Source organism: Thamnophis elegans, chromosome 2 (genome assembly GCF_009769535.1).
Source record: "Thamnophis elegans isolate rThaEle1 chromosome 2, rThaEle1.pri, whole genome shotgun sequence".
Classification (NCBI taxonomy): Eukaryota; Metazoa; Chordata; class Lepidosauria; order Squamata; family Colubridae; genus Thamnophis; species Thamnophis elegans.
The window spans coordinates 1-72089 of record NC_045542.1 but is presented as its reverse complement, the minus strand read 5'-3'; the positions used below and the strand labels follow the sequence as shown (position 1 = coordinate 72089).

General features: G+C 41.8%; 2 protein-coding genes and 1 long non-coding RNA gene across 3 annotated transcripts; 2 read left to right on the top strand and 1 right to left on the bottom strand.

Moving 5' to 3' along the window:
- Positions 1 to 4263: 4263 nt before the first annotated feature.
- Positions 4264 to 24226, bottom strand: LOC116504157. Its single transcript, XR_004254776.1, has 3 exons — positions 23972 to 24226; positions 5252 to 5311; positions 4264 to 4370 (listed from the first exon to the last, which is right to left on the bottom strand). It is a non-coding gene; the product is annotated as an uncharacterized LOC116504157 (long non-coding RNA).
- On the top strand, positions 4799 to 14734 carry AICDA (activation induced cytidine deaminase). Its single transcript, XM_032211017.1, has 4 exons — positions 4799 to 5323; positions 10763 to 11033; positions 14323 to 14438; positions 14681 to 14734. The coding sequence occupies exons 1-4, from the start codon at positions 5156 to 5158 to the stop codon at positions 14732 to 14734; spliced, it is 609 nt and encodes a 202-aa protein (XP_032066908.1). The 5' UTR covers positions 4799 to 5155.
- A 6486-nt stretch (positions 24227 to 30712) lies between the features above and the next one.
- On the top strand, positions 30713 to 66156 carry LOC116504155 (polyhomeotic-like protein 1). The gene is given in 11 exon segments (XM_032211015.1): positions 30713 to 30865; positions 40435 to 40593; positions 45221 to 45331; positions 47396 to 47473; positions 54071 to 54220; positions 57009 to 57051; positions 57054 to 57163; positions 57332 to 57833; positions 64847 to 65356; positions 65359 to 65573; positions 66002 to 66156. Coding segments are annotated over 11 exon segments (1974 nt in total). The 5' UTR covers positions 30713 to 30835; the 3' UTR covers positions 66068 to 66156.
- The last annotated feature ends 5933 nt before the right edge of the window (positions 66157 to 72089 follow it).

Genomic DNA, 72089 nt, shown 5'->3' with positions numbered 1-72089 from the left:
CTACACTTGTGTTAATCTTGTAGATCCATTTACATCCTATGGCATGTTTACTTGGGGGTAACCTTACATTTTCATACACCTCTAACTTTTGTAAGGATTTCAGTTCCTTTTCCATTGCTGTTTTTCAAACTACCTGCTCCTCCTTAGGATACAGGGTTAATTCATGATAAGTAGCAGGAATTTTATTTGCCTGACATTGTATAGACGCCTGATACCTGTCAGGTGGTCTAGTTACACAAGCTGAACGTCTAAGCAACTCAGGCTCACCAGTGAACTCTCCTGTTTCACCTGCTCCCAATTCTTCTAGTTCCTCCTGTACCTGCACTTCCTCTTTAATTGCTGGTTTTACTATTTCACCACTAGGGACTACCTGGGTGTCGAAACTTAACAGTTTGTTGCAGCATCTTGAAATTAATGTGCCCCATACGTCTATGTAGTAAATGTATACATTAATCATGTGGTTTCACATTATCATAAGCTGTGTTAGCCATCTGGCCATCTGGTTTAACATATAAACCATTTGTTAATTTGGCAGTAACTCTATTTTCTTCTTTTTCAATTATACAGTTATCTCCCCTAAAGGTTACTACATAGCATCAGACCCCGGGGAAGGTCCTTGCAGTGAGGGGTAGTGTTGTGGCCCAGCAGGATCCGGTTGAGCTGCTGATGGACTTGGATAGCGAGGAACCATATGAGTCTGCCCTGGACGATGTGGAGGACCCTGGGCAGGGTTCAGACTCAGAGCAGGGACCAGAGAGGCTGGTTGACCATGGCCTGAGGCATGGAGCAGTGGGGAGGATCAAAGGCAGTTTGTCTCTGATGCTAGTTTGAGAAGGGCTGAGAAATGGAAGCAGCAACTACGTTGGCAGAATCACAGAAGATGATTAAGCACAGGTGGTTGTTGATTGGCCCCTCCCAAGAGAGATTATAGGTGAGGCGTTGGAAGGGGACATTTGCAGGAAACAACCGTTCAAATTAGTAGTTAAGAAAATCTATCTGTGTATTCTAGCCGTGTCTGTTCGTTTGGACTACCTGCGTTGCTTCGTTTGAACTATCTGGGTTGCTGCAGAGTTACTCTATTGAACGTGAGTTGCTTGGGCCCTCAGCCAAAGGATTCGTTATCTCAGTAATTGAACAGTGGCAAACAGTCAAGCCTGTGTTCTGGTTTATTCACAGGCCAGGGGGTCAAAACATAAATGCATGCACAAACCACCTCTGATTTGTTTGTATGGGGCCAAAGATGCTCATAAGATGAACACTTTTTGAATTTAGCTGACTTGAAGACTGCAAATGAGGTTTGGCTGCAATTGAGGTGTGCATGTGAGTGCATCAGCATGCCATATTGTGCAATTATTGAGATCGTTGTACAGAGTCAGGCTGCAGCCACAGACGAGTGTGGAGCAGCATTTTGTACACATGCAGACTCTATTTGTTGAGTTACAACAGATCATCTAGGTTATTTATGGGAGATATTGAAGAGTATTGGGCCTAAGACAAAACCTTGTGGTACCCCACTGCTTACCCATTAAGGACTACTTGTTCAGCACAGTTTGTCCGCCAGTTGAGAATTCATTTGGTGGTGAAGCTCTCTATCCCACTTTTTTCTAGCTTACCAAGAAGTAGGTTGTGGTTTACTTTGAAGAATGCCTTGCTGAAGTTTAAGTATATTGCTGGTCTACTAATTTAGTCACTATGTTGAAGAATGAAATAAGATTGGTTTGGCATGATCTGGTTTTAACAAACCCATGCTGAGTGCTAGTTATTATTTTAGTCATTTCTAGGTCTTGGCACATCTGTTTTTATTATCTTTTCCAGTATCTTCCTGGATATTGATGTTAGGCTGATTGGTCTGTAGTTTCCTGGGTCTGTTTTTTCCCCTTTTTTGAAGATGGAAACCACATCAGCTTTTTTCTAGTCTTCTAGTAGTTCCTCGGGGGTTCCAGGATTTTTGAAAGATGTGGTACAGTGGTTCTGAGATGTCATCTGCTAGTTCCTTTAGAACTCTGGGATGTAATCCGTCCAGTCCTGGTGATTTGTATTCATCAAGATCAGACAGGTGTTCTCTATTTTTTTTGCTTATTTTAACTTTTATTTCTAGTCTGTCTTTTACAGCTACGTTTTTGGTAGGTTGGGCTATAGTTTCTTTTTGCGTGACGACCAATGCAAAGAATGAGTTAAGCAGCTCTGCTTTCTCTCTGTTGCTTGTTACTTCCTTGCTGTCTTCTCTCTTTAGTGGACTGACTGTTTCCTTGATTTTTTTTCCTTATTATTTATATGTTGGAAGAAATTTTTTCATTATCTTTGACTTTTGTTGCAAGTCTTTGTTCATTCTGAGCCTTTGCTTTCCTGACTTCATCTTTGCAGATTCAGGCAATATATTGCTGATATTCTACCTTAGTTCTGTATCCCGCTTTCTATTTTTTGTACTTGTCCTATTTATCTTTCCATTTGTCAGAGAGATCTTTGTGCAGCCACTGCATAAGGGAATCTGAGCTGTATAAGAATAATGGGGGAATTTCCTTGTTTACTACCTTTTTGCCCTCTGTGCTGTGTGTTCTCTCTGTGATTTACCTGATTATGTTCCCGATGTGTTGATATCCCTGATGATGCTCCTGTTTGTGTGTCTTATTTATTGTAAATATATTTATTTATATAAAATTACTGGTTTTTGTAAGCATCTCTGACACCATTTGGACACCAGTTGCACAAATGATCTGACAGACGGTAAATTCTTTTTTTTTTCTCGAGATATTTAAATGGAGGGTAGATGGCCATATGTTGAGGATGCCACAGTTGTGGATCCTCAGCTCTTATATCTGCAGAACTTTGATTGACATTCAAGTAACTGCCTTCTATGCCTTCTTTTGAGTGACTTCTGGTTCATTTATCTGCCAACAAATGCAGAGTGAGAGAAACGGAAGCTGATGGATTCTTCAATTTCTTTATTACCATCCTGCATTATATCTCTAGGGATGGCAGTCCTCACTAGCCTTGTTCTGAAAGTACAGTAAAGCTCAGTGGGGGAGTGCAATTGTGATGACATTCTTTTCTGCCAACTCAGAGACAGAGAGAATGTGCATTTTTACAGCCATGAGGAAGTCCCCTTTTTCCTCTACCTTCTTATCCTAACCAGAAGACTGACATCCTTTGGCTTTCTCTTTGAGTCTCCACCTAGGATGGGAAGGATAGGGAAAAAAACCCCTCTTGATTGGTGAAAGATATTGGCTTTCTATTGGAGCATGTAATATCTGTAATAACTTTACTTGTCAGTTTGGGCTTTAGATTATTTTAATAAGTTGGTCCTATTGAGATGTGAATGTTGACTGAAATGAAGAATTGAGAGATCCTAACCGGGGTTGCCTCATATTTTTAGCCATACATCACTGTTTTGGCCACAGACTTTCTACATTAAAGTTAATATGGTCCTCCTCTGTATTTCCTCCTTTTATAGGTTAGAGGTACTATAAATTGTTTTGCTGCCTGAATGTCATTTGGGGTGGGGGGGGCACTCCCAAATGCATTGGCATACTCTGACTAAAACTCCATATGGGGCTGTAGAAAAAGACATACAAGACTGGAATGGGGAGACAGGAGCTGACGTTGCAACGATACGGACGTGCGATCTCAGAGTTCTGAAATTGCAGTCAACACTTTTGCCGCTGAATGGTCCATCTGGACCTAAACCATCCCGAAGAGATGGTGACAGGGACATCGCAAAGTCCCTGATTGATCCAAGAGAATCTCTTCTTGCCAGTAACAAAAAGCACAACCTCAAGCTACTGAAGTCGGGACAGCTCCACAACAGGAGGAAAGCGGAAAGAGAAAGTGTGTCCATCTGGTGAGGAAATCTTATTTTTATAAAAGACTGCCCAAAAAAGATTGAAGTTAAATTAAACTGGTAAAGAAAAGGAAATAAGCGGCAAAACTAAGCATTATTGGACAGTGTGTTATCTTTTTATTTTATTTTTTTCTATTGATTGGAGTTTTGTGAACATTTTTTACTTTTTAAATTGAAAGTATCAGATTTTCTTCTTCTATTTCTTTTTTAACCTATGGATTAAATATTTTCCTTTATTTCTACAATACTGGTTGGGATGGATTTTTTTTCTTTTTATTTTGTTTCATTTAAGAACTTTATTTCTTTTAAACCTGAAATATAAAGAAGATATAAAAGGAATATAAAGACAGTAGTAATCTTAGAGGGAAAAGAAATTACACTGCCACTTGGAGGTTGGAGGTTGAGACCTGGAAACATTGCTTTTTCTTTTTCCCCTTTGATCATTTTGACCTTGCACTTCAAAGGCTTCAGCTTGTTTATAGAGAAGAGCATGGGTTCTTTATGCAGGTGCTCTCTGGATGCTTGTTGGTAGCTGGAAAGAAGTAAAAACAAAGGTTTGTATTTAAACTAGAGTGGCAGTGTTTACTAACTGGAAGATTGGCACGTCTTCAAAAAGAAACCATAACATTACAACAGTTTATGTTTGGAATTCAAAAATTATTAGAAACAACAGAGAGAATTGAGAAGAGATGGGAAAATATTGAAAATATAAATTTTAATGTGGTAAAACAGTATGGAAAAATGGAAGATATTCAGCAAATGGAAAAAGTGGAGGCTAGAGTCCTAAAAACCCAAGGGAAAAATGAACAAAGAGACAAGATAACCGTGGATATTGACAGTGAACTGAGTGTGGTTGGAGATGGAAAGAGTGGAACAAGGAAAGGGAAGATGGATGGAAAGGTGCTTTACTCCAGATTTCAAGGTAGGGAAGAAAAAAGAGAAGAATGGATGGATTTAAGGAGAGAAACTTTGACAAAAACACTACTGATAACCAAAGATAAGCTGATTAAAGAAGCTGATGGAGGGTTTCCAAAACTTACAGGGGAACATGTTGATCTTGTCATGGCAGTATATACTAAATTAACTATATCCATTGATTTTCTTTTGTTTTTTTTTTATATTATATGCTTGAATATATAGGATATATTCTTTCACCTAGCACAAAATGATAATACTTTAGTTGACTATCTACTAGTTGACTATCTACTACTAAATGAGTTCATCATTTTTAATCTCATCTTTGGTCAAGTTCTTGATTTGTCCTGTGGCTCCCTCATATTGACCTTCATTTATAAATATGTGCTATTAATTTTCTTAATGTTCCTGCCTCCCTGCAGTCTTCTAATGAAGCAAAAGAAATTTCTCTACCATTTCAAGAACATGAGATGGGCTAAAGGCCGTCATGAAACTTACCTTTGTTATGTAGTAAAACAGCGGAATAGTGCCACATCCTGCTCCCTCGATTTTGGATATCTGCGTAATAAGGTAAAGGGACACAGATTTAGCTCCCATTGGGTCTTTTTTAGTAGAAGCCTACAAAAAGTGAAAGCAAGGGGCAAGGCTGCCTTGGTCTCCACATGGTCAGGTAACTCTGGGTTTTTGCATATTTCATTACAGTCCATCATTTTGCTTATTCAAATACTAGTCTTCCTGTGAACCAGTGAAAGGGCTGTGCAAAGAAAAAAGCAATGCTTCACAAAGCAAAACTGAGTTTTTGAAATGCTAAAGCAACTGTTCAAGGCAGCTACCATATTTGTATATATATCTGTGTGCATACACAGACCACATCTCTGAGGCCACCAGCAAAGCATAATGACGGGTGAAGAGAGCTTTAAAAATCCTTTGATGGGTGCAATTAACATGCATTGAGGAGTGTTGACATGCTTCATGAAGCATTTATTTTGAATGCTTTGGCGAGCATTGTTCCATGATTTTGCCAATTCATGTCACTTCCAGATTAAATAAATTGCAATATAATATGGATAATGTAGCTTTGATTTTTGCATAAAAACTCCTACCCTCTTTCAGTTATTTTTCGAACATTGAACAGAATGATTATTTCCTGTGCCAAAATTGCCCAGTCTTTGGCAAAAAGTGAAGCTGGTTCTAGAAACATTCTGCTTTCCTCTCCAATGTTTCCAGGTGACGCTTTCATTTGTGTGATAGGTTTCCATTAACCAATTAAAATGTTTTCCTTAATCCACTTTGGGAAGACAGGGAACAGATTTCATTACAGTCTTCTCATGAATTCCTTTAAGATATTTGAAGAGTGCTATCCCATATTCCCTCATTTTTCAAAAGTCTGAGATAGATTTTAACACTTTATTTCAATAGAAAAGACAGCCAAAAAAGGAGGAAGGCAAAAATGTGAAGTTCTGTTATATAGAACTTGGTGGCAGATAACTAAAGATTGTAGAAGCAAATAATGATGGTGAAAGAAAGAGAATTTGATTTCAATATAGTAGAATAGTTCCTTTTAAAAACATAACATCTTGCACCTGATGTTTTTATATCTTTTCTTTTAATAATTTTTTTAAAAAATTAAATTTAAAACAAATACATCATCCTTCTTTACATGCTATAGAAAGTGTTGGTTACAAAAAAAACACCTTTCATACATCTCTTCCACAGTCAACAAGCATATCTCATATTAACTTAAATATTTTAACTCAAATATTTATACATGTCACCATCATTATAACTCCATTTTCATTTGACTATAATTGTTTGAACGTCCTTCATCATAAAATATATCAAAGTTAAATACATAACCACATACTGGCCTTTCTATTGCTAAAATCCTCCACTAACACTAAATCCTTATGTCCTATTCTAGCTAAACATCCATAATATTTAATAACAAAGTTTTCTAATCCTCCTTTCCAAATCACTCTTTAAAGTTTACATTCAGTTGCCTTATGTTATACCCATATCTATATAAGCATTGTTATTTTTATCCCTCCTTTATTTGACTATATCCTGTATCATAACATTTTCCCCCTAATAATCAAAACTTTAATTGTATCTAACTTATTTCTATTATTATTATTATTATTATTATTATTATTATTATTATTATTATTGTATAATCCAAAGGGATTGCTAATCTTCATTAATGGGTGCCATTCAATATTCATATCCAATTATAATCATCATAACACTATACATTGCATACAATAGTAACATTATCAGTTATTTATTTAAGCTATATCTATTATCAATAAATTTCACTAGGTTTAACTGCTTTTAAGTTATATTCTTCCATCTATCAACCTGTATCTTTCCAATAACAAAACAATCTCATATCTTCTGCCATTTTCTTTTTTATTAACCTTTGTATATAATCCAAAAGGATTTCTAATCCTCCTTTTATGAGTACCATTCAGTATTCCTATCCAATTATTACTTATCATAACACAACACATTGTATACATTATTATCATTATCAATTATTTATTTAATTATATCTATTATTACTTTCACTAAGTTTAACTGGTTTTAAGTTATATTCTTCCATTTTTCAACCTGTATCATTCCAATAACAAAACAATCTCATATCTTCTGCTATTTATGGTGCCAATCCTCTAATCATCTTCTTGATCAGCTTTGTATGGACTTCTCTTAGCAACTCCATGCTTATAAGATCTCTCATATAATCTTGATGCCTTCTTTCTGTTTCCTTATTCAGCTTGTCTTTGATTGTCAGCAATGTTATCAATACTTTTGCTAGTGGAATTTCTTTCTTTGAGTCCATGGATTCTTTAATTTTTTCTTCTTCTATATCTTGCCCTCTGGAATAGATTTCCCCTCCATTTAATTCCTCTTTCAGTATTCCATTCTTTTCGTTTTCAGAGAAAAACCAATCACCATAAATATCAGCAGGTTTAATCTCTTTATATTCATTTTCCACTTCGGTTTTTTTGAGTTTCAATCACCCTGTCTTGCATTTGATAAACATCCTCAATTTTTTATCATATTTTATTGTTATGTGCTGTAAGTATTCCAGTTTTTCATCTATTCTTTCATATAATATTTGATAAATTCTGTATTTCTGAAAGTATCTTTTGCAAATTTGAGACTTCTAGGTTTTTTTGGAGTTGTGACATTCTAACAAACACAGCTGCTCTAGCTTGGAAGGTTAATAAGATTAAAGCATAGATTCACAAAGGATGTTGTTTCCACTCTAAAAGGCCATGTGTGTTTTCCTTCTTATCACTCTTTGTAGCCAAGCAGTAAAACCTTATGGTGCCAAGTCAAAAACAACCCGTGAAAGAACAAAAACCTCCCAGCCTCCAAGCAGCAGTTACGCTGTTAAAAAGTTTCCTTTTGTATCTTTTTTGTATTTCAGGTTAGAAAAAGGAGTCCAATATTTAAATGAATTAGAAAAATAGCAACAGCAATGAAAGAGGAAAACTTTAGCCTATAGATTACAGAGAATCATAAAGAGAAGGTAGAAGAAGAAAACTTAATCCATCCGTTTCAAAAGGCTTGAATAATTCCATCCATGAAGATAGCAATTAAAAAGTAAGATAAGCACTGTCCAAAATCATTCCAAATTTAATGCTTGACTCTTCTATTCTTCAATTTAAATTAATTTTTAAGTTTGTATAGGTAGTCTCTTTTTAAAACAGTAAAAGTTCCTCACCAGCTGGAAATACTTTCTCTTTCTGTATCTTTCCGTTTTGGAGCCGCCCCAACTTTGTCAGCCTTGGCTGGATTTTTTGCCGCCGGCTTGAAGAACTTCTCTTGCTTCTTTCAGGGATTTTGCGATATCCCCAAGATCAGCAAGAAGTATTCTTCCTGTTCACAGTCTCTTCAGGACGGTTTAGGTCTGTTTGGACCACCCAGCGGCAAAAGTATTGGCTGCGGTCTCAGAGCATTGAGATCGCACGACCATATCGTCGTGATCTTGGCTCCTCCCCCACCAGCATTTTTATATCTTTTCATGTTTTGTCTATCCTATCCCTAATAGGTCAAGATGCTTAGAGTACAATGTACATTACACTGATTTTGACTTGTGATTATCCAGTCTTTTTGATCCACCAAATTTTCTAATGCCTTACCTTGGTCCATCATCATATTTTCTAGTTTTCTATACCTAGATCCTCCTCTTTTTTAATCAGGCCAATTTGTTGGCCACTCTGCTAAGATCAGAAAAACAGTTGTTTTCTACCCTAAATTTCAAATTTGCATACTTGCAAGTTATTTATGCTAACCCAAGTGAATTAGCAAGTTATATAACCCATAGACCCATAGAGTTTTATGCACTAGCAAATGCCTGACCTTAAGTTTTGTTAAAATGTCCATCCTTGTTTCTTAATAGAATGCCATAACTCATACAAAGTGCTCAACAGTCCCACTAAGCAATGTGGTATAACTGCAGATATGCTTTTATTAAGAGTTTGGGATAGCAGCAAATAAATATGATACAGTTGCAAAAAGGAGAGATGCAGTTTTAGATTCCATTAACATAAGTATACCTGTGATTTCTAAATCAGAAGAAATTGTTCTATTTTATTCTGCTTGGTTCAGATTTCATCTCGAATACTACATCCTGTTCTAATTACTACATTTTAAAGATTCAAGGAAATTAAAACATGATTGGTGAAGAGCAACAAGGGTGATTTTTAAGACCAATGAAGAAAAAATGATGGAGTTAGATAGATTAGTCTTGGGAAAAAAAGTCAGGTGGAGGAGTAGCATACATTACTCAAATGTTTTAAAGAATATCATATGGAAGAAGATCAGTACATCTTTTCTCTCCTTGCAGAATATAGAGTAATGGATTTAAATGATAGAAAGCCAGATTTAGACTGAATATTAAGAGGAGAAAAAAAATATCCCCAATAAATATCATAGGACCAAAGATCTATTTTTGGCTACACTCAGTTTTAGTTTTCTTTAAAATTACCTTGAATCATTTGACCTCATCCATCACTTCTAAAGAGTCTATCTTTTTCCTGCTATCAAATTAGAGGTGGGTTGATCCCTGTTTGGCCTGGTTTGGCTGAACCGGTAGTGGTGATTTGGCCTGAGTCGCAGAACTGGCAATGACCCAGGTTCGCCACACCCCTGAACCAGTTCCCTGGTTTCACCTGCCATTGCCAGCATGTTTCCGTGCATGCACTGAACAATTTAAAGTCGACTGTGCATGCACAAGCAAAGAGCGGGGGTGGGGTGCACGCGCACGAACAAAGCGAGTAGCGTGTGCATGCAACGCGAACTTGTACAAACCAGTACAGGAACCCACCCCTGTATCAAATACCTAATGAGGGAAAAATGAAATAGCTGCCTTTTAATTGATAATTTTAGGAATTGTGTCTGGAAACATCTCAATGCCAGCATGATTAGTAAATGGAACTAGATGCATGTTGTAAAGAAACAAGACAGATAACTTTAAAAGGTTAAAAGAAGCTCTGGAACTTAAATCATATATATGTAGAAACCTTATTTGAAATGACCTCCTGATTAATTTATCAACCCAGAAGTGCACCTTCGTCACCCATTGTATCATTTTCTCTGCCAATTATCTAAATATCTTCCCAATATTGACAGCTAAGAATCAGCAATATAATTTATAAATGGCAAAACAATACCTGGAATGTGTTAAATTAAAATATGTTGTCCACTCAGAAATATTATACAGACAGACACACAGACAGACAGACAGATTCTTTGACTTGATATTATTTCTATGTATGAAGGAGTGTGAATATAGGAGGAAAACAATCAGATATATACAACTTTTCACTAGCAACTTGACATGATGTCATCTATGTGTTACAATCCTGATTGGGATTGAGCCTGTAAAGAAACCAATATCCTTGGGTTTTTTTATAGACTTTTTATAACCTTGTTTTTATAGGCTCTACCTTTCATTGTATGCTGGTCATATCCCAGTTTTTCTGTACCATTGTTATTTAGGCAGGTTGCCATGTTGAAGTTCTCTTCCTGCGTTACATTTCCACTTGGGATCTGGATCCAAGGCACTGCTATCGTATTACTTGGTTCACCTCCTGGAGCCCATGTTACGACTGTGCCCGGCATGTGGCTGACTTCTTGTGTGCATATCCTAACCTGACACTGCGCATTTTTGCTGCCCGTTTGTATTTCTGTGAGGAGCGCAATGCTGAGCCCGAAGGGTTGAGACGTCTACACCGTGCAGGTGCTCAGATTGCCATCATGACATTCAAAGGTAAGATATTGCAGAATGATAGCATCTAGAATAATAAATAATTGTGATTGCAAAATATAGCCAACACTGTAAAGCAGACATGTCCAGCCCACAGGCTGTGGACCACATTATGTTAAAATATCTATATCTAAAAACTATAACCAAAACTTTGCAGAATGTAAGTTTAGTACCTCTGTTTTAGAGTTTCAAAACCACTTTCACCAGTATGGAAACCACAATTAGCCCCCACCGGACCTAATAAAACTACCGCAGTCTAATAACAGGATATTGAGGTGGAAATAGTATTGAGAATAGGTAGGGAAAATATCACATGCTTTTTATAATCAGAGTAATAGAAGGGGCCTTGGACGTCTTCTTGTCCACCCCCCCTGCTGAAGCAGGAGACCCTATATTATTCTAGAAAGATGGCTGTCCAATCTTTTCTTAAAATCCTCCAGTGACAGAGTACCCACAAATCCTGGAGGCAAGCTATTCCACTGCTTAATTGTTCTCCATAACAGAAAAATGCTCCTTCAAGCTATGTTGGATCTCTATTTAATGATTTTCCATCCATTACTTCTTGTTCTGTCCTCAGGTGCTTTGAAGAATAGATCTGTCCCCTGTGATAGACTCTCAAATATTGGAAGACTGCTATCATATCAGCCCTAATCCTTCTCTCTATTACACTAGACACACCTGGTTCACACACCTGTTCATCATATAGTCCACTAATCATCTTTGTTGCTTTTCTCTTTTTAGAGTCTCAACTTTTTTTTGTGGTCACCAAAACTGGATGCAGTATTATTCCATATTTGTTCTTACCACTGCAGTATAAGGCACCTCACATGCTCTTGATACTATCTCTTTGTGGATGCAGCCTAGGCCTGCATTTACTCTTTTGGCAGCTGTAGCACATTATCCACTAGGACATCTAGGTCCCTCTCATAGTAACTGTTGTTGAGCGACATTCCATCTATTTTATTCCCATGCTGTTGATTTATTTATTTTTTTGCATAAGTGTAAAACCTTATTTTTCTCATTACTGAATTGCATTTTGTTGGATAAGCCCAGTGTTCAAGTCTCTTAAGATTCTTTTGGATCTTGAGCCTATAATCTAAGGTGTTGGCTATTACCAGAGCTTGGTGTCATTTAAAAAAAATTATGAGTTTCCCTTCTATCCCCTCATCTAGGGGAAGATACTCAAGAGCACTAGGTCTAAGATAGAAAATCGGAATACCCCATGGCATGCTTCTCTCCATGTGAATGTAATTCCACTAAGGATTACATGTTAAGTACAGTTGGTCAGCCAGTTATGAATCCATCTGGCAGTATGCTGTCTATCCCACATTTTTCTGTCTTAACAAGAGGTAGGCTGTGGTCTACCTTGTGAAATGCCTTGATGAAGTGTACTATGTCCAGAGCATTTCACTGGTCAATTAATTTAGTCATTGTCAGAGAATGCAAAAAGGGCTGTCTAGCACTTTTGACAAATACATACTGGTTTCTGGAAATAGCTTTGCTTATTTCTATGTGTTTACAGTTCTGTTGCTTGATTATCTTTTCCAGAATCTTCACAGATATTAAGGTCAGGCTGATTCTTCTGTAGTTTCCTGGATCCATTTCCCCCACTTTTGAAGACTGGAAACATATCAGTTCTTTTCCAGTCCTCTATTAGTTCTGCAGTACTCCAAAATCCTTGACAGATATGTTTCAGTGATTCCAAGATCACATCGATCAACTCCTTCTGTCAACTCCTGGGATGTAATCCATCTGGTTCTGGTGATTTGAATTCATTTAGAGTAGCGAATAAGTCTTTTCTTATTGTTCTCTTGCCTATTTTGATTTATATTCTAATTTGTCTTTTAAAGTATTGCTTTAATTAGATTGGACTGTTTTTTCCTTTTGTTTAAAGATAGATGCAAATAATAAATTAAGCAGGTTTTTTTTTTCTCCCTGCTATGTGTCATCTTTTTAATTTTATTTTTAAGTTTTATTTCAATTTGTCTTCCCCCTCCCCCATATCATACATATTTTATGGACAAAGTGTTGACCGGGTCATATTTTATACATCTCATTTATAATCATAATTTCAGTACATTCTAATCTCCCCACTTTCATTAATATTCATCTCTTTTATATAATCTTTTATCTTTTCCCATTAATTCATTTAAGGTTACAGATCATTACTAAACACCTAATCTTTACAAATTAATCATTTTTACTCATAGTTTTACTATATCAACTTTGATCATATTATTCTGTTTACATATTACTTTATCTTTTCTTATTCAATATTTATACATAGTTAACATCACTATATTCCCTCTATTTCTTTTTTACAGTTTTTCCAGATATTTACCCTGTTTCTTCTTCTCGAAAAAATATCTCACGAATTCCCCTTTCCCAATCATTAATATTTTAAAATTCCCCACAATGTTTAAATTACATTCAAAATTAATAGTATTATCAAATTATCTATTTTCATATCCCCATCTACTGATCTAACTCTTTATAATTTATATTAATATTTACCCTATAATTATATGTGCTCATACACACATTTTTTCCTATCTGAGTTCTGTGGTTGTGGCTTGGTGGTGGTGGGGCCCTGTGACTGAGTGAGCATGACCCTGAATGACACCGAGTTGGCCATGCCCACTCAGTCACGGGACCACCACCACCACCACCAAGCCACACCCACAGAACCGGTAGGGTAAAATGTGAATGTCACCCCTGCCCAATACTATTGCAATGTGCTTCTGGCACACCTTAGCTAACCTATTAGCAAAAAGTTCATCTATTGCCTTTCATTGGATAGTCTGTAACATAGACCTATGGCAGTGTCTTTTCTGTTTCTTTCTATAATACCCAAGTTTTTCATCTTTGTTTTTTTGCATTTCTGTAGAGATTTTTTCCCCAGATAATGCAACTTCACTTCTTTTTCTGTTAGGTCTGTTTCTTTTGAACAGTTTAAAGTCTTCTAGCAATATGTTCCAAACATGGGTTTCATCCCACCAAGTTTCAGTAATGGCAACAATGTCATTCCTGTCCCCGTGTACAAAGATTTCAAGCTGGCCTTGCTTGTTCCTCATACTTTGAGGAACTTTCAAAAGATTAGCACGGGGAGGCAGGTGGGAACAACTTCTAAAAGAGTCAAGTCAGCCAGTGAAGACAGAGTTGCTTTATTTCAAAAGAGATGTTTTATACATACTCCCATGAATTCTCAAAGCAACTCTTCCAAAAGAAAGATTTGCACAGCCTTAGGAGATATCAAACGGAATTTGAATGTTTCATGACTCTTTCTTATCAGACTATTTTTACTGCTGGAACACCTTTGTGGAAAACCGCCAAAAAACCTTCAAAGCCTGGGAAGGACTTCATGAAAACTCTGTGCGTCTTACCAGACAACTCAGGCGTATTCTTTTGGTAAACATTTACTTCTTTCACTTTCCTTCTTCTTTGCTGCTCTGCTCCCACTTGTCATTTCCTGCTTCTCCTTGGTGTAAGAGAATCCCTGCCCTCTATTTGCTCTTCTCTTGCCTTGGTTTCTCATTCAGACCCTTCCCTCCCCTTCCTACATTTCCTTGATGTTGCCAGTAGTTATCTTGTTATCTTGTCTCATATTCTCACAAGTGCTTTTGGGTCACTTATTTCTCCTTGATTCACAGCCTCTTTATGAAATTGATGACCTGCGAGATGCTTTCCAAACCCTTGGACTTTAAATTCCTGCTTGGAAAGAAATGAAGATGAAAAGATGCCAACATTCAACTTTTTCTCCCAGTTCTTTCTTTCCTACCATAAGTATCAAATTGTGAAAAAAGCATTTTAAAGAAAAAAATGGCAAGGTCTTCTGAATGAACTTTTTTTGCATACTGGGACTTGTACTCTCTCCTTCATGGGAAGAAGTCAATCCAATCAAACTGTCCAAGGCATGCGACCACATTACTATTACTATCACAAAGGTCAGCCAAACAAATAGATAATTTAGGAAGATAGCCGTTTGTACTAAACAAAAGGATCTAATTAAATCTCCTAGAATGAGGTGGAGGTCAAATATAAAACTTTTAAAATTGCCAGGGTATTTAGCATCCACAAAAAAGGTGAAATTTGAATCTTGATGCCTTAACACTGCATAGAAACTAATACATTTCACCATATTGTTACTAGTAGAGGCCCACTGTAAATCTGGAGGGCACTGTTGCTTTGACACTGGATTTGCGCTTGGTCTTCATTGTGTCATGATTGTAAGCCAAAACACTCTTGCAAGAAAGTATTTCTCATACTTTGGATTAACAGTGATGGCTAACCTTTTTCTAAAGATGTGCCAAAACTGTGTGTGTGTGCGCGCTATTGTGTACGTGCGTGCCCACCCACCTGCGCATGCGCGAGCGACCCCCACCTGTGTATGCACGAGCAACCCCCCCCCACTGTGCATGTGTCAATGACCCTCGCATGCGGAGGGAATTTCCACCCTCCCCAGGCCCTGGAGGCTTTTCTGAACCCTGGGGAGGGTGAAAACTGCCTCCCCCTGCCCTCCTTAGGCCTCGGGGGGGGGGGGCATTTTCACGCTCTCTAGGCTTCAGAAAAGCCTCCAGAGCCTGGGGAGGGCGAAAAACAAGCCCAAAAGACCAACTGGAAGTTCATTCCCGAACCTCTGGTTGGGGCGTTGGGCCTGTTTTTCACCGTCTCTGGGCTCTGGAGGCTTTCCTGAAACCTGGGAAGGGTGAAAACAGCCTCCCCCAGCCCTCCAGAAGGCTGAAAATCAGTGGCCGGTGCATGCATGCACCCCGGAGGTGAGGGCTGTCGAGGGCTGCCGTGCTGGTAAATATGGCTACACGTGCCACCTGTGGCATGCGTGCCATAGGTTTGCCATCACGGGTATATTCAATGTGTATAATGTGTTAAGTTAGATGTAGATTTTTCCATGCTATTTTTTTCAATAAGAACTAAAAAATAGCCACATTTTTTTCATGTCTTACAACATTTACAATAATGTTATCCAATTGATTAAGCAAACTAATACAAAATCTCTTAACTAAATAAGGACTTTTGACAACAAGGAAGTTATCAATCAGAAAAAGTTTATTTATAATTTTACTATTATGCATTCTATTAATTGTGCTCTGCAAATGCTAGCGAAGTGAGGGAAAGCATTTCAGAGTTATACTGGAACAATTTGAGGGACATCTGTAAAAATTGAGATTATTATGTACAAATATGTGTAATGTAAAATAAATATGTATTGCAATAATGATATTTTTGTGACAATGAGTGTTTATTGATTAGCCCTTGGGCCATATCAAAGTGCAAAGTTCCAGAAACAAATTATTACTAAAATTTGATAAAAACAATATAAAATGGAATTTGATAAAATACGATTTAAAATGGAACTGGAATAAAATACAGTCTAAAATGAAAGTGGAATAGAATACAATATTTTAAGATATAGATAAAATATGATAAAATTATACTTCAGTGTCACCCCTGCAATCTACCCCAATCAGTCCTACATATGCAGATTTCAACAGAACCATTTTGTTTAAGGGCTGTGCTGTGTTAAATGTTATTTTCTGGTTCTGGCCGGACATAAGGTAAGTTGTTTGGATATGGGGATCCCAATGGGCCATTCATTTGGTATATAGACCAAGATACCTGTCTCTCACACCCCACACCCCCTTATACAAGCAATAATCAAGTAAGATGTGAGCCAGGTCTACCTCTGCCGCTCTGCAAATGCAGAGATACTCATTGTAGGGTATAGAATGGGATCTCCCATATCTGACCATTATGTCAAGCTGTTTGGATCTTGCTCATGTAAATATCTGCCTAAGATGTTTTGGCAGCTGTAACTTCAAATAGCTGTCTACTTGAAAAGTATGCTTGTATTTACTCAGCAATTTCAAGATACCCACCTTACTGAGGATAGTTATATCATTTTGTGCTTCTATATCCTTAATTCTTTGGGCAGCTCTTTTTTTTTTTAGTTCTCCTGTAATGCAAGAGACAGGAAGGCCGCAGCTTCTCACAAAATTTGTTAGTTTGCTGATCCAAGAGATTTGTGATTGTAATTTTATTGGCTCTAGTGGACATAATTTGGGGAGTCTGGCAGTCTCCATTTTATTGACTTTGCACCAGTAGTTATATAATCTAATTTATTCTATTCTATTCTATTTATTCTAATCTATTGTTTGGGTGTGCCCTGGGTTGGCACAGTGTAGGCAGGCATTGCTGTTTCTTGGTTCTCTGCCCCTTCAGTTTCTTTGTGTGGATTCTCAGCAAAAAACTTTGATGGTGCTTTGCTTCCAGTTAATTTTGGGGTTCCATTTTTTCAGCCATGCAAGGCCCAAAACTAGTGGCCATTCCATGTCAGGTGCCACTATAAATGTAAGTATTTCTTCGTGGCTCCCAATGTCTATCTGTAGAGGCTCAGTGGCAAAAGAAGCTGGCTCCCCTCCCCCCCCTGCTACCGATCCATCTAGTTGGCAAAAAGCTATGGGGTTTTTCAACTTCCTTACATTAATCCTCAACTTTCTTACTAGGGTTGGGCTGATCAAACAGCGGCTGCACCCTGAGGCCACTAAAGCAGAGATTTTTACCCCCCTCTCCAGTTGGAGGGCAAGTGGCTTAATTGGTTTCCTTACCAGTGGTTCATCCTCTGGGTCGCTTCCGAATGAGTATGCTTTCCTCCTCAAAGAGGGGAGGGGGTGGAGATTCTACAATCTCCCTGCTCCTCAGGGCCGTCTCCTTCCTGCGCTGGCCAGGTTTCATAGGTTTCCCCCCCAATGAACGCTCTGGTCTCCTAGCCGGTATTTGAGAACGGCATTCTGCAGCTCGGTGCCCCTCCTTTCCACACTTGAAACAGGCTGAGGGTTTCGGAGAAGATGCCATTTGCAGATTGAAAGCTTCTTGCTTCCATTGGGGTGGGGATTTCTTCCACACTCACCCCATGGTTCCTGGCCATGTTGATCTCAGCATCTTCAGTAGTGAGATACCACTCATGTAGGTCATTCGGTGCACCTCGGGCCACACAGGCATTGTAGATGTCATCAGTCAAGCCCATCCTTGAACCAGCTTACCAGGATATCCTCTGGCCAGTTCACATGACATGCCAGGTCTCGGAATCCTTCGGTACACTCTGCCACTGGCCGCCAAGGCGCCAAGGTGGCGCAGTGGTTAAATGCAGCACTGCAGGCTGACTGCTAGATCAGCAGTTCAGTGGTTCAAATCTCACCGGCTCAGGGTTGACTCAGCCTTCCATCCTTCCGAGGTGGGTAAAATGAGGACCCGGATTGTTGTTGGGGGCAATATGCTGACTCTGTAAACCGCTTAGAGAGGGCTGAAAGCCCTATGAAGCGGTATATAAAAATCTGCTATTGCTAAATCTAAAAAAAATCTGCTATTGCTATTGCCATCCCTGGTTCATAACTTTAATGTGGTCATGTGCTTTGTGCTCTGCGAGGGGGTCCTCGAAACATCATCGCAGGACCATCATGAAAAGTCCCGCGGTTCTGGCGCATCGGCATCATGTAGGGTCACCATCCATCTGGCAGCGGCTCCTTCCAGGGCTAAGGTAATCATTTGCACTCGGGATCCTTGGGTTGGAAAATCACGCCTGTATTCTTGCATGTAGGTGAGCACGTGTACCAAAGAATCCCAATTTTTTCCGGTTCCTATCAAAGTTCACCCCAAGGGAAGGAGTTTTTCTTTCTAATTGCAGGTTTTGGGGTTGGTTGGGAGTGGGCCCCAATCCACGTGCTAACTAGCGGGGGGGGGGAGTGTTTGCTGGGTCTCCTGCTGCTGCTGCTGCACCTTAACCCAAAGTCCAAATAGCTTTGGAAGAATTCTATAGATTGAAATCCTAAAGGGGAAAACAAATAAAGATGCCTGGGAAACTGAAAAACAGAGATTATAAAAGTCCAGTATAACAGAATGCTACAGAGAAAGAAAAACAAGGGACCTCAGAGAAAAGCAGCATAGTTGCATAAAGAACTCTCCCATAAACTGTGAGACAAAAAGGACAAGTATAAAAAATTGAAAGAGGGGGGAGGAGCCAATGTTGCAACAAGATGGTTGTGTGGTGTCAATGCTCTGAGACCACAGCCAATACTTTTGCCACTGGGTGGTCCCAACGGACCTAAACCATCCCGAAGAGACGGTGAAAAGGAAGATTACGTCTTGCTGATCTCTGGGATATCGCAAAATCCTCGAAAGAAGCAAGAGAAGATCTTCAAGCCGATGACAAAAATTCCAGCCACAAGGCTGACAAAGTCGGGGCGGCCCAAACGGAAGGATATGGAAAGAGAAAGTGTTTTCATCTGATGAGGATTTTTTATTGTTTTAAAAAATAGTCTGCCTATAAAAACTCAAAAACCAATTTAAATTACAGAATAGAAGAACCAAGCGGCAGAATTGAATTTGGAATGGTTTTGGACAGTGGTTATCTTACTTTTAAATGTTATTTACATGGATGGAGCCTTTTGAAATGGATGGACTAAGTTTGCTTCTTCTCTCTTTGTCACTCTCTATAATTCACAGATTAAAGTTTTCCTCTTTATCCTTGTGGCTATTTACAAAAAGAAACTCCTTAAGAGTGTTTAGGCTCTTAAAGTAGTAGAATACTCTTTGAATATTCAAACGGAATGTTTCTTCTTTTCTTTTCTTTCACAGATTGCTGACTTGGCGCCCAAGGCTTTGTTTTGGCTACACACTGATGGACACACAGATGTCCCTTTGAAATTTGATCAGAGAGGAGAAATCTTTTAAGCTAGGGTTGCTGTGTTGTGAAGAATGACACAATACCCAGAAAAAATAGAGGTCTTGACTTTGCAAGATATACTTTCAGAACTACAGAAATTATTAAATAAAAAAGAGAAACAATTGGAATACTTAGAGCACATAACAAGAAAATATGATGAAAAAAATTGAAAATGTTCATCAAATGCAAAATGGGATGATTGAAACTCAAAACACCGAAGTGGAAAATAAATATAAAGAGACCAAACCTGCTGATATCTATGGTAATTGGTTTGTTCCTGAAAATGGAAAGAATGGAATACAGAAAGAGGAATTAAATGGAGAGGAAATCTACTTCAAGGGCCAAGATATAGAAGAAGATAAAATTATGGACTTAAGGAAAAAATTCAACTAGCAAAAGTTTTGATAACACTGCTGACAATCAAAGACAAACCGAACAAGGAAACAGAAAGAGGGCATCAAGATTATATGAGAGATCTTATAAGCAAGGAGTTGCTAAGAGAAGTCCATACAAAGCTGATCAAGAAGATGACTAGAGGATTGATACCACAAATGGCAGAAGATATGAGATTGTTTTGTTATTGGAAAGATACAGGTTGATAGATGGAAGAATATAACAAAACCAGTTAAATCTAGTGAAACTTAGTAATAATGGATATAATTAAATAAATAATTGATAATGATAATAATGTATACAATGTATTGTGTTATGATAAGTAATAATTGGATAAGAATACTAAATGGTTCTCATGAAAGGAGGATTAGAAATCCTTTTGGATTATATACAAAGGTTAATAAAAAAGAACTAAATTAGATATAGTTAAGCTTTGATTATTAGGGGGTAAAATGTTATGATACAGGATATAGTCAAATAAAGGCGGGATAATGATGACAACCTATATATATATGTGTGTATGTTGTGGCCCAGCAGGAGCTGTTGGAGCTGCAAACAGACTCCGCCAGCGAGGGGCCTTATGAGTCGACTCTGGAGGAGGTGGAGGACCCTGTACAGGATTCAGACTCCAAGCAGGGTGCAGAGAGGCTGGTTGGCCACCAGGAGGCACCTAAGGCATGGAGCAGCGGTGAAAGCAGAAGGGAGTGTGCTCCTGATGTCATGCCTTGGAGTAGTGATGAGGAGACAAGGGAGGTGGTCCTGGATGCCTGGCAACACCGGGCAGATCGACAGAGAGAACAGCTACGCAGTTACAAAACATAGTTGGACCCAGGTGGTTGCAATTAGGCTCCTCTCAAGATTGTATTTAAGGAGAGACTCTGGGAGGAGTCTGATTTGCAGGATTCAACTTCATTCTAAACTCTGGAGAAGCTGTTATCTGTCTCTGTCGAAGTCTGAGTTGCTGCCAAGATTCTTATCTGTTTGTTATGCTTGGGCTTTCAGCCACCGAGATTTATGTTTCCTGCTAATAAAGTACTGTGAAATTCTACTTAAGCTTGTCATGGCATTCGTTACTGGACGGAGGAGGGGGTCAGAACATATATGTATGGGTACAATATAAGGAAACTGGTTTCATCTGCAGTCTTTTGGGGGGAAATTGTTATTTTTTGGTGTTTTCCTGGCACTGTCATAGTTTGTGTGTGTGGGTTTGTAATGTCCCGCAGTTATCTAAACATAAATAATGATCAAGTACTAATAATATTTCCTTATACATTTTATTGACCTTTCCTTACATAATTGGTGTTTTCTTTCATATTTTTAGATTTCTAATTGCTGTTTCTGTTAGTTAGCAATTGATAAAACAAATCCCACATAAAAAAGTATTGGAAGCCTTCTTGATTTTAATTGTTAATTTATTCATTCCTGCACATTCTAATATTTATTCATTTTCATATCTTTGTTTTTTCCACTGTTGTGCAAAGACAATTCCAACAGCTGTTACCATGTGTAAAATTAAATATGTATTTATTACCTTTGAAATACAAGTAAGTAGTAACCTACTTTCCTTCTGTAAGTAGCTCTTTTATTGTTTTGTGTACTTATTTTAATCTTATTTAAGTAGTAAGTGCACAAAATAATAAATTACCTTTTTTATATCTTCTTTTTGTAGATCATCCACTGGGGCAAAGAATTTAGTGACATCGTCTTGGCCACTCCCATCCAGTCACGTGACCGGCAAGCCACTCCCACCCAGTCACATGGCTGGCAAGCCACTCCCACAAAGGAGGCCACACCCACAGAGTAGGTTCCAAAATTTTTTGAAAGCCACCACTGCATAAGGGTAACATGTATAAATATCTGAGTTAAAATACTATGGCAGAAGATATGAGTTTGTTTTGTTATTGGAAAGATACAGGTTGATAGATGGAAGAATATAATTTAAAACTAGCTAAACTTAGTGAAACTTAGTAATAATAGATATAATTAAACAAATGATCGATAATGATAATAATGTATACAATGTGTAGTGTTATGATAAGTAATAATTGGATATGAATATTGAATGGTACCCATAATAGGAAAATTAGAAATCCTTTTGGATTATATATAAAAGTTAACAAAAAAGAATTAAATTAGATACAGTTAAGCTTTGATTATTAGGGGGTAAAATGTTATGATACAGGATATAGTCAAATAAAGGAGGGATAATGATGACAAGCTATATACATATATATGAGTATAATATAAGGAAACTAGATGAAAATTGCTAACAGCGATTTGGAAATGAGGATTAAAAAAGTCTGTTATTAAATATTATGCTAGGACAGTACATAAGGATTCGGTGTTATTGGAGGATTTTAGAAATATTAAATGAAATGCCAGTATGTGGTTATGTATTAAATTTTGGTATATTTTATGATGGACATTTAAATAATTATAGTCAAATATAAATGGAGGTACAAGGATAACATGTATAAATATTTGAGTTGAAATACTTGAGTTAATATGAATTATGTTTGATGACTGTGGAAGAGATGCACAAAAACCTTTTGTAACCAACTGATACACTTTCTACAGTATGTAAGGAAGGAAGATTTTATGTGTTGTATTTGTTTTGGGGAAAAAATTAATTTAAAAAATTGAAAGAGGGGCACATAACTAAAACAGGACACCAGGAAACCCAAGGCTCAGAGCGAACTAAGTAAAAGCTCTTAAACATGTTTAAGAATGAAAAATATTTTATCAGAAGTCTGACTTAATATTGAGAAAAGGCATATATGGTGCCTCTTTTAACTATTTAAACGGACGGAGGACACGTGTGTTGGTGCCACAGGCGTCTCACCTGGGGATGTAAAAGGTGCGGGTACTTTTGTGTTCTAAGCATCCCGTGTTGTTCTTTTATTGCTTCTGTATGATTTTCAGGAAATTTCTTGCGATGTTGACTAGAATCTGCCCTCCAAGGCCCTTTTCAATCCTGCGTGTGTGTATATATATATGGATTTGGCGTTTCCCCACTTTTAGTCCCCACTTTGACAGCTTCGTTCAAACCCCGCCTGCTTCCCGCTGTTCCTGGGAGCGGCGGTCTGGTAGCAGGGCCATTCCTGCCTGCCTGCCTTCCTCCCTTCGTGAATCCTTGTCCGCAGAAATCCAACAAGGAAAGCCTATTCCTATATCAGCTGCGTCTCCTGAACTGCCAGCCGCCGTAGCGGAGAGAGCTCGCGCCGCCTCACGCGCTTCTGCGCCGCCTGCGGCCGAAACCCAGGCCCGAAATCCAGCGGCGACAGGAGCCGACCCCGAGCACCCGACCCCCCCCCCCGTCGCCATGGCAACTGCAAACCTCGCTAGCCGAGGGCTCGGGGCGAAGGCGAGTCACGTGCTCCGGAAGAACCGCCTTCTGGCGCCCCCTTTGGCAGGAAGTGGGTAGACGAGGAGAAGGAGGAGGAGAGGAGGAGGAGGGGGGAGCCTGAACCAAGGAAATTAAACACACGGCGGCGGAGGGGCCGCTTTATATCGCGAGGCGGCTTCGGCTCCGGGAAAGGCGACCTGCCGAGGGGGCGCAGTGGCAGCCCTTCGGGCCCCTCCCCTCCCCCCTCCCGGGCTTCTTCGCCGGATCCCGGCTCCGCCCCGCCCTCCCGTGGCTGGGAGGGCTGGCCTGGGTCGTTGGCGCGCCCCCTTCGGGGTAGACTCTAGGCCTAGCTGGAAGCAGAGGTAAGGAAGCGGTGCCCGGCCCAGGACTCACACCTGCGGGCCACTTTCCCTCCTGCGGCCGCTGTGGTTCCCGCCCCTCCTTCCGCCCCGCGCACTTCCGCACCGTTAATGTTGTTGGTGGGCTGCTGCCTGTGGGTGAGGTCTGCTTTCCTCCCAGGCGCCTCTCGATGGTCCCCGCGATGAGCAGCGGTGTCCCGGGCCAGTCGTTTACTCTGCCTCGCTCCGCTCGCATCTGGCTCCTTTGATAGCTGCACTTGAAACACGTGTTTCCCGCGTTAACATTTTACCTGCACGGTCCCCGAAGGGCCTCCTTGTACACAAGCGTCTGCGGCGCTTTTGGCAGCACGAAGGCTTCAGCAGCACCCTGTCCGGTCCTTCTCTGCCCACCTGCTCCCTGTCGTCTATTAAAAGAATTCTATTGGAACCTGGAAAGCGCCTGACCGGCTTCTGTAGACTATGGCTCATTTAGCTTCTTATTGATTAAAAGCATCAAAATACAAGGGAGGTAACTCCGGAGCTGGCTAACAAACTTCCAAAATGTACATTGACTCCACTCAGAAATTCAGCATTTTATTGGGGATAGATAAATGGCAGATAAAAGGTATCAAGAAATGCATCAGACTAAAAATAAAAATTAAAACATAACTTGCCTCTGGTATCTAGACATCCGACTTAGAACTAAGAAGAAATTTTCTGATAGAACAATTAATCAGTGGAACAACTTGTCTTCCCTGGAGGTCCCTGCTTGAGCAGAGGGTTGGGCTAAAAGACTCCCAAAGTCCTTTCCAGCTCTGTTCTGCTACCTGTTCTTTCCTTAGGATTTGTCCTAATTAAAACAAGTTCTATTTTTTTCCTCTTGGAGAAAGAAACATTCACTCATTGAAAACCTAAACTGCAAATTGTGTCAGAACATTGTACTCGCCCTTTTAAGGAGAATGAAAATGCAAGCAGTTGAAGATTGATTCAGAAGGCATGGGGGAATTATGTTATTTCTTTCAAAATTTCTTCCCCTGCTTCTAGCAACATAATTTCTGGTATTAAAGAGGGTCAGTGCCTTTATTATAAGTTTCAGCAGAGAAAATAGGATGAATACAGTTGCCTTAAGAAAATGTTCTCCAAAATTATAGCCATTAGTGCTGTTTGCTTGCAGGAATGACTTAATGTCTGGCAGAGTACATGGGCTAATTTTGCAATAGTTTTGAAATTGTTAACTTTACGTTGACATGAGTCAGTGCAGAGAGCACAGTCCCTATAACTGTTTTTAGCTGTGCTTGAAAGTTTGCTCTTTTTTTCCAGGGTTAGGGGGTTAGAATGTTCAGGTGTGGGGGGGGGGGAAGAGAGACAAAAGGAAAAAGTAGGAAGCATACATTTTTAAAACAAAAGTTGATGGGAGAGATCCACCCCCTCACTCACTCACTGCTTTGTGGGGTACCACAGGGCTCGGCACTCTCTCCCCTCCTGTTCAACATTTATATGAAGCCACTGGGTGAGATAATCCGTCACCATGGACTGAGGTATCACGAATATGCTGGTGATACTCAGCTGTATGTCTCAGCCCATGATGAGTTAAGTGATGCCGTGTCCTCCCTCTCACAGTGCCTGGAGGCTGTTAGGCGTTGGCTGGGGAGCAACAGGTTGAAACTAAACCCTGGCAACACTGAGTGGCTCTGAGTTTGGGGTTCGTTGGCTCATGGAGAATTGCCATCTTTGGTCTTGGGTGGGGTGACACTACCCCAAACAGACCCTGTGCATAATCTGGGGGGTCTCCTGGACTCACGATTCCTGCTTGAAGAGCAAGTGATGGTCACGGCCAGGAGGGCCTTTGCGCAACTGCGAATTGTGCGCCAGTTAAGCCCTTTCCTGGACCGGCAATCCCTACTCACAGTCACTCATATCTTACTTTACTTCCCATCTTGACTATTGCAACAAGCTTTACATGGGACTGCCCTTGAAGAGTATCCAGAAGCTCCAGTTGTTGCAAAAGGCAGCAGTCAGTACAGTTTTCTGCATACACCAATGTGCACGTGCATCACCTCTTCTGCGTGAGCTGCATTGGTTGCTGATTTGCTTCTGGGGGCAATTCAAGGTATTGGTTGTCACCTTTAAAACCCTTCATGGCTTGGGACCATGCTATCTGAGGGACCGTCTCTTGCCAATCATATCTACCCGACCCATCAGAGCGAGGAGGTAGGGAATGTTGCTGGTCCCATCCCCCAGAAAGATACACCTGGTGGGACCCAGAAGAAGGGCCTTCCCCATGGTGGCTCTCTCTGGAACATCATTCCCCCAGAGATTAGAATGATCACCACTCTAATACTGCTCCGGAAGGCGCTGAAGACCTGGCCCTGCCAGCGGTTCTGGGGAACCCAGGGTGGGATGGGCCCCATTATATGGCTTGTGTGATCGGCTGTCGCTGGGGTGGGAGGTGGGTGATTTTATTACATTGATTTATTTGATTTTTTATTAGTTTTTACTTTTTTAGATGTGATTTTTTTAATATATATTTTTATTTATTTACAAACACAAAATACACACACAGAGAACTTAGACGTAAACTACATTTACACAATACAATATGAACAGGAACTTCCTGTTCTTTCTAGTAGCAATTACAAATCAATACAATTCTCTTTATGTTATTTCTCCTTCTAGTATATTTCATTTGCATTTCATCATTTTTAACCCTCTTATTTTACTCATCTATCTGCTATATTGGGTGATTACCTCTAGTAAATTTAAACTCTCCTGAATGCGTATGTATGTATGTATGTATGTATGTATGTATGTATATGTTAATTCTCCTTATCTACTATTTTTGGGCTTTATTGATTTCCTTCATTGATCCTTGTTTCTTTCCTCCATCCACCTATAACATTTATCCCATATCTGGTAATATTCTCTTCTTTTCTCTGGATTTATTTTGTTAATTTGTCCATTTTGGCACAGTCCTAACCTTTCTTATTATTTCATCTTTGCTTGGTATAAATTTATTTTTCCATTTCTGAGCGAAGGCAATCCTCACTGCTGTAATTATGTGTAAAATTAAATACTGGATTTCTTTTTTATATTTCGCAGTCAATATTCCTAGTAGAAAAACTTCTGGTTTCCAATCTATTTTGACTCCAATTTTTAATTCTTTTCCAATACTTTTTAGCCTCCTCACAAGTCCACCATAAGTGGTAATATATTCTGTGTATTGATTCACATTTCCAACATTTTGGGGAGGTATTTGCTGAGATTTTTGCTAACCTTACTGGTGCCAGGTGCCATCTGTAAAGCATTTTGTACTGGTTTTCCCTGTATGCAACTGATAGTGTCATTTTTGAATTTATCCCCCCCAAATTTTCCCATTTATCTAATTCAATATTGTAGCCAAAGTTCTGTGCCCATTTTACCATTTGTTCTTTCACAATTTCTTCGTCCATTTCATACTCCAGGAGAAATTTATATATTCTCCCTATCATCTTTCTTTCTGAACTTTGGATTATTTTATCCAATTCGTGTGGTTCCATTTCGATGCCATATAATTTAGTATTTTTATTGTGTTTAGTTTTGATTTGCAAGTAGGTTATCCAGTCAACTTTCATGTTTTGTTCTACCAATTCTTCAATTGTTTTTAAATTTCCCTGGCCATTAATTAAATCTCTGTATCTTAACATTTTATTCATATCTGTAAAATTTGGGTGCATTCTCCTTTCTCTCGGGGATAGCCAATTCGGGATTTTCACATAGTAGTTTTTAAAAATTTTGAGCAAGTTTTGCAATAATGCATTTCTAATTAGATGTTTTTGAAAGTACTTGTGCATTTTATTTTTATCCTCCCATAGGAACGTATGCCAACCTGCTTGCAGATCATGACCTTCTAAAGTTAAGATTCTTTTATTCTTTAGCTCTATCCAATCCTTCACCCATGTTGTTATCGCTAATGTGTATAACTCCCAATTTGGTAATGCTAAGCCTCCTCTCTCCTTGCTGTCTTGCATTGACTTTAGTTTAATCCTCGCTTTTCGCCCTTGCCAGATGAACCTAGCGGTTATTTTGTTTAATTCCAGAAAGAAAGTTTTACCTGTGCGGCTTGCAACAAAAATAAAATTCTTGGTAAAATATTCATTTTAACTGTGGCTATACGTCCCATTAGTAATTGCTGAATATTTTTCCAGCTTTCTAAATCTTTCTTTATTCGTGTCACTAGTTTACTATAATTGTTGCCTTTAATTGAAGAACATTTTGCCGACATACAGATCCCCAAGTATTTCACTTTCTTAGTTATTTGCTTAGTTATTTCTTAGTTATTTGCATTTTAGTTACTAATTCCAATTCCTCTTCCTGCTTTTTTTGCATATTCTTAAATTATCATTTTTGTTTTGTTTTTATTAATTTTTAATCCTGCCACTTTGCCATATTCTTCTAATTTTGAATTAATTTCAGACTGGATTCTAGTGGATCCTCTAAAACAAATACTAAGGCATAGGCTTGGGTCTTATATTCTTAAATCTTAAACTTTTTATTCCCTGGTCCTTCCTAATTTCATTTAATAATATTTCCAGAGGTAGTATAAACAGCAAAGGAGAGAGGGGGCATCCCTGTCTAACTCTTTTTTTTAATTTCGATCTTCTCTGTTAGTTCTCTGTTCATCAGAACTTTGGCTGTCTGGGTGTTATAAAGTTTTTCTATCATTTTTGTAAATTTTTCTCCGAATTTCATACTATCTAGTTGTGTTGTTATAAATTTCCAAATTGCGTTGTCGAATTCTTTTTGTGCGCCAAGAAAAACCAGTACCAATTGCTTTTCTGGATGTGCCTCATAATATTCTATCTAGGATGACTCTTGTATTATTTTTAATGTGTCTGTGGGGTAAAAATCCATTTTGGTCTGGGTGTATTCGTTCATTTAAAACTTGTTTAATTCTTCCTGCCATAATCGCTGTAATATTTTATAATCTGAATTCAATAGTGAAATTGGTCTGTAATTTGGATTTCTTGTAGGTTGGCTTCTTCTTTCGGGATTAGTGATATTATTGCTTCCATCCATGATTCAGGCATCTTGGCTTTTCCTAAGAATTCATTAAACATTTCCACTCCTAGTTCTTCCAGTATTATTTTATTATATTTGTATAACTCCACCGGGATTCCATCTGGTCCTGGGGTTTTATTATTTTTCTGGTTTTTCAGGACTAATTCCACTTCGGCTAACCGTGATTGGCCTGTTTATTGCCTCCCTTTGTTCTTTCGAGTTTGGGATTATCTTTTCTGGCTTTAAATATTCTTTTATCTTCGTTTCCTCCATACTATCTTGCGTGTATGGTTTTGCAAAGTATTTTTGAATAATATGCTTCTTTTCTTCCGATTTATGTTGAATATTTCCCTCGTCATCTTTTAATTGGTATATCATCTTTTTTTCTCTTTCATTTTTCAATCTGTATGCCAGCCATCGTCCAGGTTTGTTGGCTTGTTCAAAGTAATTTTGTTTGGCTGCTTTAATTTTCTGTGCTAATTTTTTTTGAGTTATTAAGTTGATACATTCTTGTTGCTCTTTTTGTTTTCTGATGTTTCTTGCAATGTAGGCGATCGTGAAGCCTCTTATGTATGCTTTCCTGGTGTCCTAGAGATTTTGAATTCAGGTGTCTTCTTTTTTATTTATTCTAAAAAATTCTAATTCTTTCTCCAGCATTTGAGTGTATTCTATTTCGTCTATGATCTTTTTCTTCTTTTTTAGCCTTTCCATCTTAATTTTATTGGGTTATGATCGGCCCACTCGTTTGCTTCAATTTTGTTTGTTTGTTTGTTTGTTCAATAAATTTATAGGCTGCCCAGTCCTGAAGGACTCCGAAGGAAATTTTGATTTCCTCTAATTGATTACATCGTCCAGATGATATCCAGGCCATGTCAATTCTCACTAAGGACTGGTGGGTGTTCGAACAAAAGATATATTGCTTTCATGTTTGTGCCTTTCTTTTTTATATGTTGTTTATTTTTTATATTGTTTATATTCCATTGCCTTCTCAAAAAAGGATTTAGGTAATGTATTTTTTTTTGCCTTATTATTTCTTTTACTTTCATAGTCCATCTTTTTGTTCACTATTGCGTTATAATCCCCAATTAAGCAAATATTCTAATTCATTTATTTTGTTGTGTAATTTCCTATAGAATTCCTCTTGTTTCTGATTTGGTGTACATAAATAATATCGGTTTTTCTGTTTTCTCTAATTCAATCATTAGAATCCTGCCTTCATCAGAGTAGACTTCTTTGGAGTTTATGTTTTCCTTTATAAAGGTTGCTATCCCTCTTTTTTTTATCTGCCAGTGCTGTATATAGTTTCCCTAATTTTTTTGTTTTCCAGGAAATTAATATGTTCCCTTTTAATGTGCACTTCCTGTATGCAGGTTATTTCTGCCTTCAGTTTCCTAAGTTTGTTAAACATCTACGCTCTTTTTTTGGGTGCATTTACTCCATTCAAGTTTACCGAGATGATTGTTATTTCCTGGTCCGTCTTTAGATGGGGTGTTATTACTTCTGGTTTGTATCTGATTATTCCCTCTCACGCCTTCCCTTTCTGCTCTCTCTCTCTCTTGCTTCTGTTCTTTCCTGTTTCTTCCTTTGTCTTCTGCTGTTTCTTCTTCTTGACTTCTGCTTTCTAGGTTCTCTTTACTTCCTTGTTCTTTTTCCCTTGTGAAGTATTTTTAGTAAAATTCCTGCCCTTCTTCTATATTCTCTATTTTATATCTTTTTCCTTGCCAAGAGACCAATATCCCTTCTGGTACCATCCATCTGTACATTCTTCTGTTTTTATTTAACTGGTTAGTTAAAAATTAATATTGTCTACGTTGTTCCCGGACTCTCCGTTGTATCTGTTTAAGAGTAATCAACTCTTTTCCCTTGAATGTTTTTGTCCCTTCTCTGGTTTTTTGTACACTTCATCTCTAGTTGTTTTTTTGGCAAATCTTACATGCGCTTCCCTTGGTAGCCTATGTCTTCTGGCATAATTGGTGTGCACACGGTAAGCCTCATCTATGTCTTCTCTCAACTCTTGTTCCTTTCTCTGTAAAATTTCAGCAAAGATTTTGATCATTTTTCCTTTCAGGTATTCCTCTTTTTCTTCAACTATGTTTTGGAATCTTAGATAAAATGAAGCTCTTTTATTTTCAAGTTGGATTATTGATACCTCTAACTCTATTGACTTGTGCATATTTCAATTCCATTTTTTCTATCTTCTGATTTGTTTGTTCTATTTTTGTTTCGCTGTTCTGGATTTTCTGTTCATTGATTGTTAAGGCATTCTGTATCTTTTCAATTTTGTCATCCATGTTTTTTGATATTTCCTTTCAATTCTCCCATTTCGTTTTTAATTTCTTTATAGTTCCTCCTTGTCTCTTCATGATTTGTAGCTATCGCTTCTTGGGTTTTCGTCATTGTCTCTTGTATCATTTAGAGCATCAATTGCATACTCTGCATTGTTTATGCTGGTCCTGTTGTTCCTGGTACTGCTTCGCCTTTCTGCAGCCCCAATGCACTCTCTATTGATCTTTGGTTTGAGGGTGAGGATGTTGGTGAAGCAGGGTTAGATGCTGTTTTTTTCATTGTCTTCACTAAATTAGTGTTAGTTGCCATCTTTATCCCTCTATTTATCCTCACCCACAATTTAATACAGGTTCTACTTTATTTCTACTTTATCACAAATATCAGTGGTTATATATCTCAATATTTAACAATAATTAACCTTCCTTAATATCACGTTTCAATATCTAGACCAGTGGTCCCCAACCCCCGGTCCGCGGACCGGTGCCGGGCCGTGGAGTACCTGGCACCGGGCCGCGCAGCGGCCGGGAACCATGATCGCTGCAGCGGCCGGGGGCCATGATCCCTGCTGCCTCTTCACCCACACGCGCAGCCTGAGATCAACCCCGGGACTCGAACCCGAGAGCCGCCTCTCCGGTCCAAACCCCACTCCCACCCCGGCCGCCCGCCCAGCCGCCTTGGTAGCCCGTGGAGACGGAGCGCGTTCGGTTCGCCGCTACCTGGGGGCGCCGTCCCCATGACGTCACCGCGGAGTCCTCGCCTCCTTCCCTGGCGAGGCTTTCTCCCCGCCAGCCAATCAGAGGCCAGTCCCCGGGCAAGCGGGGACAAGTTGCTGGCCGGTCAAAGCAGAAGCGGGAGATTGGAGGGGGGGAGAGAGAGCGAGAGAGCGAGCGCTGGGCGGGTGGCAGCGCATTCCACAGCGGACTAGGCGCGCCGCGGGCTGCCAACCCCCCCTCCCACACGTACACACACTGCCTCTCTGGCAATTGGCTGCCCAGGAAGAGAGTGGGGAGCTTTCACAGATAGGAACGTGATGGGGTTTGTTTTCTTCCCCCACTCCTGAGCCCTTTTTTTTTTTTGCTTGCCTTCTGGGGTCTCCGCAGTGGAGCAGCCGAGGTCAGATGGGGAGGCAGAGAGAGAGAGAGAGATGGGCGGGTGGCAGCTGTCTGTGAAACATCTTCCCCTCCCCACCTCCTGGGCAGCCAATTGCCAGAGAGGCACGGTGGGGGTGGTGGGGGTGGTGGGGTTGGAAGGAAATAAAAAAAGAAGTTGCCCTTTCATTTTGCAATCTCTCTCTACGACCTTGTTTCATTCCCTTCCCTTTTGTTTCGTCCTCATTTCTCAATCTCAGCAACTTTAAACTTTTGGACTTCAACTCCCCAAATTGCCCAGCCAGCTAGAATAAATAGATAGATGGTGGATAGGTGATTGATAGATAGAGAGGGATGGATGGATGGATGGATAAATAGATAAATAGATAGATAGATGATAGATAGATAGAGGATATATACACATACACGCATACACACATACATACACAGAGAGAGACAGAGACAGAGACAGAGACAGACATGGATGGATAGATATCACAGAAGTGAGTACACCCCCTCACATTTTATCAATATTTAAGTATATCTTGCAGCAGTTTAGACATTAATGGCTGGGGGCCATGATCGCTGCAGAACAACGCCCCTCCACCCCTGCGCGCGCTCAGCGGGCCACGGTAAAATTATCAAAGGCTGACTGGTCCGCGGCGATAAAAAGGTTGGGGACCACTGATCTAGACAATCCTATATATTATTCTATTTTTAATCCTTAACTATTATATATCACAGAATTATATATCACACTATTATCTTATGCAAATAAATATCTCTCAGCTATGTCAGTTATACAGATACTCAGTTCTAATAATTAGTTTCTCTATGTATTTCCTTAATCCATTTTATGTCACAGCTGATTCCTCTTGTGTAAGCCTTTGCAGCTCAAATTTATAATCCACTAGATGTCGCCCTCTCCTCAGTATCACTGTTCGTTCCATCAATCACAGTCAGTAATCACAGCAGACCCTGAGGCAAAGACAAAACAAGGGGGTGGGTGGGTAAAAACTCTCCAACCGTTCCAAAACAGCTCTCCCTCTACTGTCCCTTATCCAGTTTCAACTCCTGAGGAGAGTAAGTACTGTATATTTGTAGAATACCCCCCCCCCCCAAAAAAAAACCTTGAGCTCTTCGTTACCTGGATTTATTGTTCATGATTGAAATTCTGTTCAAAGTTCAGCTATTCTTTGGAAAGAAAAAAGAGTAGAAAAGAGAGCAGAAAGGAGAAGGGGGAAAAAAACCAGCCCGACTATTATATGATCCTTTGTGTGCTTTCCAGGTCTTCTCAACAGCAACAACAATATACCCCACTCCCATTGTCAATGCTGGCTTTTGGTTCATTCTCCTCCCTCTCCTATGAGGTTTCCCACTGCGACCACTTCCGTTCTATTATTCACGCTGCCACTTTCAGCTCTTGTCTCAACTCTCACTGCTTTTCGGCAAAAATCTGGACTGCAAAAACAGTCTTCACCACAGAGCCTTTTTCTTTCCAGCTCAATCGCTCCACCAATTTCACGTTGTCCTCCTTTTTTGGGGGTTGTCAACGATAACAAATGCCTCGATTTCAACTGCTTTCTCTATTTGCTTCCCTCTTATGCGGTTGCCATCACTCCAGTCCTGTCCAAGTGACAGGATAGATCCTTGTCCATTTAGTGGGTTTCTCATATCCACTGGGGAGTTTGCCTTACCACCCTAGTGTCTTCAGAGTTTCCCCCTGAATCTGCCAATCCCTTCAGGATCCGCAGCACTCAAAAATGAGCCCAAACCAAGAAGTTTGAGTTAGATGTTACGGGAGCAACCGTTCCTCAACCCTAGCACAATGATGTCACCGCCGGAAACCTAGATGTGATTTTTTTATAATCTGTAAGCCGCCTTGAGTCTCCATGGGCAAATAGATGGCAATATAAATGTAATGATAAGTAAATAAATAAGTAAGATAAAAAAGCATTAAAGGGTGAACTAGTATTGTCACTGCATTGTGCATAAAGTGCTAGGAAAGAACATTCTAACATCACTTTATTGCTGAATTGCAGTCTGAAACCCAGGGCAACATGTAGGCTCCAAAAACTTTAGTATGATTCCTAGAGATCTCCAAAAGTTGTTACTAAAGCTAAAGATTTTAAATTAAATTAGCTGTAATGTGGCATCATAAGGTATAATAAAAATATTAAAAAATTAGAAGGAAAATTAGAATTCTTTATTGGCTAAGTGTGATTAGACATGCAAGAACTTTGTCTCCGATGCATAAGCTCTCTGTACATAAAACAATAGTGATAGATTATTGTTGTGACTCAGCAGCAGTCTTCTGTGAGTCTTTTCGGAATGCAAGATTAACGATGCAGCTAGGGCTCGTTAGTGGGGTTTTGGAGATAAAAGGACGGATGATGCCACGCCCTAGTCGCAGGAGTCAACGTTCCTTCGTGCGTTCCTTGGTTCATACAACATTGCTTGATACACTTGGATAAGTGCTTTGTGTTTCCTGTAACCCTGATTCAAGAACATACACTTGGAGAAGTGCTTTGATTTCTGTAACCCTGATTCTTAGAGACTTTGGAAGAAGTGTTTTGCTTTCGTTTTGTTCAACTTGAGTTGCCGTAAGAAAGATTTGTTTTCATTCCGTTATCTGGTTATAGACTGTATTTATGTTATTTTTGGGCTCGAAGCCAGTCTGAGCCGAGAACTGATAAAGAAAGTTCCTTTTAAGTTTGTCTGCTCGCCGTTTGTTAACGAGCCATGAAGGGGGGACAGAACAGATTGACTCCTGCCTGACAAGCCTTAATCTCAGTAATTATGGAGCAGTTAATGGCTGAAAATAGATTAATAGCAAAACAAATCGCAATGTTGTCGGATCAAATTGCGCAGTTGCAGAGAGCTGCAAACTGCCCCCCTTCACACAAATGACCTGTGTGAAGCAAAAACAATTTGAGTATAGGATTTAAGGCTGCGTCCCCTCCCCCAGGTTTGTTTGGATTGTCTGCATGGAATTTTGCTATAAGGCAATCAGCCTGGATATTTCTACTCTTTACCCAAGATGCCTCTGATAATGGGTAGCCCTTCCATTTGATTAAGTATTGGAGTTGTCTCCTGTGCCACCTCGAATCAAGGATTTGTTGCACCTCATAATGGATTTGGCCCCCTATGACCACAAGGCCTGGGGGCTCTCGGGGTAGTGGACTCAGGGTTGATCCGACCACAGGTTTTAAAAGGCTACTATGGAATACCGGGTGTATCTTTCCTAGCAGTCGGGGCAGTTTCAATAGCACTGTGACTGGGTTGATGATCTTCACTATGGAGAATGGCCCCATAAACTTTGGTCCCAGTTTCTTGCTAGGGAGTTTTAACCTGAAATATTTTGTGGCGAGGTTGACCTTCTCTCCCACCCGGAATGGCCGTTGCGGAGCCCGGTGTTTGTCTGCCTGTTTCTTATAGGTTTGCGCTGCTTTAGCCAGTGTCTTTTTTGACATTCTTCCAAGTTGCTTTCAGCATTGATACCCCATCAATCAAGCTGACTGAGGAGGGGGGGATCCCTTGGATACTCGGGCATAACTTTGAACGCTGTTAGTCCCATGCTACTGTGAACCCCATTATTGTACGCAACCTCAGCAAAAGACAGGAGGTCTGCCCAATTGGACTGCTGATAGCTCACGTAGCACCTCAGTACTGCTCTACCATGGTGTTCAGTTTTTCTGCCCCTCCATTGGTACTTGGGTGATCCAATGAAGTGCAGGCACTCCCTCCAGAACTTAGCCATGAACTGGATCCCCCTGTCTGAGATAATTCTTCAAGGTACTCCATGTAGATGTGCTTCAGGAACAGTTTGGCCAGCTTGTGAGCTGAGGGTAGTCTGCTACAGGGTATGAAGTGCAACTGTTTGGAGAACAGTTCTGTTACAGTTCAAATCACCGTATTCCCCCCACTTTTCACCAACTCTACTATAAAGTCCATTGCAATCTCCTCCCATGGCCTCGTTGGCTCTGCTACCGGTTGCAGCAGTCCAGGGTTTTTTCCCAGTCTCTTCTTTGTGGTGCAGATGGTGCAATTTTTCACATAACTATCCACATCTTTCTTTATGCCGGGCCACCAGAACTGCCTCCGGGCTAAGTGTAAAGTCTTTAGGAACCCAAAGTGGCCTGCCAGTTTAGCGTCGTGGCTCCTCTGGAGAATTAGGGTGTGTAGGGATTCTGGGATGTAGAGTTTCGTCCCCTTCCATGCGAGGTAATCTCTTTTTGTCAAGATTTGTTTGTTGTCTTGGAACCAGGGGTCTGCTATCAGTTCGGTTTTGAGTCTCGTGGTTAGATCACTTGCTGGTTGGTCTTGCCGGTCCCGGCGTTGTTGTCTGGTGATCACCTGGGCAACTATTTGGGTAGAGGGAATGATGGCATCCACCACCTGCTCCTGTTTGCATTTGTACTGGGGCATGCGGGAGAGGGCATCAACTAGAAAGTTCCTACCCCCCCCCTAGAATGTGCTTTAGTACAAAGTCAAAGCGGTTGAAGTACTGAGCCCATTGGACTTGTTTGGGTGATAGTTTCCATGGGGTCCTGAGGGCCTCCAGATTTTTGTAGTCAGTCCAGATTTCAAATGGTTTCTGGCCCCCTTCCAGCAGGTGTCTCCAGGTTAGCAGTGCCCATCTCACTGTGAAAGCCTCATTTTGCCATGCGGTCCGTTGTCTCTCTATGTCTGTGAGCTTGCGGGAGGTTTAGGTGCAGGGCTGTAGGTTTCCTTGGCTATTTCTTTGGAGTAGCACTGCTCCCACTGCCACGTCATTGGCGTCTGCTTGGATAATGAAGTCTTGCTCAAGGTCAGGATGCGTCAACACCGGTTCCTTTGCAAACATTTTTAGTGTTTCAAATGCCTCTTGGCAGGTTAGGTCCCACTGCAGAGGTTGTCCCAAGTGAGGTTTTGTTCCTGGCCTCCCTGTCTTTAGGAGGTCTGTCGTGGGTTTGGTAATCTTCGCGAAGGAGGGGATGAATTGCCTGTAGAAGTTCGTGAACCTTAGAAAGTACTCGGTAGTATGCTTCTCTGAGGTCTAGTTTGGTGAAGCACTTTGGCCAGGTGAGATAGCATGTCCTTCATGAGGGGGAGAGGGTATAGGTTGTGTATGCACACGGCATTGATTCCTCTAAAATCCATAGTTCCTCTAAATTCTCATAGTTGCATCTTTTTTGGGTCTTTGAAGAGTACTGGCACTGTAACCTGTGGCTTGGCTGGCCCGATGAACCCCCATGCTATGTTTTTGTCTATGTATTTGTACATTTTGTGCATTTCCTGGGGCGTCAATCCTCTTTCGTGTCTGGCAGCTTTCTCATGTCGTTATTATGGAATCCGCCATTAACTTTTATTGCTACACAAAACCACTCAGAAAGTCTGTTTGGGATGTCTCGATAAGCCTTTACCTGGGCAATCTGTTTGTCCAGACTTGTTCTGAAAAAAATGCACTAACAGCCGCTCTGGTAATGGTGGTAGCCTTCCAATGACTCTCCTACATTCACGGATGTGCCCTTTGATGGGGTGGCCCCTCTGCTTCAGGTCACTGAGTTTATCATCCGCATACAGGTCCTCCTTCACCTTCTCAAATCTGGCCTCTAGTAGTTGTAGGAAGTCATCTATACCTTGCAGTCTTCTCTTGTGGAATGCTGCTAGCCATTCCCTTGTTTCTCCCTCTAGCCCATCTGCAATAATATTCACTATGGCTCTGGGGGATGAGTAGAGGTGTCCATAGCATTCTAGGTGGATCTCGGCTGAGTCAAGGGATTGGGCTACCTGGTTTGAGTCCCCATCAAACCGGGGTGGTTTGTTCAGCACTGCTCCTCTCTCTTGTCAGCCTCTGTAACCTTGCATTTGATGTGTGTGGCCATATTCCTCAGCCCTAGTTCGGAGAGAAGGAGGGGAATGTCTACCCTGGACAAACTGCCTGCTGTTTGGTAGAGGCACTGGTTTCAGCCTCCTGATGGGTGGAGAAGGGGTGCTGCATTCCCATCTGCTTCTCGTCACCCAAAAGGATCCACTGCTCCTTCCCTTTCTTTTGACCTGCATAATGGCCCCTCTTCATGGAGGATGACCCGGTCAAATTCCTCCCTCCATTGCTCTATGGAGGAGCCTTGCTTGGTTCCAGTCCAGCATCCACTCCATTCCTCCCAGCTCACTCAGGGGCCTTCCCTTTTCCTGGGCATTGGGGTGGGGGAGTTCACCATCAGCTGCTTTAAGGGTTTATTTCCACAAATACTCATCTCCTCTTGCTTCGGTCACTGGCACAGACATCTCAGCTTTCATGTCTGAAGTTAGGATGCATTGCAGCTGCAATCAGGTGCTCTTCGGATAGCTGGCCTACTGCTATTGTTGCCTGAGTTTCCCTCCAGGCACCCCAAATATTGGGGAGCAATTGGAGAGTCCAAGATTCAGAAGATCTAGTAATCTTGATAGATTTTAAAAAGAGATCTGACTTTCAGGTTTCCAAAAGGTGCCCAAATTAATTCATTAGCCTCGAGCCAAGTTTCAAAAGAAATCCAGTCATTAGGAGCACCTTTTCAGCCATACCGCTTTGCAGTCAGATCTAAACCTCATTTGAATTATGGCTGAACTTTACCCCTGTTCCTTCCTTCCCCTGAGTCCATGTCATAAATCACATTCACCAACAAGATGCACACATCACAAGCCTGCTGTGGTCATCTGAGTGCCGACTCTAGCCGAAGGTATGGGTGGAATCCGCTCCCCCCCCCCTTTTTCTCACTATGGCAACCTTATGAGTTGACATACATTTCAAAACAAAATACAAGCAATGCTTCAATCTATCCAGGAAGTTATGACAAAGAAACAGATGCACAATATTTGTTGTGTGATTAAGAAACCTTCAGCAAATGGCAATGAAAGATGAACAAAGAAACCCGAGAATAGAAGAGAAATCAGAAGGAATGAAGGAAAAAATAGAGGAGATATAAATCAACAATTTACACAAGCAGATAAAGATTTGGAAAGGATAGTAATAATTCCTGAAATGGAAAAAGTAGTCCACTTTTTAAGATATCAAAATATAGAAGAGGACAGAAAGGGATGGAAGTTGCTGGGGGGTGCCCTAGAAACTGGAAGGCATGAAATATATGTAGAGGCAGATAAAATATTTAGACTAAATATGAGTGTTGCAAGGAAACATAAGGTTACAAGGGAGGAGCATGTGAGATTCATTAAAAATTCAACAAGTCGAAATGCTAAAAAGAGCAAGAGATGATGGAATTTATTTGTTATTTGTTATTTATAGGCCGCCCTTTTCCCTGAGGGGACTCAGGGCGGCTTACAGTTCATGGGAAGGGGGGTGCAAGAATGGATAGATACATAAAACTTTAATATGGGATTTGTTTTATTAAATAAAAGTAGATATTAGAAATTGGGAAAATACTATTATGTATATTGTCACAAGATATAATATATTATTATTACTATGTATACATAAATATTAGAAGTTGAAAGATTATTACTATGTATATGGTGTTGTTGTTGTTATTATTTAAATTGACCCAGACAATACACTGTTCACTAAGCACCTATGTAAGTTAACGAAAAAAGTATAAATAAAATATATATTTAAAAAAAGGAGGTCAATTTTTGGACTTCTCGGGTGAGTTAATATTGAAACATCTATAGCATTTTTCAAGTACATCATTTAATTAGTTCAGCTTGCAAAACATATTTTGGATATTAAGAATCTTGCCATGAAATTTCCTGTGTGTACATATAATTCCATGATTTACCGGTTGTCTATACTAGGTTCAAGCTGTACTGTGTAAGAATGTGATACCACAATTATGTACTTTTATACCTTTATTGTTTAACTCCCTAGAGTCAGAAATTATTTTCAAAAACTTCATATTTGTTTCATTACAAGTTTCATATAGCATGGTTAAATAGTCCTGTTCCCACCTTTTGGTTCTTAATTGAAAAATCAAATGTTTGCTTTAAAAATTAACATTTGTCTCTCATCATTTCATTATTTTTAAATTTTGCCTTGTTGAAGGAACAGTTATTTAGGAAAACAAACCTTGTGCAATTTTGGATGATTACTTAAATAGTGACCTATATTAATAATACTCCATCCATCATAGGTAGATTTTGATACTTGACATAGATTTATATTTCAGACAAAAAATATTCAAATAATCCTAATTACTTCTTCTAGGATTTGAAACAAAACTTCAGAGAGGGATCCTTGGGACCTGACACAATGGAGACGGAAAGTGAGCAGAATTCAAATTCAGCCAGTGGCAGCTCAGGCTCTGGTGGAAGCACTCGCCCACAGATATCGCAAATGACTCTCTACGAGCGGCAGGCAGTGCAGGTGAGGATTAATCCTTATTCTTTAAAAATGTAGTTGTGGCCTATATCAAGATTGTTTTAATTCCGAGGAAGTTAGCCAAGGGAAAAATATGGCTGAAGAAAGTGGAATTCATCAGACAATGGGCTTCCTTCAACTCCCTTCATGCTAGTGTGATAGAACAAAAACTCAAGATTATTAACCTTTTGTTTCAGATTAAGCAGTACTTCCTTTCCTCAGAGCAGCTCCTCATTTACTCCAGTAATCTACGGTCTTCCCAGCTGGCGGCCTTTGCTTTTGTGATAACCGAAATAAATACTAGTAATTTACTTTTGTTCTTCTTAGATGAGGCATTATTCTCCATGGCCAATGCTAGGTAATGGTAAGGCCCTCTGGTTTTTAAATCACTTCAATATGCTGTTTGACCAGGACAGAGGTAATATGAAATTGATGGAAGGAAAGACACAGAACTATGGGAGCTCCATGTTGCTCCGTGACCAATAGGAGTTTGCTCCAAAAGCCCATATGGACTTTGGTGAAAAATTTACTAATATAATTAAGGCAATATATTCTACACAAACTGCAAAGGTGATGGTTAAAGGGGACATGACAGAGAATTTTAATGTAAGGAAAGGCACAAGACAAGGATGTCCTTTATCCCTTCTACTATTTAAGTGTTAAATAAAACATTAGACAAGATTCAGTAATAAAAGGCATGGAAATAAAAAAGAAAAATATAAACTACGGGTGTTTGCAGATGACCTGGTATTTATTCTAGAAGAACCGCGAGAAACTGGACCCAAATTAATAAAAAAATAGAAGAATATGGTGAAGTTCCAGGATTGGAAATAAATAAAGAGAAAACCAAGATACTAGCCAAAAATCTTACAGATAAACAGAAAAAATAATTTATGAAGAAGACAGATAGTCAGATAGTTAAGAAATAAAATACTTAGGAATTCAATTAACAGCAAGATGGGCAACTATTACAGAAGATAATTATACTAAGCTAATGCAACAAATTAAACTAGATCTGGAGAAGAGGAAAAACTTGCAATTATCGATGGTAGGAAGAATAGCTACAATAAAATTGAATATCTTGCCGAGATTATTATTTTTGTTCCAAACAATTCTGACAAAGTTAGAAAAAAATTCTTTGAGGAGCCAAATAAAACGATGTTAAAATATATCTGGCAAAGGAAAAGAGCAAGAATAAGAGTGAAAATGTTACAAGGCTCTAAAAAGAAAGAATTTTCTGGTTGCCATATTGTGAGCTATATTACCAAGCCTTTGTACTTACATGGATGAAAGAATGGATAAATGTGAGGCATAAAAGATTATTAGCCTTGGAGGGACATGATCTTCAATTGGGGTGGCTCACCTTTCTATGGTATGGGAAAAACAAAATATATAGATATTTCCAAAGACATTATGTCAGAAATGCTCTGCTGTTAGTATGGGGGGAAAAATAAAAGAAAAACATTATATGAAAATACCAGTCTGGCTCTCCACTATGGAGGCACGGATACAGTGGGGCAAAAAAGTATTTAGTCAGCCACCAATTGTGCAGGTTCTCCCACTTAAAAAGATGAGAGAGGCCTGTAATTGACATCATAGGTAGACCTCAACTATGAGAGACAAAATGAGAAAACAAATCCAGACAATCACATTGTCTGATTTGGAAAGAATTTTTTTGCAAATTATGGTGGAAAATAAGTATTTGGTCAATATCAAAAGTTCATCTCAATACTTTGTTATATATCCTTTGTTGGCAATGACAGAGGTCAAACGTTTTCTGTAAGTCTTCACAAGATTGGCACACACTGTTGTTGGTATGTTGGCCCATTCCTCCATGCAGATCTCCTCTAGAGCAGTGATGTTTTGGGACTGTCGCTGGGCAACACGGACTTTCAACTCCCTCCAAAGGTCTTCTATGGGGTTGAGACCTGGAGACTGATATATAGACATTCTGAATGAAACAGGAAAACTTAAAACTAAGCAAGATTTGAAAAATCAAGGGATTGATTTAGCACGATGGCCGCATGTGCAAATACAATCAAGGTGTGAGAAAGATGTAAAAATATATGGTTTCTATAAAGAACCAACAGCATTAGATCAGATACTACTAGGGACAGATGAAAAACTAATTAAAAAGTATAGTTATCTGTTGTGGCCCAGCAGGATCCGGTTGAGCTGCTGATGGACTCGGATAGCGAAGAACCATATGAGTCTGCCCTGGAAGATGTGGAGGATCCTGTGCAGGGTTCAGACTCAGAGCAGGGACCAGAGAGGCTGGTTGGCCACCAGGAGGCGCCTGAGGCATGGAGCAGTGGGGAGGATTAAAGGCAGTTTGTCCCTGATGCTAGGTTGAGAAGGGCTGAGAAACGGAAGACGCAACTCCGTAGGCAGTCTCATAGAAGATAATTACGCACAGGTGGTTGTGGATTGGCCCCTCCCAAAAGGGTTTATAAGTGAGGCATTGGGAGGGGACATTTGCAGGAAACAACTGTTCGAACTAGTATTGAAGAAATCTGTATTCTAGCCGTGTCATGTGGATTATCTGCGTTGCTTCATTTGAGCTTTCTGGGTTGCTGCCAAGCTATTACCTTGAACGTGAGTTGCCTGGGCCCTCAGCCAAAGGATTTGTTATCTCATTAATTAAATAGTGGCAAACAGCCAAACCTGTGTTCTGGTTCATTCACAGGTCAGGGGGCTCAGAACAGTTATCTGTTGAGCATCAAAATAGAAGAACAACAGGTGAAAGAAACAATGATAGTGTGGGCCAAAAACTTTGGATATACTATAGAGCTAGATAAATGGCAGAAACTTTGGGATACAAATTATCAATTAACAATATCAACTGCCTATAAAGAAAATTTATATAAAATGTTTTATGGGTGGCATTTACCACCAGCAAGAATGGCAAAGATGTTTAAAAACATGACTGCCAAATGTTGGAAATGTAATCAGATACTGGGCTTGTACTATCATATATGATGGACATGTCCAAAGGCAAAAAAATATTGGACAAAAATACATAAATGGTTAGAAAAAATGGTAAAGCAACATATAGAATACATATTTAATTTTACACATGTTAATAACAGCAGTGAGAATTGTTTTTGCACAACAGTGGAAAAATGAAGAGATCCCTACAGATGAAAGCGTAATAAAAAAAAAATTAGAATGCACAGAGCTGGATAGATTAACACTCAAAGGAAAAGGAAGAAACTGAATATTTTTTAACATGGGATTCGTTTTACCAATGGTTAGTTAACAGAAACAGAAGTTAGAAACTCAAAAGTTTAAGAGAATGATTAACTATACTTGGGCTGTCAAACTTGATTTCATTGAGGGTTGCATCAGGGTTGTGTTTGACCTCAGGGGGTCGGGGTGGGCATGGCCAGCCTGACATCACTTGTGTCGAAGGCACCTGTGGTTTCTCGAGCGCTCTGACAGCAAAAATGGGCTGCTGAACTCCATTTTCAGCTGGGGTGTGTGTGACCCTCCCAATCTCCGTTTTCACTGGCAGAGGGTTGCAGGAGGCCGTCCCAGCCGAAAACAAAGATCAGCAGCCCGTTTTTTCTGGCAGAGGCACCACGGGCCGGTCCTTCGCTGTTTCCCGTGGGCCAGAACTCAGCACCCCACGGGCCAGATCAATATGTAGATATCAATAGGTAGATATTGAGTTTTTATGTTTGCTAAATAAAAATGTATAAATAAAATATATATAAAAAAAGAGTTTGCTCCAAAGTTTCTGCCAAACAGTATAATTCTGGAAGATCAGCTTAATGTATACTAAATATAGTAAATAAGAATTGATTATTTCTTTGAAACAATAGACACCTTTTCCTTCATAAAGGAAGGGACAATCTCGCTGTGAAAGATGAAGAACTCTGGGATAACTTCTCATTTTCTAAAAGATAGTAATACTGCTTCTTACCTTAAAACAGTCAGTTTGATCTAGAGGTTAAGGCACCAGGCTAGAAACCAGTAATTCTGAGATTTAGTCCCTTTGAGCACTGTCTTTCATCCCAACCCACCACACAAAGTTGTTGTTGTTGTTGGGGGGGGGGGGAATTGAAGAAGGAGTATTAGGTATGTTTGCCACCATGAGTTACTTATAAAGTAATAATGATGGGATGATTTAAAAAAAAATCTCCTAGTAAATTTAAAGCAAACTATAAGCCAAAAGTTGTATTTTGCTTTGCATTATAGTCTACTGTAGGAAATGTTAGTGAGGAAGCTAAAAGAAAATTGGGGTGAGGCCAGACGTAGTCTCTGGTTTGCTTTTGGGCTACTGTTGAAAATGTTAAAATTCTGGTCTAGTTGCATCCTCCATTGTAAATAAGATCTTGAAATTATTATCTTAATAACCTCTGATTTCCCAGTTTGATGTGGTGATCCATATTTGTTTAAACCGATTGACCTGATTACATTTTTTCCTAGATTCAAATAATGTCATTATCCACAGAATACCCACAAGCATTTTGTGCTTATACAAGTGTATAGCCAATATAAATTGTTTATTATCCCTAGGATACATCCAAAGTACCCTCTTGAGAATTACTTCCAGTTTAAGATTTAAAGGAACTACTATTGTAGATTATAGTTGTTCCATGTTCCACTTTGGATATCTTCTTTACTGCAGGCCCTTCAAGCACTACAGCGACAACCCAATGCAGCCCAATACTTTCATCAATTTATGCTTCAACAACAGCTCAACAGTGCTCAACTTCACAGTCTGGCTGCAGTCCAGCAGGTGAGAAGCTGAAAAATTCTGTTTGGAAAGAGAGAAACCCGGGGACTGGAACTTCTGAGTGCCACTAAGCCTCCATCTTTTTCATCATGCATTTCAGCATCTGACTGAATTTGCATCATTGATTTTGAGAATAAATATTAATAAGCAGATGCTACTCAGTTCTCTCTCTACATTGATTTCACAAATGCTATGGAACTTCTAAGTCAATGTTTGGAGATAGTTTTAATCAGTATTACATTGGAAGAATAAAATTTCCTGGAATAAGAACACCAGTTTGGTCAATAGCCAGTTGCTAACTAGTTCCAAATTTGAGAAATAAAAAGCAAGATGTCCAGAAAGCTGGGAGAAAAGTTGTGGAAAAGAAGCATAAGATATAAATTGCAGTGGCTATTAGTAGGAGCTGAATTCTTAAGTTAAGAGAGGGTATTCAGCTGCCAAGTGGCTCATTTTAGTAGACGAATAAAAATTCTTAAATATGTTGAAGCTAAATATGTGGCTTCTTTTGAGTTTGAGCCGTGTTGTCCACTGTCCACATGAGAGGGCAGCTTGTCTTATAACCAGGGGTGAAATTAGACTGGTTCGGGCAACCCGTAGGGATGATTTGAAGTGGTTCACCAAACTGGTAAAAACCACCCCTGGTGGCCCGCCCACTCACTGCTCACCCCTTCTGGCCATTTACTCACCCCTTCCCACCACTTGCCGCCCGCCCCTTCTGGCCACTCACCCCGCCCATCCATCCCCGCCCTATATATGTTGCCTTCCCACGTGGCCCAGCTAATTACCTCGCCAGTCGCCTAACCTGTTTAGCTGACCAAAGGTAAGCAATGCATGCCCTTCGCCTTGGGTTGGGGCCCGGGGCCCAGGGACGTGCCATTCCCCGAGGCTTCGGAGCCACTGTCCACCTCGACCAGGTCGGGGAATGCACCATTCCCCAGCTCCGGCCTTGCCCCGGAACTGCTGCCCACCTGCTGCTGCTCTCCCTTTGCCATGTGACGCGTCCTTACTTTCTTCCCGTGGATGGCTGCCAGGGAAGGCAAGCCAGGTCTGAGCCGTCGCCACTAGCCTCCCCACCAGCCTGCATCTCGGGCCCCCATTGTTGGGAGATGCTTCCAGCCACTGTCTCTTTTTTTTTTTGCTGCAGCTGGATGCTTTTTGCGCCGAAAAAGAGACGGTGACTGCACAGGCTTCTTGCAGCAAAAATTACCGGAGCCATTCCGCTTCTTGAATGCGCAGCCGCCCTGTTCTATGCGCCGGCCGTGCACGCACACACCATTGACTGGTGCCGCTGTGCTGGAGGGACTTGCCCAGGTTTATGCTTGGAGTTAGGTGGCAATTGGTTCTCGACAATGAGCTGAGGGCAAACAAATTGAGGTTGAGTTGAAATAAAGGAAAATATTCTGAGTAGGGAATTGCTGTTTTAGAGACAGTGGCTTTTTAAAGAATGTGTATACAGCTCAGCTTTCCGTAGATTTACTGCTAAGTAGAAACAGTCAATAATAATAATTAGGGGCTTACTTAGAAAATGTTAACCTGCTTTTCATTTTCATGAGTTAATGTTACAGTGTCTGGGGTACTGAACTCTACTTGCAGCCATTTTTCAAATGGTTATGAGCGGATGCAAAATATAGCCATTCATGTATTTAATGATATGAGATAAGTAATTATTCACATGCCTACAGTTGTAGGCTGCAGTCATATACTGTACCATTAAATATGAAGTTTATCCATCCTTATTTCTGTCTGCTGAGCGTTAGGCCTTTTGGAGAGTTAGTGAAGGGAGCTTTTGATTGTTCTTACTGATTGTTCACATGGTATATATACATTTTTGCAATTTCTATGACTCTGAAAAAGCCTCAAAAATTTCTCAGAGTAATTGAGAACAACATAAGGGTCAAATCAAGAAAGAGTCTGTTAAAACAATTGAGGTCTCTATCATAGTTTACCCTTGCAGAAAGAATATTTACTAATGAAAAGTTTAATGTCTCAATTTTTTCCTTTTTCTCAGGGAGTACTTAATAATATATGGTATCTTAATTCTAATTTTTTAAAAACAATTTCTTGTAGGCCACAATTGCAGCCAGCAGACAGGCAGGCTCTCCAAACACAAGCTCCCCTCAGCAGACAGCCACCACACAGGCTTCAGTAAGTAGAGTGATTCATGATCGTTTGTTTGGATACTTTCTTGATTAGGAGTGGATATTTTCATACCTAAGTCTGGCATTTTGGAGTCTGGAAAAAGTGTTTGCTGTGTGGGTGGAGAATAATATTAGAAAGAAAAATGAAAAGTATCTATTTTGGAGAAATAATGGTTAGTGTGTGTGAATGAAGACATTTTTTAAATATTTTTTTATTTTTAGTTTTCAAAACAAACACAACACATCCTTCTTTACATGCTGTAGAAAGTATATCAGTTGGTTTTTTAAAATTATTATTATTATTATTTATTTGTCTTGTATGCCGCCCACTCCCGGAGGACTCCGGGCGGCTCACAAAAGACAAGGGAAAGGGGGGAACAAGACAAAGACAACATGGTTACAAAAGACTTTTGTGCATCTCTTCCATAGTCAACAAACATAATTCATATTAACTCAAGTATTTTAACTGAGATATTTATACATGTTACCATCATCATATCTCCATTTTCATTTGACTATAATTATTTAAACATCCTTCATCATAAAATATACCAAGATTTTATACATAATCACATACTGGCCTTTCATTTACTATTTCTAAAATCCTCCATTAACACTGAATCCTTATGTCCTATTCTAGCTAAACATCCATAATATTTAATAACAAAATTTTCTAATCCTCCTTTCCAAATCACTGTTTACAATTTACATCCAGTCTTCTTATGTTATACCCATATCTATATATACATTGTTATCCTTATCCCTCCTTTATTTAATTATATCCTGTATCATAACATTTCCCCCCTAATAATCAAAGCTTTAACTGTATCTAACTTAGTTCTTTTTTTAATTAACCTTTATATATAATCCAAAGGGATTTCTAATCTTCCTTTCATGGGCACCATTCAATATTCATATCCAATTATTACTCATCATGACACTACACATTGTATACAATAGTAACATTATCAATTATTTATTTGACTATATCTATTGTCACTAAATTTCACTAAGTTTAACTAGTTTTAAATTATATTCTTCCATCTATCAACCTGTATCTTTCCAGTAGCAAAACAGTCTCATATCTTCTGCCATGGACTCCTTAGCAACTCCTTGCTTATAAAATCTCTCATGTAATCCCGATGCCCTTCTTCTGTTTCCTTAATCAGCTTATTTTTGATTGTCAGTAGTGTTATCAATGATATTGCTAATAATTTTTCTCTCTTTAAATCCATAAATTCTTTTGTTTTTTCTTCTTCTGTATCTTGCCATCTGGGGTAAGTTTCCCTCCATTTAGCTCCTCTTTCAGTATTCCACTCTTTCCATTTTCAGAGACAAACCAATTGTCAGCGTTCCAAATATCATGCAGAATTAAATCAGAGTCCAAGGCAGAGCTATCCTTAAAGTTCCAATTTAATAAGACAGACATGTTGGCAGCGAACTGTGGAAAATCCCAATTCTGAAAACTTCCTGGGATTTCACCAGTTGAAAGTTCATGATCTTATCCCCACACCCATAAATCAATTACATGGTCCAATCTTCTTCAGCCACGCTGGCATTTCCACCCATCTAGTTCCGGTCAGATGCAGCGGTGCGGAGACAAAAGATGACCTTGGGCTTCTAGAAAAAAATGACAACAACACATTCCACAATTCTACTCCTTTCTATTCCCCTCCCAATTTCTACACTAATGAAACAGCATAGGAAAATAATAGAGAGTGTGGCAGGCCAAAAATCCAGAAAAGAATATAACTGCAGGCCTGACACCAATCACCATAAATATCAGCAAATTTAATTTCTTTATATTCATTTTCCACTTAGATTTTTTGGGTTTTAACGATCACATTTTCTACTTGATAAACATCCTCAACTTCTTCATCATATTTTGCTGTTAGATGCGCTAAGTCTTCCAGATTCTTCTCTATCCTCTCATATGTATTTGATAATTTCTCTATTTCTGAGAATATATTTTGCAGACTTAAGGTTTTTTTCTGCTGTTGAAATTGTGCCATTATCTCCCGCTAACAAACACAGCTGCTCTAGCTTGGAAGGTTAATAAGATAAAAGCATAGATTCACAATAACATTTTGTTTTCACTTTTCTCTGGTTAAAGATATACTTCAAAGGGACATCTGTATGCTTTCCTTCTTATCACTCTCTATAACCAAACAGTGAGACCTTGTAGTGCCAAGCCAAAATAATCAGTGAGAAAAATAAGAGTGTTTCGTTTCCAATACACTTTTTTTTTTTTACATTTACATTTTTTTTTTTTTTACATTTTATTAGGATTTATAGGCCGCCCTTTTCCCTGAGGGGACTGCCCTCTCGTCAACAATTAAGTCCCGGACGAGGGGAACCTTGTGAACAACAGACCTGGCATTTAGCAACAACAGCCTGAGACCAGGGTCCTGACTACTCGCGCCATCTGGTCTTGGAGTGGGACTCATAGGGCCGGAAGGAGGGATCTCTGTAATGTAGCGAACCCTCCTTCCCCGGTAATGGCTAGCCCTAAAGTCCCCGCCATATCTGCCCCTCCCTGTAATGACCGTAATGCTCCAACCCACTCCCGTAGCAGTAGTCCCCCCAACCACCCCACTGACCCCCGCCTTCCCCGGCAGGCCCTCCGAGTCAAACATTCTCATTTATCCACCCTAGCAATCCCCACGTAATATTTAAAAAACATATAAGAATACAATAGTAATAAAACAGTAAAAGTGGGCTCATTCATTCAGCACAGACAACCTCATGCACTCATCATACCAGATAAAAATTGTGCGGTTGTGCGAATTGGTGAAGGCTTATATAAAAGGTCTTAAAAGTTTGGCCTTCGTGTTAGCAGAGTCTGATAGGAGTCCAGTAAAAATATATATGGTCCAGAAATGTAATGTAATGGTCCAGAGAGAAGTACTAGTGATGGCCACTGGAGGGAGTCCAAGTGCTCAACACACTGCCTCTCTGATGTAATAGTGGCTGGCGATGATGATGATACTTGATGGTCTACAGAAAAAGTACTAGTGATGGCCACTAGAGGGGGCCCGAATTCCCAGCCAACGCAGCACTCTCGAGGCAGTGGTAATCGCAAGGGTGGCAGCTGATGATAATGGCTGCCACAGGGAGCCCGTAGTTGGATTCTTGAAGCTTTACTTTTACACCAGGGCAGATGGACAAGCCGTTTAAAAACCTGCTGGAGCAGCGGCAAGATCGAAGAGAAGCGCCGCTTCAAAATGCAGGGGGGGGGTATCAGTAAAGCTGTAGTGGAAGCAGGAAACCAGTTCCTCTGCCTCCCGGTCCCAGTCCCAGTCCAGTCCACACATCTCTCCTGGATCTCCCACCTCTTCTTTGGGGCATAAGCCGAGCCCACAATGTTGTCCAGTCAGTAAGGGGGTTCGGCACCCTTCCAAACAACGAGGCCGAAGCCTCCGCCTCTCGCACCCAGCCGTCACCGCCGCTTCCCAGCTGATCAAAAGGCCGATGTAACAAACCAAGCCAGGGAGGATATCGTCGTTCTAGAGCTGTCCCTGGGGCCGCCTAGAGGCGACCCCCTCCTCAAACGACCACCTCCCTGGAAGGACTGAAGGTTGGCGCCCAAAAAGAACCCCCCGGTTACCATATTAGGGGTCTTGGGCGCCGCAGTTAGTGTCGTCTCGTCTTCAGGCATTCGGAGCGGCGGAGTCCGGCAGCTCATTCTATTCTCACGCATGCGCAGAACACAAACATTCCAGCCTCCGAGTAGCAGTGTTATGTTGCAATTTTCCTTGTTTCTTTTTGTATCTTTTTTGTATTTCAAGTTAGAAAAAAAGTCTGATTCTTAAATGAGTTAGGAGAACACTCACAGTAATGAAGGAGGAAAATTTTAGTCCATAGGTTACAGAGAATAATAAAAGAAAAAAAATAGAAGAAAACTTAATCCATTCATTCTAAAAGGCTTGCATAAATCCCTTCCATGAAGATAGCATTTAAAAAGTAAGATAACCCACTGTCCAAAACCATTCCAAATTTAATTTCGCCACTTATTTCTTTATGAAGACATTTTTTAAAATATATTTTATTGGGGGTTCAAAAGTTTTCTTTTAAAACAAACATTTCATCATTCCTCAATCAGTAAGACATCGGAGTACAATTTTTTTTTGTGTGTCAAAATAGTTCTAGTTTACCACCAAATTCTTGTCTAGCCTAATGTATACCCCTCCCTCCCTCCACCCTCCCCCCCACCCCCCCTCCTCCTTCCCCCCCCCTCCCCGACTTCCCAGAACCCGTACACGGTATGGATTTTTAACAAACACAGTCTAAAATCTATTGAGAAAAAAGAAATAAGAAATTAATGACATCTCTACATTGATCTTAGCTTCTTCTTGCTGAGCTAACTTTAAACAATTTAAATCATTTCTGATCTTAAGCATAGGCTAACTGGAATTTCTTGGTCCCGTATTTATTTTGTATATAGTCAATCCATTTTTTCCAGTCTCGTTTATATCTCTCATTTGAGTGGTCTTTAAGATATGCCGATATTTTAGCCATCTCGGCTAAGTTTGTAACTTTCAATGTCCATTCTTGGATTGTAGGCAAGTCTTCCTTCTTCCAGTATTGCGCCACCAACAGTCTTGCTGCCGTTATTAGGTGCAGAATCAAGTTAGTCTCTACCACTGTAAAGTCAGTACATATACCTAGTAAGAATAACTGAGGAGTAAACTTTATCCTTCTTTTAAAGATATTTTGCATAATCCACCATATTTTTATCCAGAATGCCTTAACCTTTTGGCAGGTCCACCATATATGATAATATGTAGCATCGAGAGAACCACACCTCCAACATTTAGGCTGTACATTCAGATACACAGAAGCCAGCTTTTAGGATCTAAATGCCATCTATAGAACATCTTATAAAATTTTTCTCTCAGGTTTTGAGCTTGTGTGAATTTCACATTTGTTACCCATATTCTTTCCCATGTATCCAACATTATTGGTTCCTCAATATTTTGAGCCCACTTTATCATACAATCTTTAACTAATTCTGTTTCCGAATCCATCTGTATTAATACATTATATATCCTCTTTATATGCATCAAGCTTTGATCTCTTATTTGTTTAAACAAATTATCTTCAGCTTGGATAAAACCAATTTTTTGATCTATTTTCCACCTGGCCTGTAATTGCCCATACTGGAACCATGTTTGAACTACCTTCTCCTCTTTTAATACCTCTAAAGATTTTAGTTGTAGTACCCCCCTTTCCAAAATGAGAAGCTGTCTATAGGTAGTTCTATCCTGTTTTTGTGCTATGTTCATATTTTCAATTGCATGTCTAGGAATTGCCCACATGGGTATCTTGTCATTTAATTTATATTGGTATTTTTTCCAGACCCGCAGTAAAGCATTTCTTTGGCAAAGCTTTACCAAGGATTTCAGAAAATAAGCATTGTAACAAGACAGTTCAGCAGATTCATCACCATTTAAATTCCAGATAAGCAAGATTAATGAGAGAAAGGAAGTCTTGTAAAAATGAAACTAATTAAAAAGTTTCTGCTGGCCGATTGTGAAGCAGGGTGATAAATCTCTCCTTTGAAGTTTTAAAATTCTGTAGCGTTTAACAAGGAGATTAAGAAAATAATCATTGTTACAGGAGAATCCAGCCGGCTCGGCGCCATTTAAAAGCCTCTAAGTAAATAGATTTTCAGAAGAAGATCTTGTAAAAAAAAAGAGAAGCTAGGATCTTGGTAAACATTAATGTCCTCGTAAACGGATTCAGCTCGTATTAAAATCAAAATAAATCAAAGCTGTGAACTGAGTGGGAGAGAACTTACTTTGTACTGCACAAGGCAGTTTGAAGTTCCCAGCACGGACGCCATTCTGCGTTGGGCTGGCCCCCCTCTCTCTGCAGACACAGAAGCTGCAAAAATCCCCAGCAAAACTATATCTTCTTCCCTTCTTGCCTGAAGGATAAGAAACCTGTTAGATGTCAGATAAATGATCATCTAAACAGATACGTGACCAGGAATTCGGGGGCAGCTATTTTAAGCTGCCACCATCAGTAAGCTCCTCCCAGGAAGTCCAAAATATATTTTATTTATACTCATTTAAAGGAGGGGTGCTATTTGGTGATGCACTGGATCCTATTTTAATAGAGACATGGAACAAGCGCAGGGTGCTCTCACCTGCTAATAGACACACTGACAGAAGGACTTAGCCATATTTTCAGTGCCAGTTCTTTTGGGCCACAGATACTGGGGGTACTCTAGCCCCATATCTTCCCAGCTACAACAGGCCATACACTCAGGGACTGACCACTCTCAGGAATGGTTCAGAGCTAGAGATACAGGTGAAACGAGAAAAAATAGAATATCATGCAAAAGTTCATTTATTTCAGTAATGCAACTTAAAAAGTGAAACTAATATATGAGATAAGACTCATTACATGCAAAGCAAGATAGTTTAAGCCGTGATTTGTCATAATTGTGATAATTATGGCTTACAGCGCACATAGAAAGGCCATCAGGTAAGTCAATGGTCATTTAGTCATAAAGTTCAGGTACCATTTAGAAATTGCTTTTCTTTTAGTTTCCATTGCTATGAATTCCCATTTTTTGCTGATTTTTTTCATTTTACAGATTAATCTGGCTACCACATCAGCTGCACAGTTAATCAGTCGCTCACAAAGCGTGAGTTCACCTGGTGCCACAACACTGACACAATCAGTCCTTCTAGGGAACACCACTTCACCACCTCTTAACCAGTCACAAGCTCAAATGTATCTTCGGGTAAGAATGCATGCATTGTTTTCATTATAAATCCTCTTTGTCTTCTTGTTGTAGTCTATCATCTCTCTCTGCTTTATAACAATCCAGCTGTGAGTTAGCAACCTCTATTCCCTTGAACACTCCAATGTATATATATACTGCAGGGAGAGAGGATCATTTAGAATTTATTTTCTATGACTTTAGAGACCCTATGGCACTTACTGGGAGTTTTATCAGAACATTTATCAGAACAAAAATGCCATCTCCCCCAGCACTCGTATCGTCTCCCTGTCGCAGTTGCTGGGGAAGATGATCTTGCGTTTCTCGATCGTTCGTTGGGTGAAGCTCCACAAGAGAGATCTAAAATGGTTTCTCCTGCCAATGCAGAGAGCAAAGACCAGTAATTCACCAGTCAGTTATGTCTACCTGCCAAAGTCCTTCAGTCTCTCTGGTGGTGGCTGTCCCCAGCCCTCCTGAAAGGGACTTGCTTCAAAGAACCACCAAGGCTGATCGTCACAACTGACACCAGCCTCTTTGGCTGGGGAGCTCACCTGCACACCCTAGTGGCTCAAGGACAATGGTCAGCTCACGACCTCTCGCACACATCAATTGGTTGGAGCTGAGGGCAGTCAGACTGGCGCTTCGGAGGTTCCAACACACATCCAACATCACCATGTCCTTGTCCTCAACGACAATGTGGCAACGAAGGCGCACATAAATCACCAAGGGGGTACCAGGTCCTGGTCCCTCATGACGGAGGTGGATGCGATTGGCCAGTGGGCGGAACATCACCTACAATCCATTCGGGTGGAACAGATCTCCGGGGTGAACAACATCCAGGCAGATTGGCTGAGCCGCACCATCCTAGACAACTCGGAGTGGTGCCTCCATCCACGCCTCTTCTACCAATTGTCTTAGAGGTTTAGTCATCCCTGGTCGACCTGTTTGCCACTCCAGAGAAAGCTCCCCCAATTTTTCACCTGGTTCCAGTGTCCCCAGGCGGAAGGGGTCGATGCTTTACAATGCCCCTGGCCCCCGGGACTATTTTACACCTTCCCTCCACTGGTGCTCATTCCCAGACTGATCAAGAAGATACTGGAGGAACAGGCAGAGGTCCTTGTGGTGGCACCATATTGGCCCTGGCAGACATGGTTTGCAGATTTGACTTGCCTTTCCATCGTACATCCCTGGAGGATACCTCAGGAGTCGATCTCTCTCAGCAAGGGAGCGGTTATGCACCCAGAGTCCCAGTGGCTCAAGTTAACCATATGGCACTTGGGGGGGCTTCCTGAGGAGAGCCAAGTATTCCACCAAAGTCATCAACACCATTCAAGCCTTCAGACGACCTTCCACCACACGGATCTATGACGCCACCTGGGTCACCTTTGCTAGCTGGTGCACAAAACATTGTCTTCAACCAACAGCTGCTTCCCTTCCTCAAACTCTGGAGTTTCTATCGGAGGGTCTTGCTAGAGGGCTAGCCGCTAACACTCTATGACGCCAAGTAGCAGCTTTGTCCACCGTGCTCTCACATGGCAACAATCAGCTGCCTCAGCAGGCACCAGGAGGTGCGCAGTTTCCTAGGTGGAGCTTCAAACCTGAGTCCTCAGGTCATCCATCAGGTCATTCCACTGTGCTCAGGGTGCTTACCTTCCCCCCCCCCCTTGAGCCACTATGTAATTCGTCCTTACGACACCTGACTCTTAAAACTGCCTTCTTGTTGCAATTACCTCAGCCTGCAGCCCTGTCAGTCCGAGATGATTTGTGTACCATCCACTCAGACAGAGTTGTATTCTGTCTCGATCCATCATTCTTACCGAAAATTAATTCGTATTTTCACCATGCTCAGGAAGTTGTCCTTCCAGACTTTTGTCCATATCCAAATCACGCAAGAGAACGTCGTTGGCACTCCCTTGATGTTCGGAAGGCAGTTAAGAGGTACATCAAACGCACGGCCACCTTTTGTCGGTCGGAGGGCCTTGTTCGTCGCTTTCCAACCGGCTTCTTTGGGTTGAAAGGTCACCTCTTTTACCATTGGGAGATGGATCCAGGCTTGCATCTCCCTTGCCTATGAACAGCAGGGCAGACCTGTTCCTTCTCGAGTGACTGCACACTCCACACGTAGTGCGCCACAATGGCGGCCTGGGCCACTCAGGCATCGGTTGAGGAGATCTGCAAAGTGGCAACTTGGGCGTCCCCATCATTATTTGTCAGACACCACAAATTGGACAAATTTGCATCTGCAGAAGCTGCCTTTGGCAGGAGAGCGTTGCAGGGCCGTTGTTTCTGAGACACATTAGGGTTGGGTTGTTGCTCTTTTTGTTCCCACCCTTGGACATATTTTGCTGGGTATGTCCCTTGCTTGGACTCTCCAAGCAGCGCACAGGAAAATGACCATTGGCTTACCTGAAGGGTCCTTTTCCAACCCCACCCTGGGGTTACCTCACTTCCATCGGTTTTGTTCTTTCGTCTGTGGACGTTTGGGACGGATGGAACATGACATTGACTTACCTTTCACGGGACCATACCTTCATTGAAAAACTGAATGTACAGAGAGACCAGGAGGCAGAAATTTCAATCCAAGGACAGAATTTAACCCTTGCTTGGACTCTCCCGCAGCGCACAGAAAAGGACCCTTCAGGTAAGCAGTGGTCATTAATAAGTAATGTCTGCTTTCTATCTGATGAAGAAAAGACTGCAAATACAGGATGAGTTTCTGTTGGAGACAGATTATAACATTTTTGCTTTTGGTTCAGTTTCTTTTCTTCCTCTCTCTTTTACTGTCCACCTCCTAATCTTTCCCAAACAGCCGCAGCTGGGGAACCTGTTGCAGGTGAACCGGACCTTGGGCCGCATGTACCTCTTACTTCCCAGCTCATCTTGATGCCAAACGGGGCTGTGGCTGCTGTTCAGCAGGAATCACCTTCCACGCATGCTCCTGGGGTCCACACAGACACAGACCAGGTCAGTGACACCCGGGCCGAACTGGCAGCAGCCCACCTCTGTAATGGCCCATTTGGACCCAGGAGAAATTGGACAGTTTTCATTCAGATTGAATAAGAGTACCTTTCAGGACACTGTGCCCTTTGAAGCCTACAGTAATGGCTTATTCTTTTTCCTTATGTTTTCCAGGTGCAGAATTTGGCTGTCAGGAGCCAGCAGACTTCAGTAGCTAATGCATCACTCCAAGCTTCTACTCCGAAGGCTACTTTGCCAGGGAATTCCCAGTCCTCAGTACTACCCCAAGCTGCCCATGCTGGCCAGACTTTGACAGTAACACAAGCATCTTCTGGCAATGTAGGCCAGTCACTCAATCTCAGCCAAGGTGCAGCAGGAAGTAATGGCATTTCCGGAGGCATGGCCTCATCAGTAGGGAGTCATGCTACCACCGGGTTGAACCAGTCAACTTCATCTGGCCCAGGATCCAACTACCAAAGGAAAGGCACTGGTGTAGTTCAGCCTTTACCAGTATCTTCTGCTCCCCAGGCAGTGACTGTGAGCCAAGGAAGTCAGACAGAGGCAGACAGCGTGGCAGCAAAGAAGGCTGAAGGTGATGGCAATGGGCAACAGACTGTGGGCATGAATCTGACCAGGACAGCTACACCAGCCCCAAGCCAAACTTTGATCAGCTCTGGTATGTTGCATGTAATTCTTTTCCTTGTGGGAAGTCTGCCAATGCCTTCTTGAACCTTTTTGTATTCTTTGATAAGGTTCAGTGCTTTTATAATTGCTACAGGTCAAAGGAAGCTAGACTTTAACTGGGTTAGCCAATTGGTACTACTCATTGCTGTGTGGATTAGATAGAGGAAAAAGTTTCATGATTCTTGTTCCTGGTCGAGAGAGCTGTGTTTTGTCACACTCTCTTCATTCTCAACAAGTGAGATATTGAACAGGCAAAATGTTTTCTGCAAGCATGAGAAATCTTACACGGGGGCAACTTGTCCTTCTCGATCGGTGATACCAAGGATTGGACATACATAGTTCCTTTACAAAAGCAATGTTGCTCAACCTTGGAAACGTTAAGATGTGTGGATCTCATCATATGGGTGCCTAAAGAATTCCGACAGTTGAAGTCTTAAAAATGCCAAGGGTGAGAAATACTGGCATAGGGAAAAAAATGCTCCCATTTTCCTGTAGAGTCGAGGGAGGGGTTACAGGTGGGTATAGTCACCGCCTGATTGGTCCATAGACTGAGGGAATTTCTTAAATATTCCACCATTCCCTATTGGCTCCCAGTTTCCTCTCAGTCTTTTGGTCCAAGCACTGCTTTGGCTCCTAGGTAGGAAATATTTAAAATTCATAAAAAATTCATTGGGTATCAATTTGACTAATTGGTTATTTTAAAACGTTCAAAATTCTAAATCTCTGCGCTGCGGCCATTTTACCTGCCATGTGGAAGCAGCCATTTTCCGACGCCTCATGGTCTACCGCTTCAGAACGGATTGTGGCAATCGATAGTGGTTGAAGATCGCTCCCTGGGCCCGATCCACCCCTGGGTCAAGCACCGGCTGAATCACAACTGGCCAAGTTCTCTGCAGAGCACATTAGTAATTGCCATGGCTGCAGCCAGGCCTGATCTTCCACAGGCCTCCTCTGAGACACAAAGCCACAATAGAGAAGGGGAATACGATAGGCCCAGGACCAGGGCCACGGCTGCCAAGCCTTCAGCTGAACAACACCCCTCCAGAGCCACGACTAGAGACAAATTGAGAAGACAAAGGGCTCAGGAGAAGACCATTGCTAGGGTGGAGAAACAGGCCCAGGGCACCAGGCCAACCTTCTCCCAATAGATCCAGGTCTCCCATCAGGCCAGCCTCTCTCCAATCTGACTCTCCCCCCAGGCCATTTAGTCCTTCTTCCCCTTCTGTCTCTCTTGTTAGGCCTCGCAGGCTCTCAGATCACGAGACTTTCCTTCCCCCTCGGCCTCTCAAGGGGCTATCAGAGAGGATGGGGGAGACCCCTTGGAAGGCTCTTCTAGAGATTACCATCCTTCCATTGAGCTGGAGCCAAGGTGGCGCAGTGGTTAAATGCAGCACTGCAGGCTACTGCTAGATCAGCAGGTCAGCGGTTCAAATCTCACCGGCTCAGGGTTGACTCAGCCTTCCATCCTTCCGAGGTGGGTAAAATGAGGACCCAGATTGTTGGGGGGCAATATGCTGACTCTCTGTAACCGCTTAGAGAGGCCTGAAAGGCCTATGAAGCGGTATATAAGTCTACTGCTATTGCTATTGGATTAGCTCCACGGGGCTTCCAATTCCAGTTTCTCCAGGTCTATCACAGGAGGAACCTGAGGAACTGGAGCTCCTTCCCGAAAGCATTAAAAGACCCATTTCTACAGCTATCTCAAAGGACATTGCCACAGGTCTGTCCCAGAGAGATAAGGCCCCTCAGGGTGACAGGTCGCGCCTAGACCAACACTACCGGGGATCATCCTCTGCCACGCATAGACAGGATCAAGTTAGGCCTTCCTTCCCCCTCCATGGTCAGCGAGGGTTCAATCCTGGGTAAGGAGGCACAGCAGGACATGGGATTCTTGGAGGATGAGGACTCAGTTCCTCCTGACCCTCCAGCCTTTGCCGGGCTCTTTCCTCCGGTCATGTTCAAGACTTTTACACAAAGCCAAAAAGACCACCAAGATTGGAAGGGGAGACCCGCGGTCTCTCAACCAAGGGACCCTAATCTAGCAATGCTTTCCAACACTGCAGTGAACAAAGAGGAGGCGCCCGCACCACCGTTGTTCCTAGAGGTGGTCAAGAATCAGTGGGCCCTTCCACCTTTCCCAATCCGGGGAGCAGCGATCGCCGCTCTACAACATGAATTCTTTGTTCAGGCCCTACAGTTACCAACGATAGACATTCCCATGGCTGCTCTGGTCTCCTCCTCCGTAGTGTTGGGGATGCAGCTGACAAAATGAAGCCAGAGAACAAGCGTGCAGAATTTACTCTCCAGTAAGAATTCAACACCTCCGCTTGGGCAATTAATCCGCTGCAGTGGCCTCTTTAAACCGCATTGCTGTCGTGGCTCCGTCAGCTACAGGACCGCATCCCAGTCCAAGATGAGCGGCTTTTGGATATCACTAAGATTATAGTGGCCACCCATTTTTTTGCCGATGCCACCATGGACTCCATTAAATATGCTTCCAGAATGATTTCTACCTCAGTGACCTCTAGATGATTGCTTTGGTATGCAACTGGCAGATGGATAACAAAGCTAAATGGAATTCTGGCGGCTGCCCATATATGGGCACAAATTTCTTTGGGGAGGCACTAGATCCAATCCTTGTAGAAAACAAAAGATAAGAAAAAGGTTCTTCCCTCGAATGCTAAAAAGCCAGATTCTTGTCTAGCTCCTTACCATAGGCTCTCTTACAAGGCGCCCGATCCAGAACAACATCATAGGTGCCCCCTTTTTGCGGATCTGATAGGCAGTACCAACACCCCTTTGACCAGGACAGGAGAAGGTACCAAGGGCAGTCCAGATGGCCCTTTTGTGGGGGTAGCCGCCTCTTCCGCAAAGGGAAATGATTCCAAGCTGGATCTTTCCTATGCGGCCATCTGGCGTTATTCACGGATCAATGGATTGGATAACATCCGATGCCTGAGTCAGATCCACGGTCAGGAACGGTCTCAGACTAGAGTTCTTCTCCCCTCCCTGACGTTCTTTCCGTACCTTTCCTCCGTCCCGGGACCCGGAAAGAATGCCACCTGATAGACCTCACCATAAATCATCTGCTGGACATTCAGGTGGTAGACCGGTCCCACGGGCAGAATGCGGGTTGGGTCACTACTCCAACCTGTTCGTGGTCCCGAAGAGCTCGGGGGGCGTTTTCTGTACCTCAAGCGCCTGACCAATTCATCATTTATAAGCGATTCAAATGTCGTCCCTCACTATCCATCTCCAAGGATCCATCGGGGGGATTACCTGGCCTCCGGGATCTCACGGAGGCCTACCTCCACATCCCAATTCTGCCGGTCCATCGCAGATACCTACGGTTCTTCCCGGGGATGGCCAGTACCAGTACCAAGCTCTACCCTTCGGCCTAGCCTCAGAGCTTCTCACACATTCACGAAGGTCCTGGCAGCATTGGCGGCTCACCTGAGATCCGCCCCGGTGAGACTCCAATGTTATCTCAACGACATGTTCGTTCAGCCCAGTCCCTCCCTCAGGCAGTCTTCGACCTCCACTTACCATCCAGACCTCCAATCCCGGGATTCTCCGTCAACTTCCCCAAAGTCACCTTCCCCCCTCCATGCGGATCCTCCATCTGGGGAAGTGATAGACTTGGTAGTGAGAGTGGTCCACCTTTCTCCAGAGCGCTTGGTCAGCCTGCAAGAGCTGCAATCCGGATATGCAAAAGGTGGTCATGTTCCATCCTGACTTTCTCCACACTCCTCGGAAAGATGGTGTCGTGCATAGGGCTTGTGATTCCTGGGCCCGTCTCCATGCCCGACCTATCTAGTGGCTCTCACCCCGTACCAGCGGAATAGGAGAGCAACTCCCTACGATCCATCCTCCTGTGAGCAGAAGTGCGGCTGTTCATCCGTTGGTGGCTTTCTCCGGCTCTGAGGCGGGGTTGCATGTTCTGGGAGCGGGAACGGATGACAATAACTATGGATGCGAGTTTGTTCAGTTGGGGGAGCCTTGATGGGCTCCAAGCTGGTGCAGGGTCGTTGGACAGTCTTGGACCTGTGCCACAACATAAACTGGCTAGAACTGAAGGGGGGTACCCATCCTCGGAGCCTCTGGCTAGAGGCACTGGAACTCAGACGTTGGGCGGAGAGAGACTTAATATCTGTGACCTCGGAGCACATCTTGGGCAAAGCCAACCATCAGGCGACTGGCTGTTGACACCGGCGAGTGGCAGCTCCAACCTGAGTTGTTTGAGAATAGCAATAGCAATAGCAATAGCAGTAGACTTATATACCGCTTCATAGGCCTTTCAGGCCTCTCAGAAGATCTGCCACCGGTTTGGCACTCCACTGGTGGACTTGTTTGCCACACCGGCGAATGCCAACTGCGGAGATTCTTCTCCCACTTCAGACCAGAGCAGCAGAGGGCACGGATGCAGATGGCCTCCAGGCCTATTATACACCTTTCCCCCTCTCATCCCGGGGACCCTGAGGAAGGTAGTAGCAGTGAGGGCACCAATCATCATGCTGGACCCGTATTGGCCCAGGCGGCCTTGGTTTGCGGACCTGTTCCAACTGTCTGTCTCTCCCCCGTGGAGAATTCCCCAGGAGGAAGTCTCCTTGGCCAGGGGGTCCTGATCCACTCGGAGCCCCAGTGGCCCACTTGACTGCCTGGCACTTCAGCAGTGCCTCCTGAGGAAGGCCAACCTCTCCTTCCAGGTCATAGCAACCATAGAGGCTTCCAGACGGCCGTCGACCATCAGAATTTACATTTCCACTTGATCGGCGTTCGTCAGGTGGGGGCGAACCCCTCAGTATTTGGCTAACCAGGGCTTCGGTGGCCCAGATACTCGACTACCTGCAGAAGGGACTGGACGGGGGTCTTTCGCATAACACCTTGCGCCGTCAGGTGTCAGCTTTGTCCTTGGTTCTCGGGGGGGGGGAGGGCCACACTCCCCTTTGTCAACTCCCTCTGGCTAAGTGTTTTCTGAAGGGACGGTGAATACTCAGACCTTCCCCGGTGCATAGATTCCTCACATGAGATCTCCCTCTCGGAGCCCCTCCCCTGGGTCTTAGTTCCCTCCCTGGGACTGAGCTTGGGTATGTCCACATGTACCCCTCCCTCAGCTTTACAGGAAAAAGAACGTTGGTCCTTACCCGAACGTGTCTTTTCTGTAGAGGAGAGGGAGAGGTTACAACTGCCCTAGTTAGCCATAGACTTAGCCAGGGGGAGGTCCGGGAGGTCCTGTGGTCTGCTTGTGTTTCACAGGTGTCGTCCTTTGACCCCGAGGAAACTGGGAGCCAATAGGGAATGGTGGAATATTTAAGAAATTCCCTCAGTCTATGGACCAATCAGGCTGTGACTATACCCACGTGTAACCCCTCCCTCTCCTCTGCAGAAGAGACACGTTCAGGTAAGGACCAACATTCTTTCTCTTTGCTTGCTTGGTGGAAAGTGCTAATCTTTGATTTGTGAATGTCTTTCTTCACCAATATTAAGAAGAGAACATAGGAAAAGTTTTGCAGTTACATGAGTGGGTACAATTAAATTGTTTTAATATTTCTAGGTTCCCTTAGCTTCTCCTTTTCTTCATCTTCTCTAACTGTTATCTTTTAGGGCAGGGGTCCTCAAACTACGGCCCGCGGGCAAGATGTGGCCCTCTGAAGCCATTAATTTGGGCCAAATGGGGCCACGAGGCTGCCCCTCCCAAATCGCCCAATCTGCCCACCGGCCCCCACCCACCTTCTGGAGGCTGTGGAGGCCCAAAACGGGATGCGCAGAGGTCCCGGGAGGCCAAAAACATGACCGGTGGTTCTGGGCCCATTTTTGGTCTCCCCGACCCCCAGAGAGAGGGAGGGAGGGAGAAACACACAGGCAGGCACACACACACACACACACACACACACACACACACACAGTCCCTTCCCCCCTCCCCCCCCAAGGCAGCCACATCCCTTCACTAACCTGCTTTCCATCCCCAGGAGCATAACAATTAATTTGTTATGTTTAATTTGTGTGTATTGTTTAATGGACTGCTAAATTGGCCACACCCATCCAGTCACATAACCACCTAGCAATACCCTCCCAACCAGATCCTGCCACCCAGCAGTCTGAGGGACCATGAATTGGCCCCATTTAAAAAGTTTGAGGACCCCTCTTTTAGGGTGTGGGTATCTGACTTCATTTTCTTACATTAAAGTACAGGTAATCCCCAGGTTACGAGCATTCCCCTAGCGAATGCTCGAAGTTACACGATGAGCGCCCCCTAGAGTTTCTGAACAAGACCTGAAACTACGAATCTTGCGGCACCATGACAGTTGTTCACGCCTAAGAACAACCGCAGATGCTCTGCAACATTCGTTCGTCATGTTGCCGGCTGAAATTGAGCTTCTGAGGGGTGGATCCGCCCCTCAGAAGCCCTGCCCAGCTCTCTAGAGGCCTCCCCTGGCCCGTTGCAAGCTGAACTGGAGCCTCCAGGGGCCAGATCAAGCCCTCCAAGGCTCCATTGAGCTCTCTGTGGGCCTTCCCAGCCCGTTGCAGGCCAAAATGGAGCCTTGGAGGGCTGAGTCCAGCCCCCGGAGGCTCAGATTCGGCACTTAGAGGCTCCATTTTGATCTGCAATGCGCCAGGGGAGTCCCGCGGAGGGCCGATGGAGCCTCAGAAGGCTGGATCTTCACAAGGTAAGTGACCCGGCACAGCAGGTGGTGGGAGGGAAGCAATTTGGGCAGCATGAGGTATTTCAGTAGGTTGGGGAGGACCTGGGTGGTTTTAGGCAGGCGACCTGTTCCGCCAGTAGGCCCCATGGGCTTCCCCCACCTGAAATACCTCGTGTGCACTTAACGAGCCTCAGATTCAAATAGCGAATGCCTGGGCGGAAGTAGGGAGTGACCTTGTTCAAGGTGCAAGATTCACTCCCACAAATCCTCAGGTTACGAATGGAATGGGCAGGCTCCATTCGTAACTCGAGGACTACCTGTCTTGAACGATGATGCTAAACCTTTTTCTTGCTGTTTACAGCCACATATACCCAAATCCAGCCTCATTCACTGATCCAGCAACAGCAGCAAATTCACCTCCAGAAGCAAGTGGTGATCCAGCAACAAATTGCTATCCATCACCAGCAGCCATTCCAGCATCGTCAGTCCCAACTCCTGCACACGGCTACACACCTCCAACTGGCCCAGCAGCAGCAGCAGCAGCAGCAGCAGCAGCAAGCTCCACCTATGGCCCAACAGCAGCAGCAGGGGCCACCACAGGTCCCGCCACAGGCCCCGTCTCTTCACGGCCAACAGCAGGCCCAGACTCTTGTTGTCCAGCCCATGTTGCAGTCACAACCTCAGGCCATGCAGCTCCAGCAGGACGGTCATTGCCCAACAGTCGCCAAGACCCCTGTCCCTATTCAGTCCAAGCCCCCCATCGCCCCTCTGAAACCCCCACAAATTGGTGCTGCCAAAATGTCAGCCTCTCAGCAGCCCCCACCTCATATACCAGTACAGGTCGTAGGGAATCGCCAGCAAGGTTCGGCTCAGGCTTAGGGCTTCCTCAGATGAACACAGCTGTGCAGGGCCCCCGCAGTGTCCCAGCTTTAGTGCAGCCAGTGTCCCAAACCCATACAGCGTCCTCATTAGCCCAGATCTCTTCCTCCTCTTCTTCTTCGGTATCATCATCACCACCACCACCTACTCTACAAGAAGCCCTTCCTCCGCTCACTGCTGGAGCCAATGTAACCCAGGGCACAACGCAGGTGAAGAACACGGCTTAATCTCCCGTCCTTACAGCAGTCACAGCATATTACATACAGCCGGTCCAGTTATCAGTCAAGTGGCCCCTTGCCAGTGTAGTGGGAAACAGAGTTGGAGGGGAACAAGTATAATGGGCTAATTTTCCTGCACAGGCTCATCAAGCTAGTCTGTTATTGAGGGGGAAAAAATCAGTTATTTTAAATGAGTAATTGATTTCCTTAGATTTCTAGATAAGTGAGACAGAAATTGTTGGTTTCTTTTGAGGAAAGGTACAGTTGAAAGAGATAGGTAATCTCTATTGTCTGTGTTTCTTCTTTCCATGCAACCTTGATTTGATGGCTAGAATCTTGGATTTTAATAGTATTTAAAATAGATTGTATAATATCTTCACTAAATATATGTAACATTTCAAAGTCTTCCTCCTACACAGAGCAAGCCCCAGGCTTTAGCAGTCAAGCGCAAGGCGGAATCCGAGAGAGGAGAGAGAGGATTGTAGTGCACCATCTTTACAGGCTGTCAGATCTTCTCCTGTGGCTGAGAGTCCTAAAACCACAGAAGATAAGGGTGGCCTTGGAGGTGAGGAAAGCAGAGCTACATTTTTCATTGTTGTTTTTATGGTTCACACATAAGGATTCTCTGCCTATTCATTAGTCTATTTGGAATGTTTTGAACTGTAGGATTTCTGGTGACATTTCTCCCATTCTAAATAGTATAATATATATATATAAGGACATAGCTCCTATTTTTCACACTTCAACCTCAAGGAGATGTTTGCATTCAGAATGCTTCGGTATGCAAGAAACCACTGGACCTAGATCATTATGAGAAAAGAGAAAGAATAGGAGCTCAAATCTGAATCTGGCATTGAGCTCAAGATCCATCACTATGGCCACCCAGTACCAGTCATGGTTGCAGTCAGGAACTCTCCAGCAGAGCAAATCTTGAGCAGCCCTTTGTCCAAGACCTCTTTGAAGTAATGCACTAAGAGGCATTCAGGCCAGTCCCACTGTCCTTTCCAGCTGTCCTTCGGAACTCCTGGACGTATTTTAGCCATCTGGACCTTTTGTTTGACTGTTTTAATTTCTGCTTTTGCTTCTTGGCCTTGGTCCATGTCTAACATCTGCAAAAAGTCATCAATGTTCCCCATTTCTCAGGTGTCCTCATCATCATATACTTGAGTCACCAATTCCGCTGCTTCCCCCTCCAGGTTGCCACAGATGGCGGTGATTATCTCTCGGTCACTTTGGTAATTATCCCCATAGCAGTTGATGTGTGCCCACACTCAGTTCAGTTAGAAAGCTAGCTTGTTTGTAGTTCCATCAAACCCAGCCGGAAATCATAGCGGAGCAGCCGGTTGGCTGGAGGAGAGAAAGCTGGCAGCGGCGCCACTGTAGGGGCTGGGTGGCATTGGGCTTGCATCCTGACCCATCTCTGCCCTGGGTAATAGGCCCAGCCAGGCAGTACTTGACCAGGAGGAGGGAGCTGGGGTTGCCCAGTGGAGTAGCTGGGTTCCAGCACCCTGGCGAGCTTCATTGTGGTCCCGGGCTTGAGTGCATGGAGTGGGACTGTGGAGGACTAGTGGCTTGGATCCCTCCCAAGGTTGGACGGGTTCTGCAGAGGGGGGAGTGGCTCTGTTTTGAGCTGCGCTACTGCTAGAGATGAAAAGCTCACAACTCAAGTAGACCGGTCCTCCTTGGCTGCATCCGAACTACTGGGTGTTCTCGGCCTGGTGCGAGTGCCTCGAGCTGCTGAAACTCAGCCTGTCGAACCTCTCAAGTAGCCCTTCCAGGGTCTGGCTGCAGACTGTCCTCTGCTATTTCAACTTCCCAGGCTCGCTTAGATCCATCGGTCCCGTTGACCTCCATTTGAGGATCATGGCTTGTGGTTCCCTGGTGGAGGCTGCTAGGCACTCCTGGGTCGGCTCTTGGAGTGACACTTGGATGGCGAGGTCCTTCTCCACCCGGTAGGATCTTCTGCAGTGGCCATTCAGTTTGGGCCATGGGTCGGGTGCCCACCTGGCGTGCAACATCTGCCACCGCTGCCACCACTCGCAGGGTCTCCAGCGGGGTTGGCAGGCTCTGGCATGGGCCATCGCAAAATCCGCAATCATCCACAGTCTCTTCATCTTCTCCATCTTCCCTGAGTCTTCCTGCTAGCCAGGTACACTGGGTAAGCAGCTGAGGCTCAGAACCTCGGATAGCAACTCCTATGGAACTCAGAGTTTGGAAGAGCCAGTTTAATGTCAGGGTCCCCACTAACGCACCCCTGGATGAAAGAACTTTGAGGCTTGCGGTTCCTTCAAAGAACATTTTATTAGGGTATTTCGTATTGGCACAATGCTAGTGAAAACTCGCTCTAAAGTTCCTGCCTATTTTCTCCTTAATTAAAAGTGAAAGTTTGTCACTTCCCCCCAAGGCATCACTCATATGCTCCAATCAGCATACAATTCAGACGACGTGTGACACCAGTCTCCACCCCAACCACCTGCACACATGATCTTGGTTCCCAGAATGTTGTTTTGATTATAGCACCCCAGCTATCTCTAACCCCCCTCCACCCCTCATCTCCTGTCTGTGTCAGCACTGAAGCTTTGAAGAAAAGAAAAAAAACCCAGTAGAATAGAAAGATGGTCACCATCTAGCCAGTTCTGACCTGCTTTGTTAGATGAACACGAAAACCTTCAGAAGGGAAATTCTTTTACCAGCCCCAAACAGACTACTGTGTTGATCATCTGCAACTCTTACACCAAGAGGCAGACTGTCATGCCCAGTTGATAGGAAAGGCTGTGGTATCTGTGCAAGAGTTTGTAGGCATCAAACAGCTTCCTTAGAGGCCATATTGTCCGGGTGATTATGAACAATTTTCTAATAGCCTGTTTAAACAAATGGGGTGGAATAATGTCACCTTCGCTTCAGTTTCAATTATGAGAAAGGAGCATGGCCAGATATACAATGTTCATGAAACAGTTTGGGACAATATTCTTGAATTCCTAGATCATAGGTTGTCAACCTGGTCCTACCGCCCACTAGTGGGTGTTTCAGGATTCCAGGTGGGTGGTAGGGACTTTGGAGGTGAAAACCTCCATTTGAGCGAGTGCAGTTGCAAAATAGGAGAAGCGAACATGTGGGAAGGGGAAGGGGAGGAGGGGACAGCAGGGACAGCCGGAATCCGAAAAGAGCAGTTGCAAAATAGGAGAAGTAATATGTGGGAAGGGGAAATGGGGGAGGGGACAGCCAGAAGCCCAACAGAGCAGTTGCAAAATAGGAGAAAGAAAAGTCATAGGTAGGAGAGAATTGTTGGCTAATAATAATAAGTGGGCTAACTAGTTCAGCTTTACTTTTATACATTGCCCTAAGGAAAGTAAAAAAAAGGAGATAAAAAGGAAAAGATAAAAAAAAACAAAAAAGGGAAGAAAAATGGAGAAAAGGGATAAAATAAAGGAGGAGAGTAAGCAGTGTTTAGTCTGGCTCATAAATTAAGTTAATATAAGATAAAATAAAAGAAAGAAATAAAGGAAGGAGAAGGAGAAAATAAAAAAGGGAAAAAGAGATCCTTGATATAGTGAAATACTATAAGAAAGGTAAAGAAGAAGAAGAAGACAGGAAAAGGAATTTTTTTTATGGTGACACTTAATAAAATTTGCACCTAATACAGCATTGTTTTGGTGTTTGTAACAAAAGGGAAAAGAGGAGGGAAAAAAGCACTGTGTGGAGTGCAGATCAAAACGTAAAAGTAGTTGTTAAATTGTGAAACAAATTTAGAACCCATGTCTGAAAAAAAGAAATATGCTCGTGGCTGTTTACCAGAGTATCTGAAAATGGGTTTCATTGAATCTGTTACAAATAAACAGCCTCCAATGTGTTTACTGTGCCACAAGGCATTGTCTAATGAAGCAATGGAAGAAGCCAAGCCGATTGCGAGAACATCTTGCTCCAAAACATTCGCAAGACAAAGATAAGCCCATTGAATATTTTCAAGAAATCTATAAAAGATTTCAAAATCATTCAACAATAGCTGCATCATTTCAAAAACAACATGCAAAAATGAGATGGATTAATTGCAGCTTATCGCATATCACACTTAATTGCAAAAAGTGGTAAAAGTCATAATATTGGAGAAACTTTGATAATACCCTCTATCAAAGAATTAATCTCAACAGTAATGCATCAGGATATACCTGAAGTTTTAAAAACTTTCCCCCTTAGTGATAACGCAGTAAAGACGCATTGACGAAGTGGCAGCTATTGTTGAAAATAAACATAGGTATTCTCCAAATTCTTCATTTTCCATACAATTGGATGAATCTGTCACTGCAGATAATAATGCTCTACTGATGACATATGTACGTTATCTTGATGAAAGCAATACATTGCAAGAAGAAATGCTATTCACTGTCAATCATTACAGATACAAAAGGATTATCAATATTTAATGCTATGAAATCATACTTTGCAAAATAATATACCCTTGAACAATATTGTTGCATGTGCTACTGATGGAGCACCATCAATGGTAGGCCGCTGTCGTGGGTTTGCTGCTTACTTGAAGGAAGAAGTGCCAAACGTTTTGTGTATTCATTGTGTTGTGCACAGACAACATATTGTAGGAAAACATTTAAGTACAAGTCTCCATTCATCATTAAGTATAATAATTAAAGCTGTAAATAAGATCAAATCTAATGCCAAGTGTGAGAGAATGTTTCGACAGCTGTGCCAGGACAATAATGAGCAGTTATTAGGTTACTTTTACATACGGAAGTTCGGTGGCTCTCAAAGGGTACATGCTTGTCTCATTTTGTTGCATCATTTCATAGTGTTGTATAGTTTTAGAAAGTGATAATGAGGTTGGCCTCTATGAAGAGTTAAAAACCGTAAAGAATGATGCCTTTTATTTGGCAGACATTTTCAAGAGATTTAATGAAATTAATTTGCAGCTTCAAGGAGCATATATAACTCTTATAAGTTGCAAAAATATTGTGTCATTATTTATCGAAAAGCTTGATCTTCTCCATCATAATATTTTAAAGAGAGAATTTCATCAGTTTCCTGAATTGTCCTCTATAAACAATGATGTAACTCCGGGGGATATTGAAAGGTTCAGTAGCCACCTCAACAAACTCAAATTGGGTATGGAAAAACGATTTCAAGATATTTTAAAGGTGCATGACTGGATGATAACCCTTTTAGCAAATGTTGCTGAGGTTGATATAACTTGCCAAGAAGAACTATTAGAACTTAAATATGACTAAGAGAGTAAATGTAATTTTGGCAGTGGTGGATACCAAAAACTGGCAAAATAAAAAATGCCTGCGTTATATCCAAATATGTGGAAATGATGTTCAATTTATTATAATATAACAGTAGACTTCTATACCGCTTCATAGGGCTTTCAGCCCTCTCTAAGCGGTTTACAGAGTCAGCATATTGCCCCCAACAACAATCCGGGTCCTCATTTTACCCACCTCGGAAGGATGGAAGGCTGAGTCAACCCTGAGCCGGTGAGATTGAACGCTGAACTGCTGATCTAGCAGTCAGCCTGCAGTGCTGCATTTAACCACTGCGCCACCTTGGCTATTGATACCTTTCCCTGCCACATATCTTGTAGAATAAGGCTTAAGTGCTATTAATCATATTATGAGCAAACAGAGAAACCATCTGAATATCACCGAAAGAGGAGACCTTCGTTTGTTCCTTACGAAAATCGAACCGGATATCAAATATTTAGTCTCGCAGCATCAGCCTCAAAAATCTCATTAATCACTAGTAAAGCTAATTTCAATTTACTTTACTGTTTTCTAATTAAACTTTAAAGTTAAAAACGTTATAAACATGCATAAAGTAGAAATAAAAAGATAAATGTACATACATTTCTTTTTTTAAAAAACCCTCCTTTCTAAAACATATTCCGCACTTGCGCAAAAACTGGTGGGCGGTAAGGAAATTTTTCCATCAAGAAAGATCCATTAGTGGGCGGTAGGTAGAAAAAGGTTGACTACCACTGTCCTAGATATTGAATGTGAATGGTGAGGAGCTATAAGTAAATTCTTCAGTCACTATGGGAGAGGAATATCACTCACAGATCTGTGGTCCTGAAATTTTCTTTATGTTTGTGACATTTCCTTTGGCTGTTCTGAAAAGAGCCAAGGCTCTTCAGGGAAGTCTTGACTGCATTCTAATGGAGTTTTGTTGTAGCCTTCCTAAGCATTTTCCTCCAGTAGGAACAGTATACGTTTTTCTAGTTCACTCTGTCTACACTCAATATATATGCTCTATTGGTGTGACAACCCTCAAATTTTACAGACTGCAGAATGAAATAAATATCATTTCTTCTACTTGTTCACAAACCTATTCCTTACTTTCGCTCAAGTTTCTCATATTTTAGATTTTCTTTAGTGACTCAAATCAAAGGGCTTTCATTTTATTTTCTAAAGGTGCACTTTGCTGTGATATCTTCGGTTTTAAATTGTTGCATCGAGTTGAAAGGGTTTTTTTTTTTTGTAAAATCAGCCTGTGTCCTTT

What these genes read in the sequence shown, in the direction of transcription:
- AICDA (XM_032211017.1), top strand. Translation starts at nt 5,156, where the DNA reads ATGTTCCTGCCTCCCTGCAGTCTTCTAATGAAGCAAAAGAAATTTCTC. An exon ending in TGCCATCATGACATTCAAAG is followed by an intron (nt 11,034 to 14,322) that starts GTAAGATATTGC and finishes CTTTCTTATCAG; the next exon opens with ACTATTTTTACTGCTGGAAC. An exon ending in AACTCAGGCGTATTCTTTTG is followed by an intron (nt 14,439 to 14,680) that starts GTAAACATTTAC and finishes CTTGATTCACAG; the next exon opens with CCTCTTTATGAAATTGATGA.